We start from the raw sequence: 72,089 nt of genomic DNA, 5'->3' as shown, positions 1-72,089 counted from the left end.
TCGTAATGATGAAAAAATAGTTTAAAATATATTCTGATTTTGTTCAAAGAACAAAATATGTACATGGTGAATTTTTATTTCAATAGTGTTTCAGATGACTGTCAATATTAGTTTCAGAAGATTAGCAAAAAACAAATATCCTTTGATTTATTTGCAGTATAAAGAATATGAATATAATGGAAAAATATGTGTCTATTTTTCTTTAAATGACTTAATAATATTTTCAGTGAGTGAGTTTAGTTGTACGCCATACACGGCGGTCTGTAAATAATCTAATCTGGACCAGACAATCCAGTGATCAACAGCATGAGCATCGATCTGCGCAATTGGGAACCGATTACATGTGTCAACCAAGTCAGCGAGTCTGACCACCCGATCCCGTCAGTCGCCTCTTACGACAAGCATGGGTTACTGAAGATCAATATTCTAACCCGGACCTTCACGGGTTAATAGTTTCAGAAGTTTCACAATTTCTAATGTTATACTTGATGGTAGTGTTTTAATACTGGATCATTTTGATATCAATGTAATATATTTTTATAGTTTTACATAGTGTTGGGCCTGGGTATGGTGCAGCCAAACCTGGAAATTTAATCATAGTGAACTGGGGTTCAAACCCACAATTATAGGATGAAATTCAGCAGAACAAGTATCGGTGCTATCGACAACTCTTGTGCCAAGTGAGTGAGTGAATGAATGAGTTGGGTTTTACACCGCTTTTAGCAATATTCCAGCAATATCATCAGGCCTACCAAAGAAAACTTTCCAACTGTGCAGAAAAATGCAGAAAAGCCCACATTAATCGTGGAAATAGCAACATAAACATAATACCTCGCTACTGAAACAGTAAAAACAGCAATTTAAATCGCTAACACTGCATCATTAAACGAGGAGCCCGCAACTTCGATTTTGCACATGCGCATATGGAAGAGGAAGTCTTGACTGCATGTTGACATTTTCCAGCTTGGACAAAAGCTGTGTGCACACTTGTTTAGTTTACCTTCCATTTGTATGAAACGATTGACAGCAATTATTTCGACATATTTAATCCTTTTTCTACGCGAGGCGATTCACGGTTGCTCGGAAATTGGAAAGAAGCCCAGATCATAATGCGCATGTGCAGTAGAGGTCAAAGTTCGCTGATATAAAAAGTTGCAGTTTCATAGTTTTTTGTTGCCGTTTTACTCTTTCAATAGCGAGGTAATATGTTTATGTTGCTATTACCACGATTAATGTGGGCTTTTCTGCGTTCTCTGCACAGTGGGAAAGTTTTCTTTGGTAGGCCTGATCATGGTGGGGGACACCAGAAATCGGCTTCACACATTGTACCGATGTGGGGAATTCGAACCTGGGCCTTCAGCGAATGCTTTAACCACTAGGCTACCCCACCGCCCCATGTGCCAAGTGATAATTTGAGGGGTGGTGATTAGGACTGATGGATTGGAGTGTCTGCAGTGTCAGTGATGGTGGGTGGGCAGTGTCAGCGATGGCTGGATGGGTAGAGAGGTACAGTTGTGTTGGGATGGGCTTGGAAGCTTTGAACTGAGATTCAAACCACATTTTTATTTCATAATTCATACATATAATTTACTTATATATTGCTTGGGTTGAATTATTGTACAACTCATTTTTTGTGTATTTTATGGTTGGGTTTGGCAGTTTTAAAGGTGAAAACTAAACACAGTCTACAGTGTAGGGTGTGGGTGTGAAGGTACAGACTAGGTACAGTGTGTACAGTATCACTTACAACTGCCTTTGAGACTGCATGCTGGCAGTGTGAAAAGTGGCATTGCCAGACACATCCCAGTCTGACGCAGTTACCGACATAGGAAGTTTTTACGAATCTTTCCTATTGTCTGTTTGCACTTGCATGAAAAGGAAAGTGGATGTACAGCTCCCCAAATATTGTGATTTGTGCCGTAAACAATGACAATATGCCACACCCAGAAATCAGGCTTTGAATAAGTGAAAACATGATATGGTTTTACTGTGTAATACGCACTTGAAATACATAATTCTGACACTGGAATAACAAAAATATTGAAATGTCCCTTGATGATTAGATCATGCTTTGCTTTTCATCAGGAACACAGACATTGTGCGTCAAACTGTTCCTACTTGTCGTTATGTAAACTCAAAACTAACACTGCTTGTACACAAACCCCCTTGTACACCAACTCCCCCTTGTACACTTACAAGCCCTGCACACTTACATGCCTTGTACACTTACATGCCTTGTACACTTACACCTATTGTACACCAACTCCCTCTTGTACACTTACAACCCTCATACACTTACATCCCTTGTAGACTTAAATCCTGTGTTCACAAGGCAAGGTAGGGTAGCCTTGGGCTTAAAGTGTTGGTGGTACACCAACTCCCCCTTGGCTTAAACCGTTCGCGCCGAAGACCAGGGTTTGATTCCCCACATGGGTACAATGTGTGAAGCCCATTCCTGGTGTCCCCTGCCATGATATTGCTTAAATATTGCTAAAAGCGACATAAACCCCAACTCACCCACTCACCTTGTACACTAACCCCCACTGTACATTAACCCCAGCTGTAATCTTTTACTGCTTGTACATTGCCATCTCTGCTAGGATTCCTACTGATAGATACAAAATGATCGGTGTACATATGATCTGATTATGATAAAAACAAACTGATCAGGGTAAATATGAACTGATCAGGGTAAATACCAACTGATCAGAGTAAATACCAACTGATCAGGGTAAATACAGATCAGGGTAAGCATAAACTCATAAGGGTAAATACAAACTGATCAGAGTAAATATGAACTGATCAGGGTAAATGCAAACTGATCAGAGCAAATATGAACTGATCGGGGTAAATACGAACTGATCGGGGTAAATATGAACTGATCAGAGTAAATATGAACTGATCAGAGTAAATATGAACTGATCAGGGTAAATACAAACTGATCAGAGTAAATATGAACTGATCAGGGTAAATACAAACTGATCAGAGTAAATATGAACTGATCAGGGTGGGAAATAAACTAATCACTGTAAATATAAACTGATCAGAGTAAATATAAACTGCTCTGGGTGGGAAGAAACTGATGTGAGCCCTGTCCCCAGTACACTGTATGTTGAAGTCCTGTAGTTATTACACTGGAGTTGCAGCATAGCAGACACCGACAGACAGGAATGTTGCAGCCACACAGTCAAACTGACTATTATAACTGACTAACTATTACTTGAACTTGTGTCAGTGTTATGTTTTGTGATCGTCACGACGGTTGGTGACACAAACCCAGGCTGGCGGTGGATCTTTATGTCTGCAGTGAGTCACTGTGTATAACCAACAGAAACCATAAAGAAGTATTGAGGAAGTTACTTTTTAAATGTTTAAAGTGCTCCTCTATGATTTGCGCATTAAATATGCTACAGACTGGCTTTAGTATATCGGGAAATGATTTGGGATTTTCCAGTTACATTTCCCTGTGGAATGTTGGTAACGTTGGATATTTCATAGTTAATAAGTGTTGACCCGTTGAGTAAGTGGTTGACCGATTGAATGTGTGGTTGACCAATTGAATGTGTGGTTGACCAATTGAATGTGTGGTTGACCAATTGAATGTGTGGTTGACCTAATGAGTGAGTGATTGATGATTGATTTAGTGACTGACCAGGTGACCAAACTGACTGGTGACCAGTTGAGTTAGGAATTTGACCAATTGATTGAATGGTTTCAGTGAACAATTGACCCATGAATTTGACCAATTGATTGAATGATTTCAGTGAGCAATTGACCCATGAATTTGACCAATTGATTGAATGATTTCAGTGAGCAATTGACCCATGAATTTGACCAATTGATTGAATGATTTCAGTGTGCAACTGACCGATGAATTTGACCAATTGATTGAATGATTTCAGTGAGCAATTGACCGATGAATTTTTGAGTGAGTGGGTGACCAGTTCACTGAATAACTACTTTGATTACACAATGCCATTTTTAGAATGGCAGAATAATTTGTACTTTACTAAGAAAGTGTAATCCCAAATATAACATTGTCACGATTGAGTGCTTGTTCTCATTTCTTCAATTTTAATGAGAAAGTGTGTTACTGCTTGAAGTTACATAAGTCATTTCTGAACTATTCACAATATGAAATATAAAAAGAAAATACCTTTTACCAAAATTACAATAAAACCCAAATTTGAGAACTAGAAACATGTTATGTCTAAAGCTACCTCTTTCTTTATCCGTCAACACACCAGTATAATCCTATGATTCAGTAATCAAAATCACTACATATTTACTTACCAGTATTCGAATAAAAGATAATATCTATTGATATACCTATCAATATCTGATAGGGAATTATCTACTTATCACCTTAATCCCTTTATACTCAACCTGTACAAGCCTATTCACATTTCTCCAACTGTCTGGTCAACTTTCACCTAGTCTGACCACACAATCACAGAAGCACAATAGGTGTAAACTTGTCATACAATATGTGAACTCTAGCTCGGTCAAGCCGATCATTATTAACCCCGTGTAATTAAGACGTACAATCAAATCAGAGGTTTTCGTGTCCGGATCAAGTGAAACTGCCACAGGCAAGGCGATATGGATATTGTTGAGGAAACCTTGAACTGTTGATATGCTAGAGGTTACCATGCTTAACTTGGATAAAAGAATATATTACAGTAAAAAAGGAAATAAAATGTAATGTTCCTTGACCCTTATGGCATCAATTTTTATTTGTATTTCTAATCAAATGTATCTTCATTGTTGACAATGTTATATTTCATTTTAAAAGTTTCTATGTAAAAACAATCAAAATCTTTAAAAAAAATAGAATATTGTGTAACAGACAGGAGATAATTTCATTTGAGGCTCCAGCTATTTGTCCTCTATGATAGAGGTACACATTTTTTGTAAATAACTTGGTAACTTCTGGTATCTCAAATAATTAATGAATAACCAAAATGTATACTTATGTTCTGAGCAATATATACTATTCAAAACAATTTAAGGATGAACTAATTACTTTCAAATTACCATAGTTAAGCTATCATCATGTGACAGATTAACAATAGCCATATGCAAGAATTAGTATTGATGTCATGCCAATATACAAACAAGAATGACAGAGTGAGCAAGGTTTATTATAGCTTTTAACAGTAATCTAGTTACATCACAACATGTCAGCTTCATGTGGAAGAAAAGCCGGAAGTGTTGCAGGTCTCAGATTAGCCTGTCATACAGACCCTGAAGCAAATATATTGAAGAAGGTCCATGCAAGTCTAGAAAATGTGGCAAGTCTAGATTTCCACAGCTTCAGGTCTGAAAGTGAGGAAAGTCTCCTGGCTCCTTTTTATTGTATTTATAATTTTAATTTAAAAACTTTTATTTTCTGTAAAATATGTTCATTTCAGTGACTAGCTGTTAGTCAGATGTTCATCACTTCGGTTAAATCCTTTGGACTAGTTAGTTAGTAAGGTTTTATGCCACTTTTAGCAATATTCCAGCAATATCTTGGAGTGGTTACCAGAAATTGGCTTCACACATTGTACCCATGTGGGGAATCAAACCTGGGTCTTCGGTGTGATGAGCTAACGCTTTAACCACTAGGCTACCCCAACACCCCTCCTTTGGACTAACATTAGTCTCTGAATATTTATATTTTCATGACCTGAGGAGATTCTATACTTGCTTCATCGAGGGTTTTGGGGCAAGGTAGACCGGAATGTTGTTCAGGGACTGAGAGACAGACTATAACATCCTTGAGCTCGGGTAGATACAAACAACACCTTCCTCATCAATAATCAATAATCAAAAAGTGTGAATTAGCAAATCAGTGTTAGTAAACAGATATAATGTTTCTTTCTCCTAGCTTTAATTTTTTTTCTCCGAGCTCTAGGAGAAATATATTTTAGTATATTTTTCTCTATTTCTGAGTGAGTGAGTATAATTTTACTCTGCTTTTAGCAATATTCCAGCAATATCACAGCTGGGACACCAGAAATGGGCTTCACACATTGTACCCATGTGGGGAATCGAACCCGGGTCTTCGGCGTGACGAGCGAGCGCTTTAACCGCTAGGCTACCCCACTGCCCCCTCTATTTCTGACCTTTCCTGTAATGGAGATTGGAAATCTAGGTGAGGACTAGATAAATCACAAATAAAATACTTTCTATTAATTCATAGGGTAAATCCATTACTGATCTGTGGACGAACACAATCACGTCCTGATCTCATGAGTATTCCTGTCAGGAAGTCGGTTAACTTTGGTGCAGCCATCTCTTATTTGATTTTCTGTGAATAAAATAATTCAAGCTTAAATTGTTAAACACACAAAAACAGCCATGACTGACCTATATTCTTGTAGGTCAATACTTTTTGTTTACAGATTTATCAAACATGTACAACCTTTTCCTTATTTGAGCTGGTTTTCCTTTTACAGTTAATGTAGAATTATATAAATGCCTTAGTTACTGGCCATTTGATATTCAGTGGGGGGGCCTGAGATATATTGCAAAAAAAATCAGTTCAGAATGTACTGGAAGAATGTATGTGAGTGAGTGAGTGAGTGAGTGAGTGAGTGAGTGAGTGAGTGAGTGAGTGAGTGAGTGAGTGAGTGAGTGAGTGAGTGAGTGAGTGAGTGAGTGAGTGAGTGAGAGAGAGTGAGTGAGTGAGTGAGTGAGTGAGTGAGTGAGTGAGTGAGTGAGTGAGTGATGTGAGTGAGTGAGTGAGTTTTATGCTGAAATGGATCATGCCGGTTTACATTCAGGCATACAGATGCTTTAACTCCAACATTCTGGACTATGGAACCATGAACTGATCCACAGGGTGGGTTATGTGGTAGAGGGATTTATTCAAGACCCAATTGACAAGAACCACAAAGCAGCACTTTCATATTGCTAAAAAACAGATTATTACAGAGTGAGTGAGAATCCTTGTCATGACAAACAGACAATTCAACCACAATGCAACACCACTCACTCCATAAGATGAGACACAAGAAACCTAACAAGTGCAATTTACACAGGATAAAAAAATCTCAACAACAAATTAGTCAGTCTTTGACAAAATTGAGTCTTAAAATATCACATCCATCTAAATTTTAAATATGACATCGAAACCAAAACAGTGACAATAACACTTTTGATGTTACTTTCACACAAATTACTTTTAATCATGTAAAGTTTCAAAGCTTATGATTAACTGTTACACCATTTTACACACATCAAGTTAATGGCAACATGAACTTAGAAATGCCGAGTGCCGAATCTGCAAAAGAAAAATCCCGAATATGAACAAAAATTCAGATTCGTGATTCAAATTTCGAATATGAAAAAAATTCAGATTCGGGATTTGAATCCCCAATCCAAATCTGTTTCTAAACAAAAAATTCAGATTCGTGATTCGAATCCCGAATATGAAAATAAATTCAGATTCGGCATTAGAATCCCGAATGTGAACAAAAAAATCAGATTCGGGATTCGAATCCCCAATACCCAATCCAAATCTGTTTCTAAACAAAAAAATTAGATTCGGGATTTGAATCCCAATACCGTTTCCGAATCTGTTTCTAAACAAAAAAATTAGATTCGGGATTCGAATCCCCAATCCCCAATCCTGAATCCATTTTAACTTCATGTTGCAAAAGTTAGAGGGACTGACTCTCACATCTATAATGACAAACCCTGTCACAAGTTCTCCTCAAGAACACTTGATGTGAGTTGTCATCCAAGATAAGATCTGACGGAACCAAGCCACACTCAGTACTGACCATACCAGTGATAACCACATTTCCTGTATACCATTGTGTGTGGCCAGTGGAGGAAAACCCCAATAAATCCCCTGACGGTGACAACATCGTGGAAATATTCACACATCTACATCGGCATGCATCCGTCTATTGTTAGAGCTGACTGCACCGCCAACACACGTAATAGGAAGCTGCAACTTGATGTTCCTTGTGGCTTCAGAAAGTGTTGTAAAATTTGAATTTATGTTGTTTCTCAATCCCTAATGAAGTCAAGTGAAAGTACCAAATTTTAAAATTGTGACGAATTGATAAAAAAAATGATGTCTTTGTTAACACTAGTGATGACAATAAAAATATATTTCATAACATATCAGTTTGCTGCCATATCGTGGGAATAATGCTGACAGCGGCATTAACCAACCAACCAACTTATCAGTTTGGGGCATAATTTTAAATTATTTTAATTTAATCATCATTTTGAATGAATTAGAAGTAACAGACCAGACAACTGTGAAAAGGTACTTTTTTTTTGTACAGATATGCCAAATGAAGAAAAATAAATTAAGATACATGAATCTGATTTCTTTCCTTTGTGTATTTCAAATTTATCCCAACTAAAGTTATAGTAATAATACAGTGAAATCTCATTAACTGGAACTGAGTGACTGAGTGAGTACAGTTTTACACCGCTTTTAGCAATATTCCAGCAATATCACGGTGGGGACACCAGAAATGGGCTTCAGACATTGTACTCATTTGGAGAATCAAACACAGGTCTTCAGCGTGACGAGCCAATGCTTTAACCAGTAGACTACCTCACCACTCCTTACTGGAACTGACCAGATTGATAGTTGGATGGATGACCTGCTCAGCTTTACACCTGAGACTTTCTGGACCCTCTGAGTCCTGCCTAACACTGAAGCACATGAAGCATGTGTAGCACAGGTAGCACGTGTGCTGTCTCATAAGAAAAGTGACTTTTTTCGTAAAAGTGTACCCACTATGATGATATGATAACGTGACTGTTGCCCTTCTACTACCTCACATGCTGCTTCGGCTGTATACTTCCCAGGGAGTTGAGAATGAAACTGAGTGCACACTGATCGAGTGTAACAATAGAACCTATCATGGGCTCCAGCTTGAGGTGTTATTGATTGGGAAAGGCACAATATGAATTCATAATGAAATAATAATATTGCATAAGACGATGTATCTTTAAGGGCAGAAGCTTTTCCAGTATACACACGTGCAAATATTGACTTGACCACCTTTTTTATTATCAAATCAAAACCTGAAAAACTCCAACTTCTGACAAAACATAACCCAAAACCAAAGATAATATTTTTCTGGATATGTCCACATGGTTCAGCGGATGAATCAGCTTAGTTCATAAAGGAATGAAAGTTCTGAAACAATCATCATATCACAGTCATGCTTTGGTCCCTTACAAACATCGGCAATCGATCTTGTTCACATAATCATATAGATGTAAAATGTAGTTAGCAGCTTGAAATTACTGTGCGATAAAGAGGATCATTGTCCAAACAGGCATTATTATTGCATCTTACAGATTAAAAGTGAAAATGCATGTTTCTGTTGGTGCACCAATACTGTAATATAAATGTACTTTCATTGGCCAAATAAGGAGATGATGACCAACATAAATTATACTTAACCCAGACAATATCATTTTAATGTGGAATGTGGTGACATTAATACATGCATTTAATATGTGAGTATATTAACTTTTATGATCAAATTGTATATATTTTCACATCAGTTTGATAAATGTTGCAGTTTAAAGTTGTAATACTATGCAGAATAGTACACTTTAAACTTACATCTGTGACAACCATTGCCAACCACTCAACTCATATACCCCCTTCCCTACCCATACAACATCCCTGTCCTACAAACTCAACTCTCACACCTCCTCCCTATGCCCCCACACTCTACCAACCCAACCCAACTCACATATCCCTCCCCACCCTACCCTCCAACCCAATGTCCCTCCCCAGCCCCCATCACCACCCTACAATCCCCACCCCTGTCTCCCTCTACAACCCTACACCCCTCTCTACCAACCCTCCCCAATTCCATGTCCCTCCCCAACCCACATGTCCCCACCCTAACTCCCTGACCCAATGTCCAAAATATCTGCTGATCTAATAGCATGATTCACTTATTTATTCCGCAGCAAATAAAACAAAACTTTCATCGTTAAACACTTATGAGAAAGACTTTGTGTATGTCCACTATAAATCAGCAGTGACAACTACACACTAACAAAACACTAAAAAAACTTTTATTAAAGCCATCCATATTCATTATTTCTATAAATCACCAAAAAAATCCATTAAAAAATTATACGATCAGTTGTTCAGAAAATGATTAAGGTGACCACTTAAAACCCTTTTCTTAGGTGACATGAATCACTCCTACCTGGCACAAGTAAATATTGTCTGATCAGATCACAGCATCAGTGTTTTACCTACTTAGATATACAGGTGAGTCATCTCTGTCGGGGGGTATAAATTACCTGTGTCTTACAGGATACAGGTAGACACAGGCCGATAGAGAGCCATGCATGTGCAGACAGAGTGCAAGCACATGACACGCCACTTTCACCTTGTCCTCGTTGCGAGACTACACTGCAGAGGTCTGTATCTGGAGTATTTTTGTAGAAATGAAGTCATCTCATTATATACATATATTACTTATGTAGACCTGGCAGAGACTTACAATGTCCTTAATTAAAAGTGACAGTGGAATGAAATAGAAAAAACTAAACTCTGACAGAACTTACATGAACCAACATAAAACATTCACTGAATTAACGAGCTCTCATAGAGTACTGTGGTAGAATCTCGTAGAACAAACACTGAGTGAGTGAGTGAATGAACTTAGTTTTATGCTGCTTTTAGCAATATTCCAGCAATATCATGGAGGGGGACACCAGAAATTGGCTTCACACGCTGTGCCCATGTGGGAATCGAACCCAGGTCTTCGGCGTGATGAGCAAACGCCTTAACCACTAGGCTACCCCACCACCTGAACAAACACTGAACTTACATGGGATTTACAAAGAACATACATGTGACTTAAACAGATTATTGTGTCCATCGCATATAAATGCTGTCAAGAACAATTAGGAAGTTCTTTATACATTTGTTATTTACTTTACTGATAAAATGGAACAATGAACAAAATCCACCAAGATAATAAATCCTGACAGATTGTTTCATCTGTTAAGGTGCAAAATCAGACAGGAAATCTGAAAATATATACCATAGGCAGATATTGTGTCAGAATTTATACAGATTCTTCTGCCAATACTCAGTGAAGATTAGTGGCGATTCGATGCACAGGCATGTAGTGAGTGAGTGAGTTAAAACTTAACGTCACATCGGCAATATTGCAGCAACATCGTGACGAGAACAGTTTATATCAATATTCAAATCAATAAATGTATAATGTAAAAACCTGTCATCGAAGGACAGTAAAACTACTAGAATATCACAGCTCTTAATTTAAAACTAGTATGCTATCATAAAAATATATCACGAGAGACAACAGTACAATATAAGAACGGGCTATAGATCACCAGCAACTGAAGGTTGATCACCATACTAAGGACCATGGGGACTTACAGTACCTTTGCTACCTACATGGACCCTAGTTGGTTTTACATCATCCCTTCAGCAGCAGGCGATTGTAGTCAAATTTAGCCATAATTAAAATCACAAATTTTCTACACATAAAATCCTGGTAAGTTTGAAATTTACTTTGAAAGTTTTGGGACTTACGTACCCTCTCAGGAGGACAATAATTTTACAATACTTTAACACCCCTTGAGGGTACAGCCACTAACAATCTGAGTTATTAATTTAAACTTCCCATCATAAAATATTTATTTATTTACAAATCGGTTAACAAATCTAATTCTTTTAAAAATGCAATAATTAAATGAGAACTTATATTATTATTACACAGGCATGAAGTACTTGTTCAATATGAAAGCTTAAAAATATATATTTATACATATCTTTGTACTCTGTAGTATTCTTTTTATTGGCTAGTGATCTAGTTTTTGCGAAAAGATTCATGCAATGTATTCTTAGCCAATACTTGTAATGGGAAAAAATAACATACTGAAAAAGCTGTTGTACGATTTTATCTTTTATGAACGTGAAACAAAGTTATTTACATGTATGTTGCAATCTAATTTTGTGCAATAAATCATAAAATGTATTCTTAGCCAATACTTGTGATGGGAGTGCCCCTTCACAGACAGGATGATGTGCATCATGGGTATTTGTTTAAAAATATATAACATGTACTGAAAAAGAGATTTGATCTTTTATGACCATAAAAATGTTATTATATTGTTATAATGTTTATGTTTTTGTGTTGGTTCATGAGTGACTCTACTGGGGTTTGAGGTGCCAGGTGAATCTGTCTGATTATGAATGACACCCCAACTCCAGGGCACAGGAAATGACTAACCTTCACATGTTTTTTATAAAAATTTGAATTTGAAGACGGGATGTAACATGAAATGAAGAGAGAAGTTCCGACACAACAGGCATACAATTGCCTTTATCCGTTTTTAGTTATTGTACATGGAAGGAATTAGCAGAATATTAATTATACAGGGCATATATTAACTGGTGACATAGCAACAGACGATATTTTGTATGTAATATATAAACGATATCGTACATAATTCATTTAAGGTGAATATCCACATTTAGTGTTTAGGGACCATTCATAATTTATGGCTGGGGGTGGAGTTGTGTGATGATGATTTTTATGGAGAAGCATGTATGTAGAATGTGAATGACCCCCCTACAATTTATGTACAATGTAAGTAATTATGAGCTGTCCCTTAGAATGCTTTTTGGTTACAGATATAACAGTGAGTGAGTAGCGTTATCGTCTGCCTGTTGTACAGTCTTTCAGATATATGATGGTGTAAGATTAATTTAGGAGGCACTGTCTGGGTGCCGGATTAGAACTGTTCCCTAGCAACTGGTGCTGGTTGTAACAGGTGACTTAATGAACTGGACTGATTGTATGTTGTGATGTTCATTGGCGTGCACTGTTGCTCATAACATTGGTCACTGGATTGTCTGGTCCAGATTCAATAATTACAGGTTGTCGTATATTATGGGTGGAGTGTTGATCACAAATATTGAGGAATGTCGTTTTAGCATCTGCTTGTTACGCTGAAGGCCCAGGTTCGATTCCCCACACAGGCTCAATGTGTGAAGCCTATTCCTGGTGTCCTCTGCCGTGATAATGCTGGAATGAGTAAAACCAAGTCACTGACTTATTCATTACATAAGATGATAACCAATCTGGTTGAAAACTAATAGTTATAAACAGGGCAGATCTGAAATCTGAGATTCAATCTGCAACCAAAGGATCCTGGGGCACATAAGGGACACAACTCTGTACTGTCCATATAAAGCAAGTTGAAAAACTGAGCTAATCATGTTCCCATAGTAAGGAAGTATGGTTTTATGCCGCTTTTAGCAATATTCCAGCAACATCACAGCATAATTAAAAACAGATAAAGTCAATTGTTTGCCTGTTACGTCGGAACTTCTCTCTTCATTTCATGTTACATCCCGTCTTCAAATTCAAATTTTGAAGAAAACATGTGAAGGTTAGTCATTTCCTGTGCCCTTGAGTTGGGGTGTCATTCATAATCAGAAATGGGCTTCATGCATTGTACCCATGTGGGGAATCGAACCTCGGCCCTCGGCATGACGAACAAACACTTTAACCACTAGGCTACCCCACCGCCCAACCGTTCCCATAACATGCATGCAAACACAATATGTCTAAACAACCCAATTCATATTCCACCAGCCCAGCTGAACTTTCATCCCTACCTTAACATATGACCAAAACTATACTTCCGTCTTGTTTGTTGAGAGTTGGAACAATATATTTGATGACCGCCACTATCATCGTTTTTGTCACAGTTTTACTGTAAATCTTCTGAACACAAAACATATGGCATATTGTCTACCCACAAAGCTTTGATCTTTTAATTAACTGACATACAATACATAAGTTACCTCAATTACCTTTCGAACCACATGATGCAAAATAATGGCTACAGTGAGAGCTACTTAAGGGATTAGGATACACAAACCACGTCCCATCAAAAGAGACTCATGGGTAGAAATTTCCTGACTCAGGTGAGACAACTGACCACATCTTATGGTAACATTGACAGGTGCTCTTTAGCAATAATCTGGCAGATTGAACATTTAATGGAAGACACAAGTAGCTATTGTGTGGTGTGTGTCAGGTGTGTTGTCAGAATTATTGACTCAGACAAGCAGTCACGTTATCACGCCGATATAGTGATGTGTCCCTTCTGATCTTCTGCCTATAGATCTCTTTGAAGTTTTGTCCTTAGGCTTGAGTCTCTTCTTCCCTTGTTTCTGTTTGCTGCCTGTATTTCCTGTGTTGAAACCCTATCTCTGTCCCCTGCCTCTGTCCCCTGTCCCCTGCCTCTGTCCCTTGCCTCTGTCCTGTGTCTGTGTCCCTGCCTCTGTTCTCTGTCCCCTAGATCTGTTCCTTGCCTCTGTCCTGTGTCCGTGTCCCCTGCCTCTGTCCTGTGTCTGTGTCCCCTGCCTCTGTCCCCTAGCTCTGTTCCTTGCCTCTGTCCTCTGTCTGTGTCCACTGTCTGTGTCCCCTGCCTCTGTGTCTGTGTGCCCTGCCTCTGTCCTGTGTCTGTGTCCCTGCCTCTGTTCTCTGTCCCCTAGCTCTGTTCCTTGCCTCTGTCCTGTGTCTGTGTTCCCTGCCTCTGTCCTCTGTCCCTTGCCTCTGTCCTCTGTCTGTGTTCTTTGCCTCTGTCCCCTGCCTCTGTCCTATGTCTGTGTCCCCTACCTCTGGCCCCTAGCTCTGTTCCTTGCCTTTGTCCTGAGTCCCTGCCTCTGTTCTCTGTTCCTTGCCCCTGTCCTCTGTCTGTGTCCCCTGCCTCTGTCCTGTGTCCCTGCCTCTGTTCTCTGTCCCCTAGATCTGTTCCTTGCCTCTGTCCTGTGTCTGTGTCCCCTGCCTCTGGCCCTTAGCTCTGTTCCTTGCCTCTGTCCTCTGTCTGTGTCCACTGTCTGTGTCCCCTGCCTCTGTCCTGTGTCCCTGCCTCTGTTCTCTGTCCCCTAGATCTGTTCCTTGCCTCTGTCCTGTGTCTGTGTCCCCTGCCTCTGGCCTGTGTCCCTGTTCTGTTCTCTGTCCCCTAGATCTGTTCCTTGCCTCTGTCCTGTGTCTGTGTCCCTTGCCTCTGTCCTGTGTCTGTGTCCCCTGCCTCTGTCCTGTGTCTGTGTCCCCTGCCTCTGTCCCTGTCTCTGCCTCTGTCCTGTGTCCGTGTCCCCTGCCTCTGTCCTGTGTCTGTGTCCCCTGCCTCTGTCCTGTGTCTGTCTCCCCTGCCTCTGTCCTGTGTCTGTGTCCCCTGCCTCTGTCCCTGCTGTCCTTGTCCTGTGTCCTGTGTCCCCTGCCTCTGTCCTGTGTCTGTGTCCCCTGCCTCTGACCTGTGTCTGTGTCCCCTGTCCTGTGCCTCTCTGTCCTGTGTCTGTGTCCCCTGCCTCTGTCCTGTGTCTGTGTCCCCTGCCTCTGTCCTGTGTCTGTGTCCCCTGCCTCTGTCCTGTGTCTGTGTCCCCTGTGTCCTGTCCTCTGTCCTGTGTCTGTGTCCCTGCCTCTGTCCTGTGTCTGTGTCCCCTGCCTCTGTCCTGTGTCTGTGTCCCCTGCCTCTGTCCTGTGTCTGTGTCCCCTGCCTCTGTCCCTAGATCTGTTCCTTGCTGCCTCTGTCCTGTGTCTGTGTCCCCTGCCTCTGTCCTGTGTCTGTGTCCCCTGCCTCTGTCCTGTGTCTGTCTCCCCTGCCTCTGTCCCCTAGATCTGTTCCTTGCCTCTGTCCTGTGTCTGTGTCCCCTGCCTCTGTCCTGTGTCTGTTTCCCCTGCCTCTGTCCTGTGTCTGTGTCCCCTGCCTCTGTCCTGTGTCTGTGTTCCTTGCCTCTGTCCTGTGTCTGTGTCCCTTGCTGTGTCCCTTGCCCTTGCCTCTGTCCTGTGTCTGTGTCCCCTGCCTCTGTCCTGTGTCTGGACAGTGGTAGTGTTAGAGACAGGGACATGTCATTGGGACTGAGACAGGGGACATATATATACACACACAAAACAAAAAAGTAAGGAATATTATAATTACAGAATGTATTGGGTCTTGGTGAGTGAGTGAGTGAGTGAGAGGCTCAGATGGGAATTTGATTTCATGACTGATTTCTTTTATCTGAAAACCATAATGTCGAAAAGGCTCAAAGAAAGTCATCCTGGCGTAAAGTGTTATTTCACAACACAAAATGTACCTCTATTCTCTGGTAAATACAATTCTTCACAACTCAGTGATAACAAGCTTTATAATAAGAGGACCCAGTTTCACCTGTTAAGGTGAGTGAGTGTGTTTATCTTTATGCCGAACTCTATATTCCAGCTATATGACAGCGGTCTGTAAGTAATTGAGTCTGGATCAAACAATCCAGTGATCAACAGCATGAGCATCGATCTACACAATTGGGAACCGATGACATGTGTCAACCAAGTCAGCAAGCCTGATCACCCAATCCTGTTAGACATTTCTGACGACAAGCATGGGTTACTGAAGATCAATTCTAACCCGGATCTGCATGAGTTTCATCTGTTAAGGTAGCTATAGACCCTCTAATGTGTGGCAGTTGACTGTGAACGTCATTGTAAACATAAAATACAGATAAGGGACCATTCATTAATTACAGGGTTGTGGGCAATGGTCTTGTCATTTTTGTCAGTAAATGCCAAAAAGATATGACCCACCGTAGGTACATGGCAGTTCTTTTAGTGAACCCTGCCAAATGTGTTTTTTTTTAAATTTTATCATTTCATCGTTTCTTGTGATACTAAAGTATATACCTGTATAGAAGACATTATGTTATATTCTGTTTTTTCATGACCTTCCCGAAAATAAATTTCCCTTCACAAACATAAATCATAATAAATGACCGCTCCCTGTGTCCTAATTGGAAGGAAAAGGTGAGAGTTTTGTTGATCTTTCTTCCTGATAGATTCCCACATCCGACGTGATGTACAGTTGATATGAAACTATTACCGGTACATTCTCAGTCTCTTTTCTGGGTGTTGATTTAATGACTCCTTGTGTCAGTGGTGTAACACAAGGTGCGATATGATTGTGTCGACATCCCAGGCTCGGCACTGGTCTACTAAAACACAGCATGAATACAGTATTGTTGCCTGGATACATGAGTCATGGGGAAGTTTCTTCTCACAAGTGTCTCCTCAACTCAAAAGATAATTACATCCCAGACGTAACTGGTGCAGGCTCATAAACATGCCACATGTATAGGACTTGGGTGCTGATTATAACATAACAAAGGCCATGCAGATGATAGCGATGATGATGATGATGATGATGACGAGAGTGGTGAGGGTGGCCACGGTGATGTAGGTGGTAGTGATGGTGGTGGTGGTGGCCATGGTGATGTGAGTGAGTGAATTTAGTTTTACGCCTCACTAAGCAATATTCCAGCTAGATGGTGGCAGTCTGCAATTAATCAAGTCTACACCAGACAGTCAAGTGATCAACATCATGAGCATCAATCCACACAACTGGGATATGATGACATGTGTTAACCAAGTCAGCGAGCCTGACCACCCAATCCCGTTAGTCGTCTTTTATGACAAGCATGGGTTGCTTAGGACCAATTCTAAACCGGATCTTCACAGGTTGTGGTGACAATGACGATGATGATGATGGTTTTGTAGAGGTAGCCCACTGAGATACAATGCCACAGTTAAATATAATAAATACCTTGACTCCATGCTAACCAGTTCTTGCTTTTATCCTCCAGCTGAGCACCTGCCAGGGCAACTACAAGTCCCATTTTCAAACTGTTGGTACAGCATGGATGGGGACAGAACCCACTGATCTCCAGACAGACACTCTTAACAAATGCATGTGATGATTAGTTGATGGAAATAAAAACCAACATCAGCTCATTGTACCCAAACACAGTGGCAAGTTTTGAAAACTATGAGCAAAGGGAGATAATCACACCAATGTTAAAAAGGTGTAGTGGTAGAGTACATGCTGGTTAATAGCAAACAGAAATCATGTTCCAGCAGTAATACAATAGGTCAGCCTTTATAAATTCAATTAATAAAGGATTATGTGAATCACCACTACCTAGTCTAGTTTTCGATTATTATAATGAACAATTTCTGTTTAACACATATTAATCTTTTATTAACTACCTGAAAAATTGTGCTATGGTTATAGTGATGTTGGTCTGTCATAGTGAATGCTTATCAAATTACCTAATTTTCCTAAGCATGGTTTAATCAAATATACAATACCAAAAAAGAATTTTTTATCTTATAGATTTAATAAACGAAAATATAATGCTATGAATATAGATTGAATTGCCTGTCTATGTTACAGAAAGTCATAAAAACTCAAGGTTCATGTTTGGATCCACACAACGAATAATTCTAGGCACTCTCAGTGCACTTAAATGGGTAGTCTAGTGGTTAAGGCATTTAGCTGTGAATCTAAAGGTCAGGGTTTGATTCTCTACTTATGCACACAATGTTAAAACTCTGGTGTCACCTGTTAGGATCTTGTTGGCAAATTGCTTGAAGTGGTATAAACCTTAATTTTCACCTGAGTACAGTGGAGATCAGGGCAAAGAAAAAGAACTTATTGCCCTTCTTTGTTTCCATATTCTATTTACTAGAAATTAAATATAAATTATTTTTGTGAGCCGTTGGTAAACATAATACATAGTTTTATTTCTAATATATGATATTTATGGTTTGGAGAACATGAGGTTAATAATCTTTTAATCAAATAATGTCATCCTTTAACTAATCAATTTTATAACAGAAGTCTTTTTCTTGAAATGCTCCAATTATCAATTAGTGCCAAATGATTTCTAGTCACGTTTGTCTCAGAATCAAACACACAACACGAAATTCAACTTTTTGTGAACTAAAAGTCAAAAGACAAAGCAGGCAGACATTGCATTGATGTAAGCTTAGAATTGGATCCCGTTAGGTGACCTCAATGCATAACCTAGAGGAGTGATTGAGTTTAGTTTTACACCGCTTTTAGCAATATTCCAGTAATATCACGGCGGGGGACACCAGAAATGGGCTTCACACATTGTACCATGTGGGGAATCGAACCTGGGTTTTGGGCGTGACGAGCAAACGCTTTAACCACTGGGCTACCCCACCGCCCCATAACCTAAAGCACCTCACTAAAGTAGTGTTTAGGTCGTCCCATTGCAAGGCGTGCTGGTTGTATGTTATGTACTCAAAACTGTAGATTGTGCTCATCACATCAACCACTGGTTTGTCTGATCAGACTTGATTATTGACTGCTGTCTAAATTAACAATCACAATATGTAACGGAGATGGGGAAAATATCATGTTTTTCATATTATGGATGCTTCACTTGTCAGAGAGGTACACAAAGCATGGGAACTAGACTACCATTTGTCAGAATTCCATTTTTTGAGTGGGTTAGATCACCCACTTTGTGTGTTATTAGGTGCCTCACTCTGAGAGTGTGATTTGAATCCCAACCTCCAAATATTACTACAATCGGTAATATACTGATATATTATTCACCAAGAAATAACCTTGTCCCTTACCCACATGTCCCTTAAAAACAGAAACTGTCTCACCAGAATAGTTTTATTAGCCAGTAAAATTGCAGGTGTATCTTTTGCTAACCTATATGAAATATATGTAGAAAGAGTTCTCAAGTCAGCCCGTAAGATTATATCTGATCCAGATCATCCCATCTACTATGAGTATAAATTACTGCATTCTGGGCGCCCTTATGATTTACCCCGTTTTAAATCCAATCGTGCCATGAAATCCTTTGTTCCTGCCTGTATTAATCTTTTAAATGATTCCTAGTGTTTGTCTCACCTTGTTAGCGTGTTATATGTGTGTTATTTATTGTATGAAAATAATTTAATCATTTTATCAATGTTTGAGCTCTGTACTTACACAAGAATTCCCTCACGGGTAATAATTTAAAGTATTGTCATTGTCATTGTCATATAACATATGTAACATGATGGATGATGTGATGAAAACGTGTGTATTTGAGATGTGGCACTGAATAATATATAAATAAATGGTACAGAATTACTCAAGGCTATTATCTCTATTTACAGAATTTCTGTATGAAAACCTTGTGTAGACATCACCTAGCAACATGTCCCTCTATATTATACCCTTAATTTCTATATAAACTGAAAAATCACTGATGCCAAAGTCCTCAAAGGTGCTGACATTCCTTTTCCAGAGTTGTGTCACCCGTGAAGATCCGGGTTAGAATTGGTCTTCAGTAACCCATGTTATGTCATAAGAGGTGAATAACGGGATTGTGTGGTCAGACTTGCTGACTTGGTTGACACATCTCATTGAATCCCAATTGCATAGATCGATGCTCATGCTGTTGATCACTGGATTGTCTGGTTCAGACTCGATTATTTACAGGCCGCCGCCATATAGCTGGAATATTGCTGAGTGCGGCGTTAAACAACAACCAACCAGCAGACTTGTATCCCAAGGTCACAGTGGGTTCTGATCCTGATTCTCTGATCATTCTCCAGGCTTTCTTCCCACATTAAACTGACATGAACTGCTTCATCAAGATATTCCTCATCCATTTATCAAAAACACAGACTTCATTTATTACACAGATTGCATACTGGAACTCTTTGGTTCTTTTGTTGCCTTGTGGCATCACATGTATGGGTTTGAATAAATCTGTAAGCGTTTGCCTCTGGAGCATGCACACATGATGACTGTGATGAGATCTGATATCGGGTAATGATTGAACTGATGATGAGGTTATCGACTGGAATGTGCATCGTCAGTGATGCTGACAGCTCCACTGAGACTCCAGTGATTACAGCCACCGCAGATCTAGGTATCAATGTGTAACTACATGCTCTAGTTCAATATTACTGGGTCACAGTACACTGCACATTTTTCTTGCAGAGTGAAATATTTTTCAGAGAGAGAGAGAGGTGAGGTGAAATTGGGTTTATGTTTCTTGAGAATATTTCGCTCCTATGACGAATGCGTGTATGTGCGGCTTGTACTAGCCTTGGTTTTAAGCCCAGACTTACCATGGTTTTAAGTGCTAGCCCAAGATACCATGGCACCAGGCAGGGACCACCAAGTCTTTGAGAGATAGAGACAGACGAGTAGAGAGAGAGAGAGAGAGAGAGAGAGAGAGAGAGAGAGAGAGAGAGAGAGAGAGAGAGAGAGAGAGAGAGAGAGAGAGAGAGAGAGAGAGAGAGAGAGAGAGAGAGAGAGAGAGAGAGAGAGAGAGAGAGAGAGAGAGAGAGAAAAAGAGATTGGGTTTGGGTTGAGGGAGCTTTAAGTCTACTGATACTGAGTCTGAGACAGGTAATCAGGGTAGTCCTGGTTTCTATCCCCACTTGGTTGCCCATCGGATAGATGCATTACTGAGAGTAGACTGACAGAGGAGAAGAGGACTGGGTGGTCAATGAGAAGAAGACTGGAGAATAAGAGGTACAATGCTCTCTGATGACCACAAGTATCATCATTATAACATTAGCTTCATCACTGTGACCTTATTCAGATAACAACAGCTATGGCTGTAGCAGGACCTCAGGCTTATTCTGAAGCCCACAGCCAGCATGTCACTGTAACTAAAAGACATCACAACAATGACCACAGCTATGGGAGGCTCCTCACCATAACATTATTCCAACAACCACATCCCGACCTTTTCAAGAACTCATGACATAACACTCCATAACCCTCTTCTGAATGATACAAAGGTCTTATCTTGATAACCTTATTCTGTACTGACAAGAACGTTTCTCCATGACCTTCCTGGGCCGACCATGACAAGGTATTGTTGCTATTATCTTTATTATGACTCATAATGATAACCGTGGTATGTAAGTCTTTGTATGATTGTTCCCACACAGATAACTTGTTATCACGCTGGGTCGTCATCAGCTGACAGAGAACAACATGGTCCCTGCTGCTACATCATCGCTGGTGATAAGGTCACACTGCAAGCAGCAACTTCTAAACATTAAGTGAGTGAGTTTAGTTTTACGCCGCACTCAGCAATATCCCAGCTATATGGCGGTCCAAACAGTAAGGGGGTGGTGGGGTAGTCTAGTGGTTAAAGCATTTGCTTGTCATGCCAAAGATCTGGGTTTGATTCCCACATGGGTACAATGTAAGAAGCCCATTACTGGTGTCCAGATATTGCTAGAATATTGCTCACCATACTCACTCACTCACTCACTCACTCCAAACTTAAAGAGTTGTTGGGTAACCTCATAGATCTATTCTACAATCTGTGAATGCCATTTCGGATGTCTTCTGATGTGATATTTCTGGACTATTGCTAAAAGTGTTATAAAACCATCCTGACTCACTCCAGGCTTTAACAGTCTACAATGTATGTTTTTGGACTATTTGATTTACAAATGATGGTTTTGTTTCAAATATTTGGGGAGCTTTGGCAGTCTCAAAGTATGTTTGTGACACCTTTAATTCTTTTAATCAATTAATTCTTAATTGAACATTGTGAGTGAGCATTGTTTTATGCCACTTTTAGCAATATTCCAGCAATATCGTGAGCGGAGACACCAGAAATGGGCTTCACACATTGTACCCATGTGGGGAATTGAACCTGGTCTTTGGCAAGACAACCAGACGCTTAAACCATTAGGCCAACCCATCACCCCTTGAACAATGGGTGGTGGGGTAACCTAGTGGTTAAAGCGTTTGCTCGTCATGCCGAAGACCTGGGTTCGATTCCCCACATGGGTACAATGTGGGAAGTCCATTTCTGGTGTCCCCCGCCGTAATGTTGCTGGAATATTGCTAAAAGCGGCATAAAATCATCATTCTCACTCACTACTCACTTGAACAATGTAGATGACTCATATTGCATGTGTCTGCAGTAGAGATGACGTCATATAAGTACCTAGCATTTGTTTCTTCTTTAAAGCCACAGTCAGCAATATTACTCACCGTGGGTACCTGTAAACAATCTGGACCGCCTCCGTGGTGTAGTGGTTAGAGCATCCGCCCGGAGAGCGGAAGGTTGCGGGTTCGATCCCCGACCGCGTCATACCAAAAGACGGTAAAATATGGTACTTGTTGGTCCCTGCCTGGCACTCGGCATTAATTGGTACAACAAGGACTGCTCGGCTCGGAGTCAGTATACTTTGTCTGAGTGGGGTATTCATGCTTCACTGCGGCATGGTATCTCAGTGGGCTAGCACTATAAAACCAGCTTAAGTCTGGGCTAGTACAAGCAGCCGCACATACACATACACACGCATGCACGTCGTCATATGAGCGAAATATTCTCAGGCACAACGTTAAACCCAATTTCACCTCACCTCACCTGTAAACAATCTGGACCAGACAAACCAGTGGTTGATGTCATGAGCAATAGATAATCTTAATATTCAAACATCCACATACAGATTTAAATGCCTCCAATTTGGTCCCAGAAAATTGGAGCATATGCTCTTACTAAATTCTAATAAAGAAGTATGATGTCATTAATTAAGTGAAAATATGCAGTTTATGATCCATGAACTTTATGTTTTACATCTAATTGTATTAGTTACAATGTTGGTGGTTTGAGAAAAAATATATAATTGGTAACATCCAGATAAGCAGTGATACTAATAAAATAGAGGGGGAGGTGAGGTGAAATTGGGTTTAGCGTCGTATTAGTTACAAGAATATTTCAATGTTGGTGGTTTGAGAAAAATATATAATTGTATATGACGATGTGCATGCAGTATATGTAACATATTGATACTAATAAAATAGAGGTTAGGTGAGCTGCTTGTTTACTAGAGAATACAGACTGAAGCTTGTTTTATAGTGCTAGCCCACTGAGATACCATGCCTCAGTGAATCATGAATACCCCACTCAGACACATTACACTGACTCCGAGCCGACCAGTCCTTGTTGTACCCATTAATGCCGAGCGCCAGGCAGGGACCAACAAGTACCATATTTTACCGTCTTTTGGTATGATGCGGTCGGGGATCGAACCCGCAACCTTCCGCTCTCCGGGCGGACGCTCTAACCACTACACCACGGAGGCGGTTCTAATAAGATAGAACAAGTTTTAACATGCAAGATCATGGAAAATAATTTAGTTTTTATTTTCAAAGAATAAGATTTTAATACATTTTATTTATCATTTTTTTTCAAACAGCAGTGAATAATCTTGTTTCCCTTCCTACTTAATGATAACACAGAGCTGGTAAAATTGTTTTGTCAACATTCACTTTACATTTTAATTCTAATTTTATTCTTTTTATGTTAGTCAACTTAATTAAAACTAAAAATATATAAAACCTCATACATTTAAAAACATATCACTACATAAACATTTTTTAATTCTGTTTTAACAAGTAAAAAGTCATAATAGTAAATGTCAAATGAATTACTGACACACCTAAATGCAAATTCCTTTTTACAAAAGTAATAACCCAGGATTTTATGCCAAAGAATTACTCAGTTCATACCATTTGTATCGCAGCATATCATAATAGGAATTGCTTTGTAGATCAAATAATGTGACGTGAATTGGTCGTCAGTCCCAGAGTTATTGCCGCACTCCCATGCATACAATCCTTTGGCGTTATATATTGTCAGCAAGATGTTCTTTATTGAAAGGCAGAAAGCAAGGGACTCAAGCACAGCTGCACCCACTTCACATTGTATTGGGCTATTGGTTCTGGTTGTGTAGAGACAATCAAGCTGAAAAAAGGTCACAATCTTTTATTTTTTGGTGAATGCATTTCACTGACTGGAGTAATATGGCTCAATAAGAAAATAGATTCTAAATAGTTTATATGTATTTTATTTTGCACTTTTATAAGTATTTTAATTTTCTGGATTGAAAGATTGTACATAAGTACACAAAAAATTTGTTTTAATCACATTCATTGTATGTAATATCTGGCCAATTCTCTTCTCAGATAGGTTTAATTGCCATATAGCTGGAATATTGCTGAGTGCAGCATAAAACTAAACTCACTCACTCAAAAACGACAGTTGTATTTGCTAATGATTAAACACTAAACATCCAGCACTATCAACAATATTAACATGTATTTTTTACCACTCAACAAACCCAGCCCCATCTTCCCCAAACCCTTCTATTTCTCATTATTGGTTTACATATCTGAAAGTTAAAACTATGGCCCGTAGGTTGAGAAACATGATGAAAGCATTATACATCATCTTAACATTTAATTTGGCTTGGTTGGTGACAAAAGATTATAATCTTGGCCTGCTTTGTGCCCAAGATTTAAAATCTAATTAACTGTTAGAAAAAACTCTGTTTAAGTTGTCAAAAAGCCCTGAAATTATTTTCATTGTTAAAGTGATCTTAAATATGTGATTTCTGAGTCTATTCCCCTGAATTTAATCTTTTTTAAGGCTGGTGGATTTGTTGACAAAGTACACATTATGTATGGCCTAACATATTTTAAAACTTTAGCTACACACAATTATTCTATTTCTCATTTCAATTGTTTCAAATTATTGTTTGTAAAAATTTAACCCATAAAAAATGATAAATATGTGTGACCTATAAAATAGGTTTAAAATCCTTCATGTGAACACATCAACACATCAAGAGAATTCCTGCGTGATTATAGCGTCAGTGTTCCGTTTTCTGGATATTAAACTCTGTACGCCTGAATACACCTGACACCACCCTCCACAGTACCAAGGTGTGATGTCGAATACTTCATACTAACCCCACCCCACAACCATTATAGTCTGACTTGTGTCGCACACCTTGATAATGACACTTATCCAAAAAGTTAAATAATTGTTCAGACATTTAGCCAGCAAATTTGGAAAACTAAATGATTCATATATAATCGCCTTGCTAAGGGGAGATGAACTTTAGTCGTGCGATAAGCCCTAACAGCTGACACGATACATCTACACTTACATGAACTGGGTTTCTGTTACATGTTTTATTAAAACCACTGATCCCTATCGAGAAGTTTTACCTCTGACTCATTCGAAAATAATTTACTCTAAAAAGATACATGAATTTAAACACTGATTTCAAATAATGAATCATGTATGCATGAACACCATTTAAGTAAAAACCATCTATAAGCATTTGAACCTATACCCCTGTTTTATTATGTTAAATGTTTTATATTATATCCCTGTAGGTAAACATGTGAATAATCGCAGGTTTCAAATAACGAGGATTATAAATGTTTGAAATTTTCACATTTGGTTAAGTTTGAATTGTGAAAGACTGAATTGTTTGCTGTTAAGATGTGATGGTTGAAAGGATTTTTCAGTTGAGTTCTTTTTTTGTGAATCATACATGCTTTGATCATTGAGAGTCAACTGTCTGTGATAAACACAATGCATGATGAAGCTATTACATAGTGCATTATCACTATCCAGATTGTAATTTATTACCTACATGGTGTTTATTACATGATGCTTACAATACTCTTTCAGCCACCTCTGAGGCAAGGATGCTCACCGACCTTGGACCTTGTGAATCACGTGAAGCTTACCTGAATACAGAATATCGTCCTGCTTCTGACAAATAAACTCCTGAATATACTAATGTCAAATAGAACTTAAGTTAACAATAAGACTTCCCATCATGGATCCAATAATTTCACATATCCAAAGTCATATGCTTTCCAGGTTATATTTGTAATTTGGTGGCATTTTAAGAGAAATCTAACTCAGAATATGATGGGTTTTTAAGAGTGAGTGAGTGAGTAAGTATGGTTTTATGCCGCTTTTAGCAATATTCCAGCAATATCATGGAATCAACTACCCCAATATCTACGGGACACCAGAAATGGGCTTCACACATTGCACCCATGTGGGAATTGAACCTGGGCCTTTGGTGTGACGAGCAAGCGCTTTAACCAGTAGGCTACCCCACTGCCCCATTTTTTTAAGACAGATGAGTCAACACGAAAGATTATATATGAAATCAATAAAAAAATAAAATCTGAATTTTTAAATTTTCTGTTTTTCAATGGATCAGAGAAAAAAATACTAACTAAAAAATCACACAATCTTTAGTTATTATTAAATTCTTAAATTATTATTAGTTAAATACATTGTATGTAATATCAAGCTAATTCTCCTATGAAACTGAAAACTCATAATAACGTGATATGAATCATCAGCAAGTGTGCAGCTGACTCGGACACGTGATTGTTACATGGATTGTAACTCATCGATAGCAGGAAACGACGCACATTTACTGTACATTTTATGCAGCAATAAAGCTGCACCTCTGATCTGATACTTCTGATATGCATTTATGTCCTCGAGCAACGTGTCTCATATACTCCGTTACAAGGTAATACTGTGCAGTTTGGGGAAATTTTATTGCGCACACACAAAATATTCATTGCCAGGATCATCTGAAAACAGTTGTCGTTCAAATATGCATACCTATTCCACAAATATAGTAATCAAACATGAGTTATAATATTTTTATTTATTTATTATTTTTTATTCCAGATAAAAACCTTTTACATCTATAAATCTGTGCCCAAGGTGCTGTTGTACCAAAAAGCTTAGCGCTAAGACTACCTCACGTCTATGTTAGGGGAAAGGGGTGTTACAGTCACCTTAGCGCTAAGATCGCTTTGTACAACGGCACCCAGGTTAACAACGGACCCCTTATACCATAATGTTACATTATAATGATCTGGAATTTTGTTAACGAATTACAAAAGACACACACACAGAGACATCCACTAATACATAACTAAATATTGTTTGTAGTTTTCAATAATCTAATATTTTAGAAAAAAAAGATCTGTTGACTGATCCCTTGCAAGAAAATAATAAATAAATACATTAGTAACTAAGGAATTCATTAACTCTAGGCTGCATTGCTCTCAAAAAGCTTGTGATAAAGCATCCAATTTATATAAAACTTGAGTTGATTACTACTTTTAAATGCTATTTCTCTCTCAAGTGTATATCTATATGAAGCTTCTTTTTTAAGAAGGGTAAAACGTTTTTTTATTATATTCATAAATAACAATATCAGTTTACGCTGACAAGAAATTCAGTGAAAAAATAACTCCAGTTAGTTCGTCTTGATAGGAACCTTGGAAATCATACATTAAAACAACGAATAATGATGGATCTTGTTATCTTTTGGGGGCAGAAAGAGTATGGTGAGCTGCGAAACAGGTCACTACAAAAACAGAGCATTTATTTCAAAAATTCATTTACTGTTAAAAAGGTAATATATTTTCTTCTGCAAACTGTGAGATCCATGTAACTAACTCCGTCCACAAAGGATCATTTTGTCTTAATCCAGTCTGAGAAGTTTCTCAGTGCAACAGGTAACAGCAAGCAGGAGGCAAAAACAACACAGTGTATTTACCCATGACTCTGTTTGGTATGTCTACAATTTACCAATCAATGCGGGGGTAAATACTGGATTAAACAATGTTAGAGCTGATCAAAGAAGTGGTGTGGATCTTGGTGTTGGTGATGAGACATGGTGACAACACAATCCCTGATTACGACACTGCCGTCGATATGGGTCAATCTTACATCAGGAGTAACACGGTCAGAGATTAATGTGGGAGATTACCTCCATCGCCTACAGGTTACCAGGCAGCAGATCGTCTGTTAGTGTTGTCAGAACACTAAGGTCTTATTAAAAAACGTAATGGCTTTAACTCTTCAGTAGGCCTTTGAAAGATTTCCTTCCAAAACTTACAACCCCAGGTTTTGTTGCCAACACAAACCAGAAAACAATTCTTCCTTCCAACACTAACCAAAACTGACCAAGACTTTCTTTCCACACAGAACTGTCCAGGTGTTAATTTCAGCACTAACATACTGATGGGTTTTCTGTTCTATAATAAACAGAAGTGTCCAGGTCTTCCTGTACTAAAATACTGTATAGGTCTTCCTATCCAAAATAAACAGAATTGTCCAGGTGTTCCTTTCTGGACACAGAAAACAGAATTGCTGAGGTCTTCCTTTCCACACTAAATAGAACTGTCCAGGTGTTATTTTCCATGACAAACAGTACTGTCCAGGTCTTCCTTTCCACAATAAAAAATAATAATCAAGGTCTTCCTTTTCACACTAAACAGAACTGTATGGGTCTTCCTTTCCACAATAAATAAAACTATCAAGGGCTTCCTTTCCACACTAAAAAGAACTGTCTAGGTCGAAGGTTAGTATGGTTTTGAGAAAGCCTCTAACTTAAACAATATTGATGCCATTCCTTTACAGCCATTATTCAGAATTTGGGGAAAACTTACAATAGTTGTTATTGAAAGTACTTTTAAAAGTATTCAACTTATATAAGGGTTTACCAGCCTAATGAGGGAGAAAAGCCCAAAGTGATGCATGTTTGAGAAGTTTACCATTTTGGAGGATCTCCCAAACATGGGTATGTCGATTATAAACCAATATAATCAGGGTGAGCCACAATTCCAACCACCCGTGAAGGTCCGGGTTAGAATGAACCTTCAGTAACCCATGCTTGTCGTAAGAGGTGACTAACGGGATCGGGTGGTCAGGCTCACTGACTTGGTTGACAGGTATCATCGTATCCCAATTCGCAGATCAATGCTCATGCTGTTGATCACTGGATTGTCTGGTCCAGACTCGATTATTTACAGACCGCTGCCATATAGCTGGAATATTGCAAAGTGCAGCGTAAAACTAAACTCACTCACTCACTCACAATTCCAACAAATTATCACAGCTTCCTGGTTTCCCCAAGGGATGCAACTCTGTACAACAAATGGCAGTGCCATAGACAACCGGACCAACCATGCCCCTGATAAAGTGCAAGATTTTACAAAACACCATCAGCCATTTTCCCAAAAGGATGCCCAGACAGCTGAAATAACAATATAGTCTCTCATCATTGCTCATACCATACCTTTATCTAGGCCAACAGCAAAATACAATACCACACGAAAAAATCAAAACCTTTAATATTGTAATCCCACAATACAGGTGAGTCAGCCGGCATAGCCTTGTGCTGACTGGTTAATGCAATGGTACAGTTGGCGGGGCAGGTGGGCTGTACTGCTTCACCCTCCTCATAACTGTACACAGGTTATGTACAGACTGTCTGACTAAGTCGGTATACAGATATACTGTATTGTGTACTGACATTGTAAACATATTGACACTGACAGGAAAACATACCTGAAAATATCCAACTATGACCTTGGTATACTTAATGGATGAAGATTGTGAGTAGATTTAGAGTTTAAGATGTACTGACTGTCATCCAGCATGGTGTTTCCTGTATTCTAACTAAGACTTTTTAGATGAGTTTAATTAAACCACCATGAGACACTTGTTGAGAAGTACCTGTAGTTACCATGGAGCTTGTGACTGGTTATGAAATGAGCAAAATGATATATCTGCATGTTGAAATAGGCCTGTATGTGTGAGAGAGGATAGATGGATGGATGGATGGAAGGAAGGACAGAAGGATGGATGGATTGTGGAGTAGGGTACAAGTGAGATGGTGAGAAGCATTGTGAAGGGGGGAAATATGAAACATCTACTTGATGAAGGAGGGTTATTATGATACATCTGCATATCAGTTTGGCGAAGGAGGTTAATTATTATGATTGGTGAATGAGGGTTATTGTGAGATATCTGCATGGTGAAGGTGCGTTATCATGAGGTATCTGTTTGGTGAAAGAGGGGGTAATATGAGATATCTGCATGGTGAAGGTGGGTTATTGTGAGATATCTAGTTGGTGAAGGAGGGTTAATAAGAGATATATGCATGGTGAAGGTGGGTTATCATGAGATATCTGTTGGTGAAAGAGGGTTAATATGAGACATCAGTTTGGTGAAGGAGGGTTAATATGAGATATCTAGTTGGTGAAGGAGGGTTAATATGAGACATCAGTTTGGTGAAGATTGGTTATTATGAGATATCCAGTTGGTGAAGGAGGGTTAATATGAGTTATCAGTTTGGTGAAGGAGGGTTAATATGAGATATCTAGTTGGTGAAGGAGGGTTAATATGAGATATCTAGTTGGTGAAGGAGGGTTAATATGAGACATCAGTTTGGTGAAGATTGGTTATTATGAGATATCCAGTTGGTGAAGGAGGGTTAATATGAGTTATCAGTTTGGTGAAGGAGGGTTAATATGAGATATCTAGTTGGTGAAGGAGGGTTAATATGAGATATCTAGTTGGTGAAGGAGGGTTAATATGAGACATCAGTTTGGTGAAGATTGGTTATTATGAGATATCCAGTTGGTGAAGGAGGGTTAATATGAGTTATCAGTTTGGTGAAGGAGGGTTAATATGAGATATCTAGTTGGTGAAGGAGGGTTAAAATGAGTTTGGCGACAAGTCAAGGGTTAACATATCATCACACAACATGACAAGTCAAGGTTTAACATGTTATCACACAACATGACAAGTCAAGGGTTAACATGTCATCACAAAACATGACAAGTCAAGGGTTAACATGTTATCCCAAAACATGACAAGTCAAGGGTTAATATGTCATCACACAACATGACAAGTCAAGGGTTAACATGTTATCACACAACATGACATATCAAGGGTTAACATGTCATCACACAACATGACAAGTCAAGGGTTAACATGTTATCACACAACATGACAAGTCAAGGGTTAACAAGTATTCCAAGGTGTGAGTCAAGGGTTAACATGTCATCACACAACATGACAAGTCAAGGTTTAACATGTTATCACACAACATGACAAGTCAAGGGTTAACATGTCATCACACAACATGACAAGTCAAGGGTTAACATGTTATCCCAAAACATGACAAGTCAAGGGTTAATATGTCATCACACAACATGACAAGTCAAGGGTTAACATGTTATCACACAACATGACATATCAAGGGTTAACATGTCATCACACAACATGACAAGTCAAGGGTTAACATGTTATCACACAAAATGACAAGTCAAGGGTTAACAAGTATTCCGAGATGTGAGTCAAGGGTTAACATGTCATCACACAACATGACAAGTCAAGGGTTAACATGTATTCCATGGTGTGAGTCAAGGGTTAACATGTTATCACACAACATGACAAGTCAAGGGTTAACAAGTATTCCAAGGTGTGAGTCAAGGGTTAACATGTCATCACACAACATGACAAGTCAAGGGTTAACATGTATTCCAAGGTGTGAGTCAAGGGTTAACATGTCATCACACAACATGACAAGTCAAGGGTTAACATGTCATCACACAACATGACAAGTCAAGGGTTAACAAGTATTCCAAGGTGTGAGTCAAGGGTTAACATGTCATCACACAACATGACAAGTCAAGGGTTAACATGTCATCACACAACATGACAAGTCAAGGGTTAACAAGTATTCTGAGGTGTGAGTCAAGGGTTAACATGTCATCACACAACATGACAAGTCAAGGGTTAACATGTCATCACACAACATGACAAGTCAATGGTTAACAAGTATTCCGAGGTGTGAGTCAAGGGTTAACATGTTATCACACAACATGACAAGTCAAGGGTTAACATGTCATCACACAACATGACAAGTCAAGGGTTAACATGTCATCACACAACATGACAAGTCAAGGGTTAACACGTATTCCGAGGTGTGAGTCAAGGGTTAACATGTCATCACACAACATGACAAGTCAAGGGTTAACATGTCATCACACAACATGACAAGTCAAGGGTTAACAAGTATTCCGAGGTGTGAGTCAAGGGTTAACATGTTATCACACAACATGACAAGTCAAGGGTTAACATGTCATCACACAACATGACAAGTCAAGGGTTAACATGTCATCACACAACATGACAAGTCAAGGGTTAACAAGTATTCCAAGGTGTGAGTCAAGGGTTAACATGTTATCACACAACATGACAAGTCAAGGGTTAACAAGTATTCCGAGGTGTGAGTCAAGGGTTAACATGTTATCACACAACATGACAAGTCAAGGGTTAACATGTCATCACACAACATGACAAGTCAATGGTTAACATGTTATCACACAACATGACAAGTCAATGGTTAACATGTCATCACACAACATGACAAGTCAAGGGTTAACATGGCATCACACAACATGACAAGTCAAGGGTTAACAAGTATTCCGAGGTGTGAGTCAAGGGTTAACATGTTATCACACAACATGACAAGTCAAGGGTTAACATGTCATCACACAACATGACAAGTCAATGGTTAACATGTCATCACACAACATGACAAGTCAAGGGTTAACAAGTATTCCGAGGTGTGAGTCAAGGGTTAACATGTTATCACACAACATGACAAGTCAAGGGTTAACATGTCATCACAGAACATGACAAGTCAAGGGTTAACATGTCATCACACAACATGACAAGTCAAGGGTTAACAAGTATTCCAAGGTGTGAGTCAAGCAGTGGTCTTTGTGAATGGATAGATTGTGTCCCCACATAACACTTATCACAATCAAGCAGCCTTAGGGCAGTCTCTCAGTTCAGAATCATTACACAGATATAGAGTGCTCTTACCATTGACTCATCACAGCCATTTGAATGCATTCAAAGTACAATATTAGCAGAACCGTTGACCTCAGGGACGGCCCAAAATGGACACAGTTGCTTGACAAGCTCTAGATGTTATTGACTACAAGTTTGCTTTATGTATTACCTACATTGTCAGAAACAGCTGTAGGAATGTTTCGCAGAATGGTGTAACTAACTAAAAGTACTGCGGTACTCACTGACATGTTTAGCCCTGCGTCAAATATAGACTGTACTAAATGTGGCATGCTGCTGCCTTGTGTTGCTACAGTCTCATGACTGAGGCGTTACGCCTTTTGTATGTCCAGAACCAGTTTGTGACTTACTGGCAAATCATATGGATATAATGAAACAACATAACTGATTTCTAGTGGGTTTCTTCTGATTTGCAACTGTATCATCTTTGTTGTCTTGGTTATTTTGTTTCTAAATTCTCTTTTGTGGTGAACAGTTCAGTGAGTGAGTGAGTGAGTGAGTGAGTGAGTGAGTGAGTGAGTGAGTGAGTGAGTGAGTGAGTGAGTGAGTGAGTGAGTGAGTGAGTGAGTGAGTGAGTGAGTGAGTGAGTGAGTGAGTGAGTGAGTGAGTGAGTGAGTGAGTGAGTGAGTGAGTGAGTGAGTGAGTGGCCTGAGTGAGTGAGTGCAAATTCAAACTTGGGTCTCCTGCTTAGCAAGCCAACACCCAACTGCTGGGCTACCTTATCTCTTGGGTAACAACCCCAGCTGCCTGTGAGACACTAAAAGTTAACATACACAATAAGTACCATCTCATCCCACCAGGTACCCATTCACTGTGGATCAGAATCTCTTGAAGAACGCCACATGCTGGAGACATCCATAGCTGGTCCAGTATCTTAGAGTACTGACTGACTGACTCACTGAGTTTGGTTTTACGCTGCTTTTAGCAATATTCCAGCAACATCACGGCGGGGGAACACCAGAAATGGGCTTCACATATTGTACCCATATGGGGATTCGAACCCGGGTCTTCAGCGTGACGAGCGAACGCTTTAACCACTAGGCTACCCCCACCGCCCCCGTATCTTAGAGTAATTTACATTGGATGGTAATGATAAAACCCAGGAACATTGCAATTTAAAAAAGGGCTGTTCGTTACCAGTTTGCTTGTTTTATACTCTTCAAAAATATTGATCTAGAATGCTATTAATATATTTACATAATTGACTTCAATCACATATTTGTCATATCTATTAACCTCACATTGAAACTGATGTAACTAATAGCCTTTATAATTTCAGAAAGTATTACATTACATCTCTATCTTGTTACTGTAACCAGTCACAAAATTGTGCCCAGCAAATACACAACACTGTCACACAGCAAACAGTATTGAAATACTCTCACACCTATCACCATCTTTAAACAGTATATCCATACAAACTCCAAATATTGACAAAGTAGATTCAAGTAACAAAAACAAACTTGACATTCCCACAACAAAATTAAATTCACACAAACTCATTTCAAATTTCTTTAAGTGCTATTTGGTGTCAATCTTTGACACAAACACAAATATACAGCTCAAAAAAAGTTAAGAACACCAACATTTTTACATAAATAATTTATATGTATACAATCTGTCATGGCTAGTGGGTGTTGCAATACATAGTCTTCCAAATGCGGGTGTTCTTTACGGGACAAACTTCAGGGTGGTAGAGCCTGACGTTTGTATGGAGACAAAACAGTTATTCTTTTATCGAAACTGAGCCTTAATAGGTTTTTAAAATCTTCACCAATGTTTTTTTGGTGGTTGACATTTTCATTGTTTTTCAACAGTCTGAAACCTAATTTTGTTTTCAGTCATTTTAAAAATTTATTCTGTTGGAATAAATCCCAAACCACCCCACCCGTAGAATATCAAGTGGTAGGTATATGACTTGTTTTGAATAGTACATAACCCGTAACTAAGAAGTTAAATTTGCCAACATGACTCACAGAAGAATATTGACTCCTTGCGTGAAAGACTCCGATGTAAGCCACTGTAATTTATTACTAATAAATGCCACTTATATGCAATAAGCACTGCTACTGCTTCTTGAATGTGCCATTCTGCGTACCCAGTGACTATAAAATCTACTACATACATACATTACGTGGCCAAGCTATTGTTATAGTTCAGTATTTATTATCAAGTTTCTTCAAATTGCTTGTGAGTCAGGGTCTAGTCATACACATCTACAAATGGTTTTAACTGCTCTGGTTGTCTGAAACTAGCAAAGACCATAACTTGAAGTGGAGCGACTTTAGTGGCGTCCGGACATTTTGTATCCTGGTTTAATATTGTATTTTCTATAAACTGAACAAAGTAAGGTTACACCTGTGTTTGACGGTGGCTAAAATTGAAACAAACAACTCTTTATTTAGTGGTTATTTATTTGATACAGGTAACACATTTGTGCCATTGAGCTAAGTCTTCAATGTTTTGACAACGGTTTCTAGCCTTCGAATTTTTTTGACAGTTTTTTTTGTTTTTATATATTTTTATAAAATTAATTATATAAAGTTTGTTTCGTATTCAAGTAATCCAATTTTCTTTTTTTTTCCCTGCAGTTTATAGTTGTTCTAAACAATTTTGCAGATAGAATTACATAAAAACATTATTTGGATTTATTAAGTCTGAATGTAAGTTCAGTTTTAAAATATGCTACTGAAGGATCCCCTTCCACAAAGGCATGATTGGTGCTGTTCCTAATTTTAGCTTATGTTTAAAGCTACTATCACCAATGAGGTTTTATTCTCATGTGCTAAGGGAAATCCCTGTCCTTGGCAAAAAGCCTTATACTACAAACAGGAGTCGAATACATCAGTAATATTGTCTCATGAAGGAATACTGGGATACTGAACAACAGTGAAAAACAAAAAAACTTGTTTACAAACTGACCACAATGGATAAAAAACCACTGTGTCACAATTTCTCACAAAACTACCAAATACAATTAGGCCATTACTATTTTAATTTCAAAAGAACTAAATTACAAGTAACACTTCAAAAGTATAGATAATATAAGGGTTCTACTGCATATGAAAACAATATTTTAATCATAAGTTATCTGTAAAATCTTAGAATTTCCAGTAGAAATGTCAGAAAAAGCACAAAGGCTTTACACTGTATCAATAATATGCATATTTGGAAAGTTGCTAATCAAGGAGCTGAGAAAGAAAGTCAAGAACACACTGATCCATTGTCCAGAGAAACAATGTTGTGATTAGAGAATACATCTGCGTGTGGATTTGGCACATTATAAGTATAAAGATTAGCATATCACAATACATAAATTGATAACAAATGCGTAACTACAATCTATAACTTATTAGTTTTTGTTCGTGGTCATGTGAATAGGAGAATTTCAATGTCAGATGACAAAAGAAATTCAAACCAACCTTATTTGCAAGAAAGCATTTCATTGGTTGTTATGTTTGGAGTCTGACAACACCTTGCCAATATCCTTTACCAATGAGACACAGCTGGGACTAATGTTATAGGTTCTTGAAGTAGGGAAACAGTCATCAGTGTCACTGGATAACTAGCTCCCTCTTAAACTTGTATTCCCACTTACATGATTCATCACAGATCATCCCTTATATAAACTTACTATTTCACTTTGGGTGGCCAATTGAAGCTACCTGACATTTGTAATGGAAGAAAAATAAAATGACATTTTCGCAATAATATTTCTGAGATTTTAACTTTAAGTTGCTGTTTTGATTAAACTGCTTGATTTTATCCCTTCTTCTTTCATTGTTTTTCTTATTTTCCGAAATCTACATACATTTTCTTGCTAATATGAGTATTTTTTGTTTCTTAGGCTTCTGTGATTTTATGATTGCCAATTCTTGGATAGCACAGTCTAAGGGAGACAACTCTTGCAGAGCTTGCCAGTGTAATGCTGTGATTCAAACTACAGTGCTACAACGTCCACTATTCCACAAAGAAATCGTAACACTAAGATGACTGTGACACATACTTTAATATAAGCGTATAACAGTCAGAGCAAAAGGTATTTTTGTAGAATGGAGCCCAGAACATACCAAGGCCCATGATCAAGGCTAACCTGGGATTTAAACCTGTGGTGAGTGGATCCTGTATAGCTAACCAAAGGAATTGTTTTAAACATATTTTATTCATGAGAAAAGGATTGGGTACAAGTTATACAACTTAGAACACCCTCTCTGTAGTATTTACATAGTATTATTTACATTCATAAGGAGTGCAACTTTGCATGATGAATCTCTCCACCAAGGAACACTCATGCTCTCCAACAAAATTAACAAAACTTAACAAAGTTTGGACTTCTACAGATACTGAATAATTCTTAAATTTCATTTAAATTTAAATTTATTATTGTACACACAACAATTGAGATATACGACTTCTACCCATTTCCTTGCTTGTTGTCTAACACCCATGTATCTATGTTACGCCTGCTCAGAAACCGACATTCGGCCCCATGTCTGCAGCAAATGATTATAAAAATTCCAATTTTGTGTTAAAAATTAGATAAATTCTTCACAATTTACAAAAATAGAAGCATTTTCAAACAATTTCACAATTTTGTCCCAATTTGCTTGCCAAATGCATTTTGTTTCAAATCCAAGATAAATCCTTGATAGAACAATCAGCAATAGTCCAGCTGTATGATTGCAGCTTCAAAATAATCGAGTCTGGACCAGACAATACAGTGATCAATACCCAACATCACTGGGGAACGATGACGCACAACGAACCATGTCACCGACCGACTACCGGACCCATTCTGTCACCTCCCTACCGGCACTGGTTACTAGGGAGACGGTAGAACCCAGGACCCCTACAGGGTGTTTAGCTCATGAGTCATTGGGCGAGTTAATATTGTAATACAGTTGAACTATCCAATATCGTATTTCATTACATGCAGTTAATATCTGCATAAAGTAAATCAGTTTGCAGTAAAGATATACTGCTCACACAATAAAATGTGAAATGTCAGGCAATAAACAGTTGAGTCTTTGTATTCTGGTGTATGAATACAACTGTCACGTTTTGTGCAATGTCAGGGCATCTGGGTAGATTTCTGATTGTCGGAATTTGTGTAACACAACGTTTAAACCAGTTTTATTGATAGTTCCATGGTTATATTTGTCAGCAGAAACATCTCATATTAGTTAGACATCACATAGTTTCTCAGTAACACCATTCCTTATGTCACCTTAGAAAAATACTTGTTCAGTTCAGTTGATTCAATTTCTAAAAAAATTACAACATCAGGGAATTATGAGAAATGGTAAAGTTTTTTTGTGAACATTCTAAAGTACTGCCATAAATAACTTTACCTCACGTTTTAGCAAACACATTAACAATTTTATCTCTTTCTCCCTTGAAAAAGAAGAGAGCAAAATGCCCAAGAAAAATGTTTGCTTCCTAGAGAAACTGTGACAGCAAAAATAATACTTTCTACCAAAAAATATTCCAGCCCATAAATATGAAATTTGCACGCATTAAGAACTACTTTTTTGTTTCATTGCACCTATCCCATCTTATTGTTGTTCTAGAAAATCTAACATGAAGAAAGTTCGACTTAAGTAACATTCAACATGTTGGTTATATATTATATGTGGAATAAACAAAGTTGGCCTTCCTCTGCTGCATCCTGTAATCGCTGAATGTCTTTTTTTGCTTTTTGGGCCATGTTTCCCCATTTTCCTTAACTTGATCCACAGTACGGCAGCAAACGCCTTTGTTGTTTACACAATCTGTTATTTTCTGCCAGATTGCAGCCTTGCCCTTATTTTGCACCTCATTGCTAATTTTTTTATTAAGAATCTCAGCATTTTCCTGAAACATTGCCTGAATGACATTCTCTTCTTCAGCACTGAAATTTATTCTTTTTCTTTTTTTACAGTCAGAGTTACTGGGGTTGTTTCAGGTGCTTCTTGTTGTGATGCCATTTTGACAGGGAATCATGGGACAGTATGCAAGGAATTGTGGGTAATGTTTAGGTCCTTAACAGGCTGTTAACCTCTAATCATACCATTAGTTAACGGCCTGTTAAAAACACCTTCCAGCAACCAAATTTTAACGTACTGTTAACTAACTTTTCGTTAGCTATTAACAGGTCGTTAGTGTTTAAGGGTACGTTAAAATAACGGTGCTTTGAACAACCGGGCCCAGATGACTTAGCTATGTTAAATCAGTATATACATACGGTAATTACCTATGTCCAATAAAACATGTTTACTTGTCAGACCCATGAAATCTGAGTTGAATTTAGTCTTCTGCAACCCATGCTAGTGACTAACAGGATCAGGAGGCCAGCCTTGCTAACTTGGTTGAAGCATGTCATCATACCCCAAATTCGCAAATCGATGTTCATGACGTCAATCACTAAAGCGTGGTGTTATACAACAAACAAAACTCTTCAACATGTAGCGGCGTTACAGAATATCCACCTGCTCTCTAGGCATCCGAGGAGTATGAACATAGATACAACTGCTGACTGCCTCACTGGTACAGTACTGAGGACAACCAGTTCATCGAATGGGCAAAACATGTTGGCAAAAAAGTCTGTAATGCTACAAAAGTAAACAGGCATCAGGATCCCAATCCACAAAGTGTTCATAACTTTGAGCTGTCGTAACTGTTTAGTTTATCATAGGGCTACGAATATCACACAGCACAGAACAGCACAGTGGTGTAGTGGTTAGCATGCTGGCCTCTCACGCCAAAGGCCCGGGTTCGAATCCCGGTGGAGACACCAAAATTTGTGACCTGGGTCTCATACTGTGTTGTGTCCCTGGGCAAGGCACTTCGTCCACATTGCACTCAGTCCACCCAGCACCCACTTTAAACTGGGTACCTGAAAAGCGGATGTACGGACCTATACGATTGCGCTTAGTAGCAGCTTTGAAAGTACAATTCCGTCAGGGTAATAATGTAACGCCAGAGAACAGCATCGCATTGGATTCTAGGCGCAAAAATTAGCATTATTATTATTATTATTATTATAGCACTACGAATGTTTTGTGTATTGGGGCCCTGAACCTTTAAGTCCAGGTAGGACATTTTACAAAAAAGAAAGAATTGCTTTGAAGTCTTGTGGCGACATTTTTTAATCTTGAACTTATTCAAGAGATATACCAGTGTATCTTGGCATAGGTTTACGAGTAGATAGATGCCAGGTTGGGAGGGAGACCACGAGGTGGGTATAGGGTACCTGACACCGGCCTAATCTGGTGCAACTAGATCCCTCGACAGGTGAGCAGTGCTGTAGCTGCTGTTATACTGCAGCCCACTCTCGGTGACTCATCGTCTCGCTGTCACACCTGAGAGACACAGATAGTCTGACACCTGTACAACTGTGTCACAGATACATAAACCTTCTCACACCTGGAGTATCACAGTTACATACATGCATGAACAGATTAACCATATCAACATCATTTCTAAAATTAGTATTTACTGTTATACACCTTTATATGTGTCAAATACATTTACCTTGGATGTCTAGAATTGAGACAAATGTCTGGATTGATATACACGTGACTGGATTGATATACACGTGACTGGATTGATATACATGTGACTGGATTGATATACACGTGACTGGATTGATATACATGTGACTGGATTGACATACATGTGACTGGATTGATATATGTGACTGGATTGGTATACACGTGACTGGATTGATATATACGTGACTGGATTGACATACATGTGACTGGATTGATATATGTAACTGGATTGGTATACATGTGACTGGATTGATATATATGTGACTGGATTGACATACATGTGACTGGATTGGTATATATGTGACTGGATTGGTATACATGTGACTGGATTGATATACATGTGACTGGATGATATACATGTGACTGGATGATATACATGTGACTGGATTGATATATATGAGACTGGATTGATATATGTGACTGGATTGGTATACATGTGACTGGATTGATATACATGTGACTGGATTGAAATATATAAAACTGGATTGATATACTTGTGACTGGATTGATATACATGTGACTGGATTGATATACATGTGACTGGATTGGTATACATGTGACTGGATTGACATACATGTGACTGGATTGATATATATGTGACTGGATTGATACACTTGTGACTGGATTGATATACACGTGACTGGATTAATACATGTGACTGGAATGATATACATATTGATATAGGTGACTGGACTGACATATATATATATATGCAACTGGATTGATATATATGACTGCATACAAGTGACTGGATTGAGATACATGGGACTGGGCTGATATACACATCATTGGACTAATATATATTAGACTTGATACATATGTGACTGGATTGATTAATACCTTGGATGTCTAGAATTGAGACAAATGTCTGGATTGATATACACGTGACTGGATTGATATACACGTAACTGGATTGACATACATGTGACTGGATTGATATATGTGACTGGATTGGTATACACATGACTGGATTGATATACACGTGACTGGATTGACATACATGTGACTGGATTGGTATACATGTGACTGGATTGGTATACATGTGACTGGATTGATATACATGTGACTGGATGATATACATGTGATTGGATTGATATATATGTGACTGGATTGACATACATGTGACTGGATTGGTATATATGTGACTGTATTGGTATACATGTGACTGGATTGATATACATGTGACTGGATTGATATACATGTGACTGGATGATATACATGTGACTGGATTGATATATATGAGACTGGATTGATATATGTGACTGTATTGGTATACATGTGACTGGATTGATATACATGTGACTGGATTGAAGTATATAAAACTGGATTGATATACTTGTGACTGGATTGATATACATGTGACTGGATTGATATACATGTGACTGGATTGGTATACATGTGACTGGATTGACATACATGTGACTGGATTGATATATATATATGTGACTGGATTGATACACTTGTGACTGGATTGATATACACGTGACTGGATTAATACATGTGACTGGAATGATATACATATTGATATAGGTGACTGGACTGACATATATATATATATGCAACTGGATTGATATATATGACTGCATACAAGTGACTGGATTGAGATACATGGGACTGGGCTGATATACACATCATTGGACTAATATATATTAGACTTGATACATATGTGACTGGATTGATTAATACATGTGACTGGATTGATATATACTAAATAGCAAAAACAACCTCACTCATTATCTGATTGCATATATCTCAACCTATCTTTTGGGGAAATTTGCCGAAATCCATTATCCAATAGAGTAAGTGAGAAGGAGAGGAAAAGAGAGAGGGAGCTAGAACATTATAAGAGAGAGAAACGTCAGCAAGAGATTCTTACAGCAGGGGAGGTAAGCATTAAAGCACCTTGGGTCTCTTCTACTCCCAGAATCCCCCTTGATCCATATTAACACCTGTAGCACACCCCAGTGAATGAAAGCCAAGCAACTAAAGGGAAGTAACTCTACTTCACCATTCACTATGTGGTGTGCCATGATGCACAATGTTAAAGAATGTCATAGTTAAACATTAAATGGCTTTCACAGATATACAAAATAAGGTGATGCAATTACAAAACATGAATGATATAAGCTGCTTGTTTACATGTATATGAGACCATATTTTTTGGTGTCAAGGCAAAACAAACAGTTTCATTCTATGATTGTTGCACCCTTCAAACTCTGGAATTGTGGACATCTGGTCATGAAGTTATTGTTGGTTCTTTTGGCAAAAGAGTGAGAATCAGTTGACATAAGATCAACAATACATTATCAACTAACTGGAAGCAGAGGAGGTAAGGAATGGGGTTATGCGTCCACCTTAAGATTATTGCTCATATAAAGTGGATTTTGGTGTGTGTGTGTGTGTGTGTGTCTTTTACTCATTCCAGTTTAATAGTGCTAGTCGAAAAAGATACCATGCCACAGTTTAACATGCATACCCCATTTGAACACAGTATACTGACTCCAAGCTGATTGTTTCATAGTGCTAGGAGCCAAAGAGAGCAACAAGAAGTACCGACTTTAATATCTTGATATGACGTCTCCAGGTGAGGTGAGGTGAGGTGAGGTGAGGTGAGGTGAGGTGAGGTGAGGTGAGGTGAGGTGAAATTGGGTTTAACGTCGTGCTTGAGAATATTTCGCTCATATGACGACGTGCATGCGTGTGTATGTGTATGTGTGGCTGCTTGTACTAGCCCAGACTTAAGCTGCTTTTATAGTGCTAGCCCACTGAGATACCATGCTGCAGTGAAGCATGAATACCCCACTCAGACACATTATACTGACTCTGAGCCGACCAGTCCTTGCTGTACCCATTAATGCCGAGCGCCAGGCAGGAACCAACAAGTACCATATTTTAATGTCTTTTGGTATGACGCGGTCGGGGATCGCTCTCGAGGACCGCCTCTCCGGGAGGACGCTCTAACCACTACACCACGGAGGTGGTCGACGTCTCCAGGGATTGCACCTTCCAGACAAATGTTTTGTCTGCTAGATCATCAGCAAGGACAGTCAGGGAGGCCTGAATAACACCGGTTTACAATAACAAAACTGCAACCTTTGTCAGGTGTCTGATGGCACTCCCCAGCTCTGATGATGTAAAGTGAAAAACATGATAGCTGATATTTGTTTTGTGGTGACATTATCCTGTAAAAGTGTTTGGTTTAACATCACCCCCAACAATATTCAACTCTATGATGACTTACAGGTCACCTTTTGATAGCTGGGGTTTGCATTAGGATAAAAGAGGCTTCATATATTGTATTGGTGTGAGGAAAAGAGCTTCGGTTACCATGGTTACAGAAAAAGAACTATGGACAAACTTTGTTCTGTGGCAGTAGATATTGTGAGGTGGTGAGGTGAGGTGAAATTGGGTTTTACGTCGTGCTTGAGAATATTTCGGTCATATGACGACGTGCATGCGTGTGTATGTGTATGTGCAGCTGCTTGCACTAGCCCAGACTTAAGCTGGTTTTATAGTGCTAGCCCACTGAGATACCATGCCGCAGTGAAGCATGAATACCCCACTCAAACACATTATACTGACTCCAAGCCGACCAGTCCTTGTTGTACCCATTAATGCCGAGCGCCAGGCAGGGACCAACAAGTACCATATTTTAACGTCTTTTGGTATGATGCGGTCGGGGATCGAACCTGCGACCTTCCGCTCTCCAGGCGGACGCTCTAACCACTACACCACGGAAGCGGTCGGTAGATATTGTCATGGGTGTGATGATTATTAGTTGCTGCAAAATCACGAAGCACCTGTACAATATCTAGTGTGCTACCACCACTGGATGCATGGTTTAGTAAACTAGAGTTACATACCTTGGCTCGGTTGAAGTAATTAAACAAGACAGGCTACATCATTCAAGACCTTTTGTGATGTAACGCTTTCTAGTAGTTGGCGTACCTTTATAAAAGCAAGTAACTTATATAACCTGACTTTCATCTTATCTACTTGTGCAGCATGGATGGAATACTTATCTGAAAAAATACTACTTTCTTACAACACTATTCTGGATTTAACAAAACCTTTGACAGTCATGAAATTCTAAATGTTTGCGAGTATACTTACTTATGTTGTTATTGGGCATTCTGCTTATTCCTGATGCCACAGATTTGACCAATCGCATTGCCTTCAGAGATCTTAAAACCTGTGTGATCAATCTGTTAGATTTCATTAATCTTGAGTTGGTATTTACAGATATCATAATTTACTTCTGTGCAAAATGTTCTTATGAAACTTGAGATTCAATGTGGATATCACCTAGCAAAATCATTTATATACACATTGAAAAGTCCATGCCATGCAGATTTCTTCTCATTGTGATGGAAGAACATATGGCCAAAGTGGGCAACCTTGTATAATACTGAGTAAACAAAAATATTATGACCAGAAATTATTGAGAATTTTAGGAATATGTTTAATTGGATTTCTAGTATAAACAACCTTGACCAGCTATCAAGTGCTTGGTTTCATTCAAGAGAGACAACTCAGTTAATCCTTTTTCATTTGTTTGTGAAGAGTTATCCCCCTTTGTTTACTTGCTAGCAGACAACATTTTGAGTGATCGTCAGTATGGATGATTTAGAGAAGTGGAAGTTGATTTTAGAGTATTATAACAAGGACATCAGATCAGCTAAAGTGATTTCAAGTAGAACAGGCATCCCTTTGTCCACTGTTTATCGTGTTTTGAAAAATATTGCAAATGGATATGGCATTGAGCACCAGGGAGGCATAGGTAGGCCCAGAAAATTGACTGTCGGTGACAGGAGGCAGCTTGGTATTCTTGTTTCTAAAAACAAACGAAGGGGTTTAGAAAACTTAAGGTTGGATATGATTGATAGAGGACTGACTGACTGCCTGAGTTTAGTTTTACGCCGCTTTTAGCAATATTCCAGCAATATCACGGCGGGGGACACCAGAAATGGGCTTAACACATTGTGCCCATGTGGGGAATCGAACCCGGGTCTTCGGCGTGACGAGCCAACGCTTTAACCACTAGGCTACCCCACTGCCCCGATTGATAGAGGAACTGTGGCTGTCTGTAAGGAGACAATAGAACTGAGCTGCATGCAATGGGTTGGCAGAAAAGTCGAGGAATTCCATCATCGATCATGAAACCTGAACAAAAGGAGCGAAGGTTGAACTGGTGCTTACAGCATAGAAATTTTAACTGGGACAATGTGATTTTCTCAGATGAAAGTTCTATGTGGCTGTTTCCTAATACACTGAAATTCTGGACCAAACAAACTGAAAAACCTTGGTATCAGCGCCCAAAGTACATGCCGAAATTTAACGTGTGGGGTGGCATATCTGGGTTAGGGGCAACGCCCCTATGTGTATTTGAAGGGAATGTGAACAGTGAGCGGTACACAGATATTCTTGAGGGACATTTACTTCCATCTGCTCACGTGTTCTATGGAAATTTTAAGGATTTTCCAGCAGGACAACGACCCAAAACATCGTTCAAAGCATTCACAGGCCTGGTTTTGGACCCAAAATATGACATTATTTGATTGGCCAAGCTATAGCCCTGACCTAAATCCAATAAAAAACTGTTTGGGGACTTATGAAGGAAAGTGTCAATAAGAAAAATCTTACAAATATTGCTGAAATGAAAGAAGAGGTGGTCCGATATTGGGACAGCATGGACCACGACTTTCTAACTTCTTTGATCAGTAGTATGCCCCGCCGCATTGAAGCCTGCATTTCTGCCCATGGTGACTTGACAAAATACTAACTGTTCACCTGTCTTTGAATCTGGAGTTATGTTCTGCTAATATTCACATTTAATACGCGAGTAATGAGTGAAAAAAAATACAAAATTACAATCTTTAAATTCTCAATAAGTTCTGGTTGTACTGTACATAAACTGGTTCCATTAAAACAGAAAAACATCGTAAATAAAGTGATAAGAAAAATCACCAGAATAAAGACAACGAATCTGAAACATAGATGATAAATTTATTGAATAATAATCGCCACAGAAGATTGTTTCATTAACAAATCACACCACAATCAAACCCTGATGATCAAAACATGATCAAAACTATTACACAAAACATGTGACCATATTTACACAAAAATCAACCTATGATCATAATCTGTGCCAGCACAGTGATATGACAGCAGGTTGATGTGTACCTCTTGCACTGACTTACATCTAGATTCATGGAATGTTTCTGCAGGTAAAATACCTGATGCTACTGACACTATAGATACAAATCCATTGCAAGGTTGACTCTAATCTTTGACAGGGCACCAAGTTTGCTCTTAAAGGGGGTCTACACTTCTTGTACTTGTCTAGACTAATGCCATTTTTCTCCGGGATACAACATGCGAGCTTTAACATGTTAACATAAATACTCCTTTTAAGATTTCAATGTTAACATGGGCACCCTGTTTAAGATTTCAAGATTACCATGGAAAACCCCCTTTAAGATTTCAATATTAACATCCCCTGTTAACATTTGAATGTTACCTTTTTAACACTTATTATTTCAGTCTAGATTGAAAGTGTTGATAGATGTTTGTCACCTAAAGAAACCTACAAGAACAGGCATGGGGCTGGCAAAAATATCTCCCATTTTATCTTCCATCTATGGAATGTCTGCTCAGCTAAGGGACACAACTCTTCATACGACTGGGCAACCAGTGTCTGTTTAGCCTAGAATGGACACTGCATAATGTAAACAAAACAATATAATCATGGTATACCTGTCACATATATGTACTCTACCTGTTTGACCTATGAGATTCTAAAATCACCAAATACAGCAACAATGTTTTTTAGATTGTTTCTTCCCTCTTGTTCCGGGAAATCCCTTCTACCGAATAATGATCAGTGATCCAACTGTTCATTTGTACTTTCTCAAAGAAGTCATGACAACGTCATGTCACATCTTTGCATCAAACTCATCATTGAAAATCTCCACATACCGACATACGTTAAGATGATGCCTGTCTTCTTTCCAGCCTTACGTCTTGTGCTCACTATTATCTTGTTCACTGTCTACATAAGAAGCTCCTGAACAATCTTCTTTTCTTGAAATGCTCAATGTCTCTGCATCTGCAACATCAGTTTTCATGGGAACAGGTTCTGAGACTATTTCTTCTTTAGTCTTTGACCCAGTCTTCAATATTACCATGGCAGCAGCGGCACCGTTCCCTGCTGCCAGTTCCTCAAGTTCCTGCTCCTCTGCAATTCTGATTGCTAAGGCATCATCCTGGAGAAGAAGCATACATGAAAAAGATAGCTTATAAACAATCTTTGAGTGAGTGAGTGAGTTTCGCTTTTACCGCGCACTCAGCAATATTCAAGCTATATGATGGTGATTTATAAACAATCAAGTGTGGACCAGACAATCCAGTGATTAACACCATGAGCATTGATCTGCCCAATTGGCATTCGATGACATGTGTCAACCAAGTCAGTGAGCCTAACCCCCCGAACCTGTAAGTGTAAGTTGCCTCTCAAACATGTATGGGTTGCTGAAGATCGATTCTGGTCTGTTGATTAGTGTTGGGAATTGGTCAAAATCTTATAATTGATGATTGGTTCATTACAACCGTTCAATCATCGAAAAAAATTGGTTAGCGTCATTAATGAAATTTGTTAATGCCCATAAAAATAAGGAAAAAAACATGTAGTTCTTTTGGGGTTTTTTGGCAAAATTTCACATCTTTAAAGGATGACTAGTATGTTAGGAACATAAATTTCTTGGAGTCTTTAAGATAAATTCAATCATGACTTGAAACGAGCTTGTAGTGCTTACGAAATGTAACAGACAAAACCAACCTTGTGAAAAATATTGTTTATGAAAACAAGTGTTCCAGAATTGTTTGTGTTCGATTATGAGAAAACATGATCGATTGCTTAGTCGTTTAGTCACTGCGACCAACCTAAGATTATTTCAATTAATCGGACCACCACTACTGTTGATAAAGGTAAGTCCCCCTGCAGGCTCTACCGACAGGCTGTACTATATACTGTCATCATCATAACCAACAACATAACAACATGGTACAACATAACTAAGAAGCTACACTGAAAAATGAAAAGGCATAAATATGACGCACTAAAGCACTGCTATGAGAACGGAATATCAACACATGCACACAAAAAATGATATTGTCCCATTTTAAACTAGTAGTGTTCCTGTAACATGTTGAAGTCCATCCCAGTCTAAGTCAACTTAGGCTCAGTATTATTTGTTACACTGCTATACTGAGTCTACCAAAACCTAGTAGAAGGTCGCGTCAGCTAACCTTTTGGACTGACCAATCAGAACACAGCTTACCAAATCGCGAAAGTTAACATTTGCACATACCGTTTGAACCTTTACCTCAAAACTCAAACGTTTCCAAATGCTATTTTCCGCACGATCGCTTCCGAGTGATACACGCAATGAGTAAACAGTCACTGAAAATAATGTTTTTGTCAATATTCAAGGATGTCATCTTGCAAAAATATAAGCAAATAGTAACCATGTCATTAGAAACCCATAAGCATATATACTGCAGGTCAAATATCTGTGTTTTATGCGGATTTTCGTTTCGTTGATAGATCAGTGTCAGCGACCAGAGAGAAAAAATCCCAAAACCGTTTTGTGAGTCCCGCCGAACCCTAACAAGCAGTCGTTGTCTGATTGGTTAAATCCGTTCGGCTGTGTCGCGTTTGATTGGACGGTCATAGGTCGCTCAAAGGATAGCTGACGCGACCTTCTACTAGGTTTTGTTAGACTCAGTATAGCAGTGTAACGAATAATACTGAGCGTAAGTTTACTTAGACTGAAACCCATCCCTATTTTATATGCGTTTCTCATCTCTCATCTCAATCAGCTGAGAGCGGTTGGGCATAAAAAATAGGAATACAAATATAAAAACAACATATTTTTCAATCATTGTGTAAATTACTTAAAGAAATTTAGATAAGTTAATCCAATGTTGGCCATCTACCAACTGAAGGTCCTGTAAGCATTTTGGGTGCAATACTGACATAAATAAGAAATCCTTGCATTTCATCTGCTGTAAAACATCACTGATGATGAGTGAGTGACTGACTGTAGTTTTACACCGCACTCAGCAATATTCCAGCTATATGGCAGCGGTCTGTAAATAGTTGAGTCTGGACCAGACAACCCAGTGATCAACAGCATGAGCATTGATCTGCGCAATTGGGAACCGATGACAACCAAGTCAGCGAGCCTGACCACCCGATCCTGTTAGTCGCCTATTACGACAAGCATGGGTTACTGAAGGCACATTCTAACCCGGACCTTCACAGGTCTATTTGTGTTTGTGTCAAAGGTTCACTGATGATGAGACCAACCTGCAACAATACAACCAGTTCATCTCCAGTGACAGCCTGTTTCTCGGGGTAGAGACGACGCTGGATGTATGATGATGATGATGTTGCTTCTCCTCCACTGGATAAGTTGACAGCTTGTGTCTGACTTGACTCCTCCTTCAGGAAACGTTCCATTTGATCATTCCGCAATTTTGACAGGGATTGGACAATATCATGGGATGAAGGTTCACGACGTGAACGTCCCTTCAGCCTGTTCAGTTTTTTTTCTGAAATAATTAGTGATGGTATCAAACATGGTATCACACTGAAAAACTGACTGACTTTGAACTATTATCTACATCTTTATGCTTGTTTAGATCTTGTTTCATGCCACATTCAGCAAAAATCAGACTATAAGACACATGTTAGAAGACAGTAAATAATCTAGCAGGGCTCCAGATTATCTTTCATGATCAGGAGTACGTACTCCTTATTTTTTTCAATATAGGAGTACTGGAAAACAGTAAGAATACATTTAGAGTACTGAATGGAATTTAATGGAGTATCAGTAATCTTGTGTTTCGTTTCATATATGCACCACAACATTGCTACTCTTGTGTTAACAGGTCAATAAACAATAAAACAATACTTTTTCAGATAAATACGTCTGTAAATGATTCTAAGACCGTACACCATTGCTGTGGTGCGTATCTGCTACGCTTTCTAAATTATTTCCTACCATATCTTGCATATGTTTTATCCGTACATACACCGATACGGCCCTTATCTGGAGCCCCGATCTAGTATGGATCAGACAAAACAGTAATATGTCGTTAACTTTGCTTAAAATTGTGCCATAGATTGAGCAAATCAAAAGTTGTCTGAAGGAGAATTCCACTTCATTGCTGTAAACAAAAGTTTTCAGTTTATGAGAGCGACAACAATCTCCCTCTGGTTGCCAAAAAGTGAGCATGTAGGAGTATATATGTACAAATATATGACTTAGTTTCAGCATCTTCAAATTACTCTTGATAGTTGAGGCAGTCAGTGTAGAGACCTTGTGTTATGTCGTGTAGAATATATCTTGTGTATACAGCTACACCCTAGTGGGTTGCAGTAAAACAAAAGCTAATAAACAAACTGAAAATTTGATTGTGTGAGAGAAAAAGATGGATTTATTTTGTTAAGTTTGGTTTATTTATTTTTGTTAAGGAATACATTGTATTTATTTGGTAATTCTTGAATTGTGTTGTCATTTCACAGAAAACTCTTGGTTATGCCTAATCTAATAACTGCCTTCAACCGCCATAGAGCTATAAATAAGGTTTATAGAATGGTTCCTGTTTCTAAACATTTCATCAAAAGATCTACAAAAAATTACACAACGCAAAGCCCATTACAGAGACCGTATAAAATCATAGAACCTTTTTATTGTATAAACCTTACTGTCACTCGGCGAGCTGCCTCGACGGGGGTGCCTAGTTATTAGTATTACACACGTACCCTCGCGTCATGGGTTTCCGTGGTATAAAGAAATTTACGACTATGAATATGATCGCTCATATTGCCAAGTCATATAAACATAACATAGTGTTAGACGACATACCTTTGTATCACTTAATGTCAATAAAACACTTTTGTCATTCCAAAGTTCATAGTTGTCCGTAATGGACGACAGGCGGCCATTGTGCCCAAAATCTGGTGACGTCATATGTTTCCGTGGTATTTCCTACAGATCAAATAACGGGCGCACAGCACATGTCACAATCTCACACGTTGTCAACAGCCAATCCGGGCGTGTCAATGTAGGTTTACAGTAATAACGAAGTTGATAAATTGTAATACAGTGAACGATTTTGTAGAATTAACACAATAGTCACATTTCTTCAGCATAAATTTCCAGTTCATAAAATATGTAGAGTTGATCAGCGGGATACGTGAAATGAAAAGTGAAACAACAACTTAAGAGAAGACCCTATTGGGATTCATAGTTTAAATAATAGAGTTGGGATTCCCCCTTAAGTCACGTGATTGTTTTTATTGATGACATCGGCTAGCAGACGGGCGATGTTTGGAAAACTTTGAAGCTGAATAAGTTTATAGAAATGTTTGTAAAGATCACACAAAAGTGAATTACGTGCTAGACATAAAGTTGCATTAGTTTTTAATAGTAGATGACTGTACGTACGCAAATTGATGAAAGTCTGAATATTTTTTGCTCAGAGCCGTGCCGATCAACTGATGAACGTAAACAATCGATAGGTGGCGCGATTTGGTGAGTGGCTCGTGAGAAATTATGTCATTAGAAAATACCAAGGAAACGTAAATACCACCAGAGACCATATTATCTATTATATGGTCTCTGGTACCACGGAATCATATGACGGCATTGGTATTTGAACTTGAAGCCAGTGCAGAATACATTCACCACTATTTACAAGCAGGGATCAGATTGCCAACTATGGAGTTACCTACCTATATCTTAACACAACTAACACAACTAACAATTAGCATCAAAGATGAAAACAAGATCAGCAAAAATCATGGTAAGACCATATTTACTAATTTAGTTCGGAAAATGACCACGCCCCCTGGTTCTCATTCCCGAACACCAGAGGGAGTATCTTAAACATCAGAGTTATGCATACCTAAGGATTCGATATAGCGGTCAGAACTGATAAGTTGATGTAAAGGGTCCGTGGGACAGGGCAATACAGTCACATTAGACGGGGACTGGGGTGCCCACGGGTCATTCATTGCTGGGACCTGTGGCTGTTCGATATCTTCTGCCGCCATGTTGGAGGAAGTATTATTTGCGCATGCGCGGGTTCAAACACGGAAGTAAACAGGAAGTAAGTAATTTGAGGTTACTAAGGTACTAAATATAACAAAATTATTAATAGACAACGTTATAACTGCCACATCACACAGGAAAAGTGTGTCATATTATAAAGAGTCAGATTCTATTAAGGTTTGGGGCACTGACAATTCATACAAATGACGACACTTGTTGAGCCTTGCTTGACATGAAATAAGGCTGTGTACACCAGGCCAAGGACTGGATGTGGAGTCCTCATGTTTAGTCTGACAGACATTTGTGGAAACTAAGCCTACAAGAGGTGAGTGAATTGTTCAGAACCTGTCTCTGCAAATAACTGTGACGGCGAGTAGTCGTTCATGTGTGAGGGGAAGTATAGTATCTATAGTGTCCGTAATGTTTAAACGCGCTAAACGATGCCTCAAATGTACTTGCCCATTTCTGCCGATCGCTAGAGAAGAAGACGATGGCGATGCAGTTTCAGACGCCCAAGAAAACCATGAAAAGGCTGACAATCATGAGAAAACCCACCAAAGAGCAAGATCACTTTTGTTGAAGTTATAAACCACTGCCAGAAAAGTGTCGATTCCAGTGTATCATCAGATAAGGATTTCAAAGAAGCGTCAGATTCCAGTGTGTCATCAGAAAAGGATTGCGAAGAAGCGTCCGATTCCAGTGTGTCATCAGAAAAGGATTTAGAAGAAGCTTCAGATTCCAGTGTGTCATCAGAAAAGGATTGCGAAGAAGCGTCAGATTCCGGTGTGTCAACAGATAAGGATTTTGAAGAAGCATTAGTACAACACAGGAATCCACAATCAGCTATTGAAATAATCTTGACAGACTCTTTAGTGGAACACATTCCTCTTACAATCGGCAACTTTTATAACCTGACTACGCTTCGTTTACAGGAGAATAAACTGAGAGAAATCCCATGGTCACTGGTGTACCTGCGACATCTCGAATTGTGTGATTTATCATCAAACTGTTTGTCAGAAATATCTCCAATTATGGGATATATACCCTCTTTAAGGAAACTATACCTTCAACACAACGCACTTACATACCTACCAACAAGCCTCCTATGGCTGTCAAATCTACAAGTACTAGATGTTGCTGGAAACTGCAATCTTGCATCGCCACCTTTATCTATGTGCATTGAGGGAAAGGAAGCCATTTTCTCAGCTTTAAACAAACGCAACAATCGTGTAGATATGTATTCGGATGTTACCCCATGGTATGATGAAGGTAAACTTCAGTTTCAAAGCCTGGATCATGTCAAATCTGCGAGCAGCTTAATGCAGATAGCAGTCGACTGCATCCTTGAGTTTAGGCTGAATTATCTATCACAAATACATGTGCCTCCAACCCTTAAGAACTTCCTCTTGAGAACGGAACAATCCAGCAACAAACAGTCCCATATATCGAAGTGCAGAACTTGTGGAGGCTTCTTCTCCACTGAGCACAGCTTCAAGAACCATCATTGTAAACGAATTCTTATCAATTGAATCTAGTTGTGAGGAACTAATTTCTTCTGTAATTCAATATAGTTTGTTGCAGTGGTTTTCAGACCAAATACTTTATTACCTACATCATGTGCCTGATTAACATCTCATCTAGGGATGGGATGTGTCAAAAAACCACTGCCCGTGTAACGGACTTTCTATCACCCAACCCTACCATCTACCATCTGTAGGTCTCAATCGTTGGGTATGAAATCACCAATTAAGAACTTTTCTTACTGTTACCCTCACCGCTTCCAACTCACACAGATTTTGAGCAAGTGGTATACGTGCTCGATAAAGTCGCAAATGTGCTCCAGAGGATACAAGTCTGGACACATGGTGGGGCACAGAAGGTGAGTCACTGCATTTTTCTGAATGAAAGCTGCATGAGAAGTAGCAAGAGGATGATCACCAAAATGTGGGACAACAACTGGATGCAGCACTGCCTTGATATACTGATTGCCTGTCAAATTCCCACATATTGTCTACAAGTCAAGTTTACAGTCATGAGAGACACATCCCAACACCATGACAGAACTTCCACCAAAGGCAACAGTTGGTTGAATGTTTTTTTGCTGCAAATGCTTTATTTTGCTATCTTCAAAATCTTAAGCATTCATCAGTTACATAAAGAAGGAGTCGGCTGTCATCAGACCATAATATCTTTTGCCAAGTCCTCAGATTCAAGCGTTGCGGTGGTAAACACCGAGCCAAACATGCTTGTTGGTGATGATCGCTCAGTAGAGGGTGTTTGATGACCTTTCTAGCCTTGTACCCAGCGCTCCTTAGACGATTCCAGACTTTTCTCGTACATGCCCTGCAAAATGGTAACCAGTGGTGCTTCAGAACAGTGCTTGTGGTGAATGGTTGTCATCAAATGAGATTCGATAGAGCCCTGTCTTCACGATCTGATGTCACCCTGGGACCTGAACGTGGGCAATCCTTCAACTCCCGGTTTCCCTGTATTTTCTGACCAAACGACAGACACTGTGCACTGGGCATTCATTTCCCAACCAGTTGCTTTAAAGGACATACCGGAGTTATGCATACCAATAATGTGTCATCTCTTTCCATCTGATAATCTTCTTCATACCATAGTGGCAGAAAATGATTGAACATTGTAGCCAATGCAGAATAAATACCAGACATCGGGCACATGTACTGTTTCTGGACAGGCTTTACAGGGTGTGTTTGAGAGACACTTTCCACCAATTACAAAAATATTTCTTAAATGAACATTATTTTATAGTATATTTATATAACGCACATATCCCCGCAACTGGTGCATGCTCAAGGCGCTCGTATTTTTCCCTCGATCATTGGATGTCAATCTCAACCGCACATCGTATTATCAATCTCAACTCCCTGGGGAGTATACAACTCTTGCTGCCACTAGGCGCACAGAGTTATTGTGGCTTGCTCATCCTAACGAGATACCCATTCACAGTTGGGTGGACTGGGACACATAGTCACAGTACTTTGTCCAAGTTTACTGCACGTTGTACCCGCAACTAGGTGTTTGCATGGCTGAAGGGAATCATGGCAGTACAAATAGGCTTTTTCTCACAACTAACTGCAACAGTTATCGCCATTTCCATTTCTGGTGTCCCCCACCGTGATATTGCTGGAATATTGCTAAAAATGGTGTAAAACCATACTCAGTCACTAAGTCAGTATCGCTATTTCAGAATTTCTCATGTCATTCGTGAAATAATTATATTTATATCATAAAGTAACCTCCAATAATTGATTGTGTGACTAGTTGAGTATTTGTTTTACAGTAGATTGATAGGGAATGAAACAATTAATGATTTTCGTGAACTTGAACTTGCTATTACATAGAGCGTATGACATCCCTCCGAAGAAGTTAAAAAAGATTTATTGGGTTCATTTTCTTTCATGTTACTTAAGAAGAATTTTCTTTTTCTGTCCTTTATTGTTGTCAAATACCGTGGAAAAATACTGGAAATTTAAATGACCAGACCTGCGCACGTGTGATACTGATGTATTGGCGATAACTGTTCTGCAGCCAGTATAGATTAATATTTATGATTAAATTTCACACCACACTATAAAATACATGTAATATAATGATTGGCAACTATCCAATTGTTTAATGAAGTTACAACTGTGTATGCAATGTTCTATATACATTTTGACAATCTTGATAAGGAATATATAGAGAATACTACACAAGGTCTCATTACATACGGAATTATAGGAAACGAGTGTCCTTCTTATGGTATCTGACCGAGCGAAAACGAGGTCAGATATCACAGGAAGGTCACGAGTTTTGTATAATTCGTATGTAATGAGACCGAGTGTGGTATTTTATTTATTACCTACGTCTTACATGCATTAAATTGACAAAATAGCGTATTTTTGTTATGTTTTTGGTTTCAAACCAAAACCGGTTTCATAAAGAGGTTGCGGAAGAGTTTTGTACTGTAGTACAATATTTGCATTACGTCACACTGTAATGACGTCACTGCCTTGGTAACCGACGTCACAATGCATGTCAGTTGTCATCGCCTCGTACAGCCTCCTACAGTAAACTACTCCGTAGCACCTCGTTTCTTGGTTTCCAGTTGCTTCATTCGGCTAACATCACTGGTGGAAACATTGCGTTTATGTTTTTCGACAGATATAATGTCTCAGTTCGACTCACAATTAAACAGCGACACGGCAACGTTCGCAATGTTTACATTCCCACAATGCATTTAAGTTGTAGAATGAATGAATTCACGTGTTTGTTATGAATGAAAACATAGTTATGTCAGAATGTGACCTAACTGAGAGGTCATTGGTTATCCAATCAAATCGTTAGAATCTCAGGTCAAGTCGTTACGACACAGGTCAACGCCATACGACACTCGTGTGACGTACGAGATTAGTATGCAACTACCCATACGTTGACCACGTGGGTAATAAAATACATTTTCTTATATAGGGTACTCAATATTACACATGATTATGCAAATATAATTTGTGATAGATTTTTATGCATTTAAGTTGTTCTTCCAAATGCATTTGTAATAAACCAGGAAAGGAAATTTGAGTTCTGTGGATATTTTATTTTCCTCCATAACGTCATGCCACAAATGATGATGGGTATGGTCAAAGGGAGATAATCCATCAACACACACAGTTCGTGCTGCCACCAACTGAGTGAAATTGGAAGGGAGACTTTGTTGACGTGCAAGCAAGGTAATGTACGTAATGTGCCGAGTTGTCGACCAACAGCAGCTACTGGAGCTCAAGAATGAGAAGTGTTAATCGCTTCTGGTTTAGTTGACGTGTAAAACTTTGCCTTGATAGACATTGCCACAGCACTGCACAGGAAGTGGTCGCACCACCGGTATGTAAAGAGTCAGACGGGCATTTAGAGTGAATTAAAACTTGGAACGATAACACTGCCTATTCCAACAGGAATAGTGACCTAAACATTGTTGGTGTAGCACTCAGTGTCGCTGGTGAACTGCAAAACTGAAATTGATGTCCCACAACCTGAGTTACTTCCCTTTATGTTGTTTCAAACAAATACCTTTTTTTTGCGAAACAAGTTTGCAATAAAATAGTTTATATTAACGTATAGATATAAGCAGGACATAAAACGACGAGCGACGACGAAACGTTGAGTTCCTGGGCCTGTACACAGTTAATGTTCGGCGAATATTGGGTGAAGCGCACGTAAAATATGTCAACTTTGTTTCACTGGCTTACATTAGTTTGTCGGTAGACCTCACTGATTTCATATCAAAGCGGTTGTCAGGCAGGCATCCATGACGCTTACAAACAGTTGTGGGCGTTGTACGACCACAGAGATACACAAGACGGTAATGTTTCCCTTATCACAAAACAAGTATTTAAAAGGGTTTTAGATATATATGTGTTGTTTTCATTGAGTCAATATTATTCAATGCATTTGGATCATATTCATAACTGGAGACAACTATTAAAATGCCAAGGATGTTCCTGTTCATAAGAGTGAGTGGGTTTAGTTTTACGCCGCTTTTAGCAATATTCCAGCAATATCACGGCGGAGACACCAGAAATGGGCTTCACACATTGTGCACATTAGGGGAATCGAACCGGGGTCTTCGGTGTGACGAACAAACGCCTTAACCACTAGGCTACCCCACCGCCCCTGTACAGAGGACCGGTTGCTATGACATAAGCTGTAAACTTTGCAGTATACACTGCGTTTTGGGGGCGGTGGGGTAGCCTAGTGGTTAAAGCGTTGGCTCGTCACGCCGAAGACCCGGGTTCGATTCCCCACATGGGCACAATGTGTTAAGCCCATTTCTGGTGTCCCCCGCCGTGATATTGCTGGAATATTGCTAAAAGCGGCGTAAAACTAAACTCAGTCAGTCAGCACTGCGTTTTTACGGTTTTTACCTCAACATAAATCAACTGTTAATCTCTTCTCAACCTTGAAACAATGCAACTAATAACTTACTCTTGTCTTGGTAATCAGCTTTCATCAATATCTATGTTCTGTCTTATTGTGGTGTGGCACTGATCCCACATAATAACCGCTTGGATCCATAATTCCAGCACAGACGTCTTGTGCATTAACCAGCCTTTCATCCTTGACCTAAAATGCCACTGTACTTTTGATACCGTGAAAATATGCGGTTGTTTGAGAATGTGGTATTTTAATACCTTCACGAAAATAGGAATGTGCTTATCATATAAGCCATATGAGATAGGGATCATTTACGTTTGGACATACGACCATCTGAATAAATATTTCATGAAGGAGATGAGATATCTTTAAGTCGATTCTTACTAATGTTGATTGAAAGATCAGATAACAGAGTGGTGGCTCCATCAATAACAAACCTACCCGTCGAGATTCCGGAATTTGTAAAGTCCCAGGAATCTATGTTGGTTCTAAGGATCGACCAAATGGATCGGTTGTCCGGCTCGGTGACGTTTCTAATGCATGTCGTCGTATTCCGATTGCGTTCCTCGGTGCCCATGACGTCATTTACTCGCTTTTCCGGTCGACCCGATTATTTAATGTTTGCCGTCATATAGGTGGAAAAGTGGTGAGTGCGGCGCAAAACAATATGTCTGTTTTGTTTGTTTGTTTGTTGTGTTACGCCGCACTAAGTGTCCACCCCTATGGCGACGGTCCGTAAACAATCGACTCTGGACCAGTCGGCCCAGAAACATCGATCTACTCGATCTGGTTATACCACATGCATCAACCAAGTCAGCGAGCATGATCACCCGATCCCGTTAGTCTCCCTTAAGACAAGCATTGGTTTTTAAAGACCAGTTCGAACCCGGATCTTCACAGGTCAATTAAGAAGAAAATTCATAGTAGTACCACCCTTCACCAAGTTAGCATTTGTGATAAGCAATGAATAAGTTCTGTTGACTCTTAGTATTGATAATACAAGAATCATAAACCTAAAGAAATATTTTTGCATATATTTGTCCCTTTCAGTGACGTATTATGGCATTCTACATTGATCTACATATCTCTATTTTAGGACTGACGTCCCATCACTGTCAACAGCAGCAACGGAAGTAGGCCATTTTGATGACAAAGGTCATACAGAAACATCACAGATGTGTCGAAGTTGGGGATCTCCGAACTCCGATTAAGATTCTGTCACCTCTGTAATATTTTCACTGAAAAAAAGCTACCTCACCCTCCTGTCACCCCACCAGCATTGACACTGGCGTCTCTCGCGGATCATATTAAGACTGTCCTAAGGCCACCCACCATGCGTTATTTTTCCAACCAGGTAGCGGCGATCACAAAACACGTGTATCTTAGCAGCGTGGGCGGGGTCACACAGGAGAGGTCACTGGATGAGCATGGCATCACCCACATCCTGAACGTTGCCATGGAGCTCAAGGACCTGAAGTATCCACGGGAAGACCTGAAGGTCAAGCGTGTGTCCTTGAGGGACGCCGTCAGCGAGAACATCCTTCCACATCTGGAGTATCTGGTCGACCATGTGCACGAGGTGGCGTGCCAAGGAGGAAGGGTGGCCGTTCACTGCATCGCTGGAGTTAGTCGCTCCGCAACCGTGTGCATCGCCTACCTCGTCAAGCATCACCACATGACACTGAAACAGGCTTATCAGAAAGTGTACAAGGCAAGGGAGGTAATTTACCCCAATAATAGTTTCTGGGCAAGTCTGGTGGCGTTCGAGAAGCAGTATCAGGACCACAACACAGTGGAGATGCTGCCCTACATCTGCGGGATGGTACCCTCCGTGTACCAGAGGGATACCGAGATAAGGATCCGGCATGGCTGGATGGGGCCGCTTTGCGTTATGTGGGTGTTTCACATGGTGCTTACGTTGTTGCAGGTATATTTTGCTTGATGGTGCCACATTCCATGTCGCAGACTGGGGAGAAGTGTCCTAGCTAACGTTGCTCAGGGTAAGGAAATCTATGAAACTTGGGTGCAGGAATTCTCCAGAAAAGAACTCAGAATTGAATTAACGTTTGACGTCATTTTGGATGTGACCACTCTTCAGGGAGCACACAGACTCGTGTCAATGGTGGTAAAAGGTGTTTATGAAATAGAACAAGGCCGCTGGCCGATCGCTGGTGACATAGTCACAATCTAACAACTGTGATCTGAAATCACATGATCTGAAATCATACATCCATGATCTGAATCAGGAGCGTTCACTGACTGGATTCTTAAAGCCTTGACGTGAGGAGAGATTATACTCATTGGTTGAAGACACGTTGTATTGGAAAAAGGATCAGAAATGGTTTCACTGACTAGATTCTTGAAGCCTTGGCGCAAGGAGAGTTTATGCCCATTGGTTGAAGACACGTTGTGTTGGTTAATAGCTCAGGAATATTTTCACTGACTGGATTCTTGGCGTGAGGAGAGTTCATAAGCATTGGTTGGAGACACGTATTTGTAAATAGCTCAGGGATGTTCACTGACTGGATTCGTGAAGCCTTGACACGAGGAGACTTTATACACATTGGTGGAACATACGTTATATTGGTTAATAGCTCAGGAATGGTTTCAATGACTGAATTCTTAGGGCTTTGGCATGAGGAGAGTTTACACAGATTGGTTGAAGACACGTTGTATTGGTTAATAGCTCAGGAATCTGTATGGTGACATATGAAGCTATCACGTGACAAACGAAGTTTGACACAAATCGATTGAAGATTCATGAATGGCAAAATTTACTACCTCAAGACAAAGCAGTAACAGAGCAATGCATGTATGTTGAAGATGTTTCTAAGGTTATGAACACTTGCACGTTCGTGATTGAATATATGTTTCTTATGTGCTCTGACTGAAAATGGCATTAGCGTGAAAGTGTTAAACTGGAGTTGTTTAACTGAGTGAATTTTGAGATACATATTATTGATAGGGCTCTCTATTTCAGGTCTTAATCTTGACGTATTTATCTCCGTCCCAAGGAACTGCATATACCTGTACCTGAAGTTCTGACTGTGTAACTTGTCGATCAAACTTTTTTCTGTTTAATGGAATTTGCTTATTATACATATGTGCACGTGCGTGTGTGTGTGCGTGCGTGCGTGCGTTCGTGCGTGCATATACATACAAATACATAGAGCTCCTACACAGTGTTAAGTTGGTTAGTCACCATGATCAGTGACTAGTTGTGTTTTTTTCAATGTGATCTTGTCGAGTCCCGACTATGTTTATTTTCTATCTTCATCTCGGGTATGAAATCTCAAAGTATTTATGTTTACTTTTGACCGCACAGACCTGCGTGATATTGACATGTTTGTGTCCTATCAGCCAACATGTATTATTCTTGTATAGTAAAAGTGGTTTACGTGATATGATGTCTAGTCTCACCAATAAAGAAATATATCATTATTATTCTTCTTTCTAACGTCGTTTAGTGAGTGAGTGACCTTAGTTTTACGCCGCTTTTAGCAATATTCCAGCAATATCATGGCGGGGACACCAGAACTGGGCTTCACACAATGTACCCATGTTGGGAATCGAACCCGGGTCTTCGGCGTGACGAGCGAACGCTTTGACCACTAGGCTACCCCACAGCCCCTAGCACCATTTAAGATAATCTGAACCCCTTTATGTTTCAACACGTAACGTCCAGCTACAACGCGCAGCATATAGCTACAAACCCGTAACATGCAGCTACAACGAATAACATCCATCTACAAATGCAGCTATAAATCGTAACATCCAACATGCAGGTGTAACCATTTACACTATTAGTCGGACGTTATGTATGCTTTCCAGTTTGCCTGGTGAAAGGTTCAACAGTACATTTTTGTCAGCGTTTGTATATAATAAATAATTTGCGTGAATATAAAATAAATCCTGTTTCTGAACGTCTGTGAAACAGAGTTTGTGACAAAACACCGCGAGCTACATCACTGTTACAACCCGGCCGCCTCCGTGGTGTAGTGATTGGAGCGTCCGCCCGGAGAGCGGAAGGTCGCGGGTTCGATCCCCGACCGCGTCATACCAAAAGACGTTAAAATATGGTACTTGTTGGTCCCTGCCTGGCGCTCGGCATTAATGGGTACAAGAAGGACTGGTCGGCTCTGAGTCAGTATAATGTGTCTGAGTGGGGTATTCATGCTTCACTGCGGCGTGGTATCTCAGTGGGCTAGCACTATAAAACCAGCTTAAGTCTGGGCTAGTACAAGCAGCCGCACATACACATACACACGCATGCACGTCGTCATATGAGCGAAATATTCTCAAGCACGACGTTAAACCCAATTTCAACCTCACCTCACCTCACCTCACCTCACCTGACCTCACCTCACCTCACCTCACCTCACCTCACCTCACCAATCCTCACCTCACCTCACCTCACCAATCCAATCCAATCCAATCAAATCCAATCCAATGCAGGTATAAATCGTAACATCCAGCGTCAACACCCAACATGCAGGTGTAACCATTTATACTATTAGTTCGGACCTTATGTATGTTTTCCAGTTTGCCTGGTGAAAAGTTCAACAGTACATTTTTGTCAGCGTTTGTATATAATAAATAATTTGCGTGAATATAAAAAAAATCCTGTCACCGAACGTCTGTGAAAACAGAGTTTCTGATAAAAAAACCGAGCTACATCGCAGTTACAACCCCGGTACACCAAGTCCTTTAACTATAAGAGAATTACAGTAACAATGACTGAAGGATACGCGAGTCCCCCGTGACGACAGCTCCAGTGTCGACAGCCGGCTCGTGTGAAGTCCATAAACTACAAGTGCTTACACCAGCACGAGGGCGAGTGTTGATAGCAACTCCAACACTGATACCTCGGCGGGCTGACGGCACCGGTAGCGGCACATCGCGTGTGGAGGCTCCTTACAACGACATGACGGTGATGATATCACAACTGGGGGCGCTCAACTGTTAACTCAAGTTCTCACAATGTGTTAAGTTTAATAAACCATGCGAGTTTACTGCCATTTCCGCACGTGCAGCTTCACTTGAACAAAGCTATGTTTAAACACCCTTAAAACTGATATCGTCAACCACTCATAAACATCACGTGCAGCCACGAAGTGAGGGATGTGATATAAGTCGTTATCAGTAAACGATCCTTTCCTACAATCTGGTTCTTTTCCTGTTTAAATGAAAGACAGTCATATCCTTTCTCAAGACCTGTAATACTGTAGTTAACGAATGATCAGCTGGTGATATATTATCGTTTATGATCCTCCTAAACCAAATGTATGATCCACACTTACCATTGTATGATCCGCCCTAACCAGTATATGATTCACTGTATCCAGGTTATGATCCACCCTAACCAGTATATGATTCACTGTATCCAGGTTATGATCCACCCTAACCAGTATATGATTCACTGTATCCAGGTTATGATCCACCCTAACCTGTGTATGATTCATTGTATCCAGGTTATGATCCGCCCTAACCTGTGTATGATTCACTGCATCCAGGTTATGATCCACCCTAACCAGTGTATGATTCATTGTATCCAGGTTATGATCCACCCTAACCTGTGTATGATTCATTGTATCCAGGTTATGATCCGCCCTAACCTGTGTATGATTCATTGTATCCAGGTTATGATCCGCCCTAACCTGTGTATGGTTCACTGTATCCAGGTTATGATCCACCCTAACCAGTGTATGATTCATTGTATCCAGGTTATGATCCACCCTAACCTGTGTATGATTCATTGTATCAAGGTTATGATCCGCCCTAACCTGTGTATGATTCATTGTGTCCAGGTTATGATCCACCCTAACCAGTGTATGATTCATTGTATCCAGGTTATGATCCGCCCTAACCTGTGTATGATTCATTGTATCCAGGTTATGATCCACCCTAACCAGTGTATGATTCACTGTATCCAGGTTATGATCCGCCCTAACCTGTGTGTGAATCACTGTATCCAGTTTATGATCCACCCTAACCAGTGTATGATTCATTGTATCCAGGTTATGATCCACCCTAACCAGTGTATGATTCACTGTATCCAGGTTATGATCCACCCTAACCAGTGTATGATTCATTGTATCCAGGTTATGATCCCCCCTAACCTGTGTATGATTCACTGTAGCCAGGTTATGATCCACCCTAACCTGTGTGTGAATCACTGTATCCAGGTTATGATCCACCCTAACCAGTGTATGATTCACTGTATCCAGGTTATGATTCCCCCTAACCTGTGTATGATTCACTGTATCCAGGTTATGATCCACCCTAACCAGTGTATGATTCACTGTAGCCAGGTTATGATCCACCCTAACCTGTGTGTGAATCACTGTATCCAGGTTATGATCCACCCTAACCAGTGTATGATTCACTGTATCCACGTTATGATCCCCCCTAACCTGTGTATGATTCACTGTATCCAGGTTATGATCCACCCTAACCTTTGTATGATTCACTGTATCCAGGTTATGATCCACCCTAACCAGTGTATGATTCACTGTATCCAGGTTATGATCCACCCTAACCTGTGTATGATTCACTGTATCCAGGTTATGATCCACCCTAACCAGTGTATGGTTCACTGTATCCAGGTTATGATCCACCCTAACCTGTGTATGATTCACTGTATCCAGGTTATGATCCACCCTAACCTGTGTATATTCATTGTATCCAGGTTATGATCCTCCCTACCTGTGTATGATTCACTGTACCGAGGTTATGATCCCCCCTAACCTGTGTATATTCATTGTATCAAGGTTATGATCAGCCCTACCTGTGTATGATTCACTGTACCGAGGTTATGATCCCCCCTAACCTGTGTATATTCATTGTATCCAGGTTATGATCAGCCCTACCTGTGTATGATTCACTGTACCGAGGTTATGATCCCCCCTAACCCGTGTATATTCATTGTATCCAGGTTATGATCCGCCCTACCTGTGTATGATTCACTGTACCGAGGTTATGATCCACCCTAATCCGTGTATATTCATTGTATCCAGGTTATGATCCACCCTAATCTGTGTATGGTTCACTGTATCCAGGTTATGATCCACCCTAACTAGTGTATGATTCACTGTATCCAGGTTATGATCCCCCCTAACCTGTGTATATTCATTGTATCCAGGTTATGATCCGCCCTACCTGTGAATGATTCACTGTACCGAGGTTATGATCCACCCTAACCCGTGTATATTCATTGTATCCAGGTTATGATCCACCCTTATCTGTGTATGATTCATTGTAGTCAGGTTATGATCCACCCTAACCTGTGTATATTCATTGTATCCAGGTTATGATCCGCCCTACCTGTGTATGATTCACTGTACCGAGGTTATGATCCACCCTAACCCGTGTATATTCATTGTATCCAGGTTATGATCCACCCTGACCTGTGTATGATTCCCTGTACCGAGGTTATGATCTGCCCTAACCTGTGTATGATTCACTGTAGCCAGGTAATGATCCACCCTAACCTGTGCATATTCGTGGTATACAGTTTATGATCCACCCTAACCTGTGTATGATTCACTGTACCGAGGTTATGATCCACCCTGTTCTGTGTATGATTCACTGTTGTCAGGTTATGATCCACCCTGACCTGTGTGTTAATCACTGTACAGAGGTTATGATCCACCCTAATCAGTGTCTGATTCACTGTAGCCAGGTTATGATCCACCCTAACCTGTGTATATTCATTGTATCCAGGTGATGATCCACCCTAACCTGTGTATGATTCACTGTACCGAGGTTATGATCCACCCTGTTCTGTGTATGATTCACTGTTGTCAGGTTATGATCCACCCTGACCTGTGTGTTAATCACTGTACAGAGGTTATGATCCACCCTAATCAGTGTCTGATTCACTGTAGCCAGGTTATGATCCACCCTAACCTGTGTATATTCATTGTATCCAGGTGATGATCCACCCTAACCTGTGTATGATTCACTGTACCGAGGTTATGATCCACCCTAATCTGTGTATGATTCACTGTACCGAGGTTATGATCCACCCTAATCTGTGTATGATTCACTGTAGTCAGGTTATGATCCACCCTGACCTGTGTATATTCATTGTATCCAGGTTATGATCCACCCTAATCTGTGTATGATTCACTGTACCGAGTTTATGATCCACCTTAACCTGTGTATGATTCACGGTACCGAGGTTATGATCAACCCTAACCTGTGTATATTCATTGTATCCAGGTTATTATCCACCCTAACCTTTGTATGATTCACTGTACCCAGGTTATGATCCACCTAAATCAGTGTATGATTCACTGTATCCAGGTTATGATCCACCCTAACAGTGTATGATTCATCGTAGCCAGGTTATGATCCACCTTAATCAGTGTATGATTCACTGTATCAATGTTATGATCCACCCTAACCAGTGTATGATTCACTGTAGCCAGGTTATGATCCACCTTAATCAGTGTATGATTCACTGTATCCAGGTTATGATCCACCCTAACCTGTGTATGATTCACTGTAACCAGGTTATGATCCACCCTAACCAGTGTATGATTCACTGTAGGAAGGTTATGATCCACCCTAACCAGTGTATGATTCAATGTTTCCATGTTGTGATCCACCCTAACCAGTGTATGATTCACTGTGTCCAGGTTATGATCCACCCTAACCTGTGTATGATTCACTGTATCCAGGTTATGATCCACCCTAATCTGTGTATGATTCACTGTATGTAGGTTATGATCCACCCTAACCTGTGTATGATTCAATGTAGCCAGGTTATGATCCACCCTAACCTTTGTATGATTCACTGTATGCAGGTTATGATCCACCCTAACCAGTGTATGATTCATTGTATCCAGGTTATGATCCACCCTAACCAGTGTATGATTCACTGTATGCAGGTTATGGTCCACCCTAACCTTTGTATGATTCACTGTATGCAGGTTATGATCCCCCCTAACCTTTGTATGATTCACTGTATCCAGGTTATGATCCACCCTAACCAGTGTATGATTCACTGTATCCAGGTTATGATCCACACTAACCAGTGTATGATTCACTGTATCCAGGTTATGATCCACCCTAACCAGTGTATTATTCAACGTAGCCAGGTTATGATTCACCCTAACCAGTGTATGATTCACTGTAACCAGGTTATGATCCACCCTAACCAGTGTATGATTCACTGTTTGCACGTTATGATCCACCCTAATCAGTGTATGGTTCAATGTTGCCAGGGTATGGTCCACCCTAACCAGTGTATGGTTCACTGTATCCAGGTTATGATCCACCCTAACCAGTATATGATTCACTGTATCCAGGTTATGATCCTCCCTAAGCAGTGTATGATTCACTGTAATCAGGTTATGATCCACCCTAACCAGTATATGATTCACTGTATCCAGGTTATGATCCACCCTAACCTGTGTATGATTCACTGTATCCAGGTTATGATCCACCCTAATCTGTGTATGATTCACTGTATGTAGGTTATGATCCACCCTAACCTGTGTATGATTCAATGTAGCCAGGTTATGATCCACCCTAACCTTTGTATGATTCACTGTATGCAGGTTATGATCCACCCTAACCAGTGTATGATTCATTGTATCCAGGTTATGATCCACCCTAACCAGTGTATGATTCACTGTATGCAGGTTATGATCCACCCTAACCTGTGTATGATTCATTGTATCCAGGTTATGATCCCCCCTAACCTTTGTATGATTCACTGTATGCAGGTTATGATCCACCCTAACCTGTGTATGATTCATTGTATCCAGGTTATGATCCACCCTAACCTTTGTATGATTAACTGTATGCAGGTTATGATCCACCCTAACCTTTGTATGATTCACTGTATCCAGGTTATGATCCACCCTAACCAGTGTATGATTCACTGTATCCAGGTTATGATCCACACTAACCAGTGTATGATTCACTGTATCCAGGTTATGATCCACCCTAACCAGTGTATTATTCAACGTAGCCAGGTTATGATTCACCCTAACCAGTGTATGATTCACTGTAACCAGGTTATGATCCACCCTAACCAGTGTATGATTCACTGTTTGCACGTTATGATCCACCCTAATCAGTGTATGGTTCAATGTTGCCAGGGTATGGTCCACCCTAACCAGTGTATGGTTCACTGTATCCAGGTTATGATCCACCCTAACCAGTATATGATTCACTGTATCCAGGTTATGATCCTCCCTAAGCAGTGTATGATTCACTGTAACCAGGTTATGATCCACCCTAACCAGTATATGATTCACTGTATGCAGGTTATGATCCACCCTAATCAGTGTATGGTTCAATGTATCCAGGTTATGATCCACCCTAACCTTTGTATGATTCACTGTATCCAGGTTATGATCCACCCTAATCAGTGTATGGTTCAATGTAGCCAGGGTATGGTCCACCCTAATCAGTGTATGGTTCAATGTAGCCAGGGTATGATCCACCCTAACCAGTGTATGGTTCACTGTTTCCAGGTTATGATCCACCCTAACCAGTATATGATTCACTGTATCCAGGTTATGATCCTCCCTAACCAGTGTATGATTCACTGTAACCAGGTTATGATCCACCCTAACCAGTATATGATTCACTGTATACAGGTTATGATCCACCCTAACCTGTGTATGATTCACTGTATCCAGGTTATGATCCACCCGAACCTGTGTATGATTCACTGTATCCAGGTTATGATCCACCCTAACCAGTGTATGGTTCACTGTATGCAGGTTATGATCCACCCTACCCAGTGTATGGTTCAATGTAGCCAGGTTATGATCCACCCTAACCAGTGTATGATTCACTGTAGCCAGGTTATGATCCACCCTAACCAGTGTATGGTTCAATGTAGCCAGGTTATGATCCACCCTAATCAGTGTATGGTTCAATGTAGCCAGGTTATGGTCCACCCTAATCAGTGTATGGTTCAATGTAGCCAGGGTATAATCCACCCTAACCAGTGTATGATTCACTGTAGCCAGGTTATGATCCACCCTAACCTGTGTATGATTCACTGTATCCAGGTTATGATCCACCCTAATCAGTGTATGATTCATTGTAGCCAGGTTATGATCCACCCTAACCAGTGTATGATTCACTGTAGCCAGGTTATGATCCACCCTAACCTGTGTATGATTCACTGTATGCAGGTTATGATCCACCCTAACCAGTGTATGATCCACTACAGCCAGGATATGATCCACCCAACCTGTGTATGAATCACTGTAGTCAGGTTATGATCCACCCAACATGTCTATGAATCACTGTAGCCAGGTTATGATCCAGTCTAACCTGTGTATGATTCACTGTAGCCAGGATATGATCCACCCTAACATGTTTATGATTCACTGTAGCCAGGTTATGATCCACTCTAACCTGTGTATGAATCACTGTAGCCAGGTTATGATCCACTCTAACCTGTGTATCAATCACTGTATCCAGGTTTATGATGCACTTTAACCTGTGTATGAATCACTGTATCCAGGTTTATGATCCGCCCTAACCTGTGTATGATTCATTGTATCCAGGTTATGATCCGCCCTACCTGTGTATGATTCACTGTATCCACGTTTATGATCCACTCTAACCTGTGTATGAATCACTGTATCCAGGTTTATGATCCGCCCTAACCTGTGTATGATTCATTGTATCCAGGTTATGATCCGCCCTACCAGTGTATGATTCACTGTATCCAGGTTATGATCCACCCTAACCAGTGTATGATCCGCTACAACCAGGATATGATCCACCCAACCTGTGTATGAATCACTGTAGTCAGGTTATGATCCACCCAACATGTGTATGGATCACTGTAGCCAGGTTATGATCCAGTCTAACCTGTGTATGATTCACTGTAGCCAGGATATGATCCACTCTAACCTGTGTATGAATCACTGTATCCAGGTTTATGATCCACTCTTACCTGTGTATGAATCACTGTAGCCAGGTTATGATCCACTCTAACCTGTGTATGATCCACTGTAGCCAGGTTATGATCCACCCTTACCAGTGTATGATCCACTGTATCCAGGTTATGATCCACCCTAACACGTGTATGATTCACTGTAGCAAGGTTATGATCCACCATTACCAGTGTATGATTCACTGTATCCAGGTTATGATCCACCCTAACCTGTGTATGATCCACTACAGCCCGGATATGATCCACCCAACCTGTTTATGAATCACTGTAGTCAGGTTATGATACACCCAACATGTGTATGAATCACTGTAGCCAGGTTATGATCCAGTCTAACCTGTGTATGATTCACTGTAGCCAGGATATGATCCACTCTAACCTGTGTATGAATCACTGTATCCAGGTTTATGATCCACTCTTACCTGTGTATGAATCACTGTAGCCAGGTTATGATCCACTCTAACCTGTGTATGATCCACTGTATCCAGGTTATGATCCACCCTTACCAGTGTATGATCCACTGTATCGAGGTTATGATCCACCCTAACACGTGTATGATTCACTGTAGCCAGGTTATGATCCACCCTTACCAGTGTATGATCCACTGTATCCAGGTTATGATCCACCCTAACCTGTGTGTGAATCACTGTAGTCAGGTTATGATCCACCCAACATGTGTATGAATCACTGTAGCCAGGTTATGATCCAGTCTAACCTGTGTATGATTCACTGTATCCAGGATATGATCCACTCTAACCTGTGTATGAATCACTGTATCCAGGTTTAAGATCCACTCTTACCTGCGTATGAATCACTGTAGCCAGGTTATGATCCACTCTAACCTGTGTATGATCCACTGTATCCAGGTTATGATCCACCCTTACCAGTGTATGATCCACTGTATGCAGGTTATGATCCACCCTAACACGTGTATGATTCACTTTAGCCAGGTTATGATCCACCCTTACCAGTGTATGATCCACTGTATCCAGGTTATGATCCACCCTAACCAGTGTATGATCCACTGTATCCAGGTTATGATCCACCCTAACACGTGTATGATTCACCGTATCCAGGTTATGATCCACCCTTACCAGTGTATGATCCACTGTATCCAGGTTATGATCCACCCTAACACGTGTATGATTCACCGTATCCAGGTTATGATCCACCCTTACCAG

The 72,089-nt window shown here is 39.7% G+C and overlaps 3 protein-coding genes across 6 annotated transcripts; 2 read left to right on the top strand and 1 right to left on the bottom strand.

Annotated features, from left to right (window-relative positions):
- Positions 1 to 47,298: 47,298 nt before the first annotated feature.
- On the bottom strand, positions 47,299 to 53,054 carry LOC124289787. Its single transcript, XM_046726449.1, has 3 exons — positions 52,897 to 53,054; positions 50,291 to 50,535; positions 47,299 to 48,185 (listed from the first exon to the last, which is right to left on the bottom strand). Exons 1-3 carry the CDS (start codon positions 53,042 to 53,044, stop codon positions 47,937 to 47,939), a joined length of 642 nt encoding a protein of 213 aa, XP_046582405.1. The 5' UTR covers positions 53,045 to 53,054; the 3' UTR covers positions 47,299 to 47,936.
- Positions 53,055 to 53,065: 11 nt separating this feature from the next.
- Positions 53,066 to 62,420, top strand: LOC124289788 (dual specificity protein phosphatase 18-like). Of its 4 annotated transcripts, none has more exons than XM_046726451.1 (2): positions 53,066 to 53,100; positions 60,073 to 62,420. In XM_046726451.1, the coding sequence occupies exon 2, from the start codon at positions 60,310 to 60,312 to the stop codon at positions 60,916 to 60,918; it is 609 nt and encodes a 202-aa protein (XP_046582407.1). In that variant the 5' UTR covers positions 53,066 to 53,100; positions 60,073 to 60,309; the 3' UTR covers positions 60,919 to 62,420. The 4 variants fall into 4 exon arrangements, with proteins under 4 accessions (XP_046582407.1, XP_046582406.1, XP_046582408.1 ...); XM_046726450.1 differs by lacking the exon at positions 53,066 to 53,100 and adding an exon at positions 53,107 to 53,367; XM_046726452.1 differs by lacking the exon at positions 53,066 to 53,100 and adding an exon at positions 57,501 to 57,775.
- Positions 53,068 to 55,849, top strand: LOC124289801 (probable serine/threonine-protein kinase DDB_G0278509). The gene is made up of 2 exons (XM_046726468.1): positions 53,068 to 53,089; positions 53,589 to 55,849. Exons 1-2 carry the CDS (start codon positions 53,068 to 53,070, stop codon positions 54,569 to 54,571), a joined length of 1,005 nt encoding a protein of 334 aa, XP_046582424.1. The 3' UTR covers positions 54,572 to 55,849.
- Positions 62,421 to 72,089: the final 9,669 nt, after the last annotated feature.

Source organism: Haliotis rubra, unplaced genomic scaffold (genome assembly GCF_003918875.1).
Source record: "Haliotis rubra isolate DU_JTF1 unplaced genomic scaffold, ASM391887v1 Scf45, whole genome shotgun sequence".
NCBI classification, from domain to species: domain Eukaryota; kingdom Metazoa; phylum Mollusca; class Gastropoda; order Lepetellida; family Haliotidae; genus Haliotis; species Haliotis rubra.
This window is presented reverse-complemented; position numbering and strand designations above follow the sequence as displayed.

Excerpts from the sequence above, each read along its gene's own strand:
- LOC124289787 (XM_046726449.1), bottom strand. The coding sequence starts at position 53,044 with ATGGCGGCAGAAGATATCGAACAGCCACAGGTCCCAGCAATGAATGAC. Across the intron at positions 50,536-52,896 it reads CCGCTATATCGAATCCTTAG|AAAAAAAACTGAACAGGCTG; the intron begins GTATGCATAACT and ends TAATTATTTCAG. Across the intron at positions 48,186-50,290 it reads AACTGGTTGTATTGTTGCAG|GATGATGCCTTAGCAATCAG; the intron begins GTTGGTCTCATC and ends CTTCTTCTCCAG.
- LOC124289801 (XM_046726468.1), top strand. The coding sequence starts at position 53,068 with ATGCGCGGGTTCAAACACGGAA. Across the intron at positions 53,090-53,588 it reads GCGCGGGTTCAAACACGGAA|AAAACCCACCAAAGAGCAAG; the intron begins GTAAACAGGAAG and ends GACAATCATGAG.
- LOC124289788 (XM_046726451.1), top strand. The coding sequence starts at position 60,310 with ATGCGTTATTTTTCCAACCAGGTAGCGGCGATCACAAAACACGTGTAT.